The sequence below is a fragment of the Dryas octopetala genome, chromosome 9 (assembly GCF_963921425.1).
Source record: "Dryas octopetala chromosome 9, drDryOcto1.1, whole genome shotgun sequence".
Taxonomy (NCBI): Eukaryota; Viridiplantae; Streptophyta; class Magnoliopsida; order Rosales; family Rosaceae; genus Dryas; species Dryas octopetala.
The window spans coordinates 2,607,523-2,676,512 of record NC_141374.1 but is presented as its reverse complement, the minus strand read 5'-3'; the positions used below and the strand labels follow the sequence as shown (position 1 = coordinate 2,676,512).

General features: G+C 39.2%; 1 long non-coding RNA gene and 2 pseudogenes across 10 annotated transcripts; 1 reads left to right on the top strand and 2 right to left on the bottom strand.

Annotated features, from left to right (window-relative positions):
• Positions 1-10,790: 10,790 nt before the first annotated feature.
• LOC147273170 (protein NCA1-like) lies at positions 10,791-17,696 on the bottom strand (annotated as a pseudogene).
• Positions 17,697-40,176: 22,480 nt separating this feature from the next.
• LOC147273169 (uncharacterized) lies at positions 40,177-43,652 on the bottom strand. 10 transcript variants are annotated; one of them, XR_015124259.1, is made up of 6 exons: positions 43,288-43,652; positions 43,031-43,077; positions 42,820-42,874; positions 42,599-42,644; positions 42,382-42,456; positions 40,177-40,752 (listed from the first exon to the last, which is right to left on the bottom strand). It is a non-coding gene; the product is annotated as an uncharacterized LOC147273169 (long non-coding RNA). The 10 variants fall into 10 exon arrangements; XR_015124252.1 differs by having other exon boundaries at positions 42,382-42,644; positions 43,012-43,077; XR_015124255.1 differs by having other exon boundaries at positions 42,382-42,608; positions 43,012-43,077.
• Positions 43,653-50,085: 6,433 nt separating this feature from the next.
• LOC147273168 (uncharacterized) lies at positions 50,086-56,091 on the top strand (annotated as a pseudogene).
• Positions 56,092-68,990: the final 12,899 nt, after the last annotated feature.

Sequence of the window (68,990 nt, the reverse complement as noted above, 5' to 3'; positions counted from 1 at the left end):
ATAAAGAGAGAGGGGGAGATGGTGGCTGCGGCACAAGAAAAAGAAAGAGATGGTGGCTGCTAGGGTTTGCTTCAGAAAAATACAAGGAAGAGAGAGAAAGGAAGAGGGGTGAGCGGCAAGGAAGAGGGAGGCTAGCTAGGGTTTCTGAAAATTAAAGAGGAGAGAGCCCCCTCCTTGAGTTATAAAGATATATTTATAGAGGAGAGTGGGGCTGAGATTTCTCTTTCTCTTCAATGTGGGATAAGTGCATTCCTTGCACACCAAGACTTATAATTTTCGGCCAAGCATGGGCCTTGGGCTGATTTGGGCTCTTTTTGGGCGTAACTCCCTTTTCAGCTCGCGGAACTGCTGCGCTACCTCCATTAAAATGGCCATATCTTGAGCTAGAAAACTCGGAATTGGAATCCGTAAAATTCCCTGCGAAGATAACATCCGTATCTTTCCAACCATATATGGCATGCTACCTGGTTCTCTCTGGAGAATTACAGAATTGCTGTCGAAATTGGTGCTCTATTTTCCAGGGTTTTGACTTCTTTTTTCAGCTAGGATTCCTTGGGCTTTCTCTTTGCATGGCGTGATGGACTTGGGCTGCATGGCTTGCGCATGGCTGCTAGTCTTGGGCTGGCGCATTGGGCTTCCTCTTGGGCTGGCGCATGCATGCATGCATGGCCACTTTATGCCTTATTCCATATTTCTTCATCACGGCCTCAAACAGCTTGTTGCAAAAATGCGACCCCCCATCACTAATGATTGCTCTCGGGGTACCAAATCGGGCAAAGATATTGGTCTTAAGGAAATTCAAGACCACTCGAGCATCATTAGTCCTACAAGCTACAGCTTCCACCCACTTAGACACATAATCAACTCCAACCAGAATGTACTCGTATCCAAAAGAAGATGGAAATGGCCCCATGAAATCTATACCCCAAACATCAAAGATCTCAACTTCCAACATAAAGTTCAGCGGCATCTGATCACGAGCAGAAATATTTCCCATCTTCTGACATCTATCGCATGTGAGGTAAAACTGATGACAGTCATGAAAAATAGTGGGCCAAAAGAAACCTGCCTGAAGAATCTTGTAAGCGGTCTTAGTTCCTCCACCATGGCCTCCACATTCTTTAGAATGGCACATCTCAATGACATTCCTCTGCTCCATTTCCGGTACACATCGTCTTATCAACTGATCTGACCCATATTTGAACAAATAAGGATCATCCCACACATACTGTCTGACATCATGCAAAAACTTCTTCCTTTGGTAGTGTGTCAGATCATTGGGCAACACTCCACTTGCTAAATAATTAGCTATGTCAGCATACCATGGAGTAGTCAAGATGGCAAAAAGCTGCTCGTCCGGGAATGACTCTCGTAACGGTAGTGTGTTCTCTTCAGACTGTTCCTCATTGACGAGTCTACTCAAATGGTCTGCTACCACATTTTCACAACCTTTCTTATCCTTGATCTCAATATCAAATTCCTGTAGCAACAGAGTCCATCTAATCAACCTCGGCTTTGCATCCTTTTTGTTCAGCAAATACTTGAGAGCGGCATGATCCGTGTAGATGGTGATCTTAGACCCAATCAAATAACTTCTAAATTTCTCCAAGGCAAAGATTACAGCAAGCAACTCCTTCTCGGTAGTAGAATAATTCAACTGTGCATCATTCAGAGTCCTGCTTGCATAATAGATCACATGTGGCAGCTTATCAACTCTCTGACCCAAAATAGCTCCAACAGCATAGTCACTTGCATCACACATAAGCTCAAACGGCAAGTTCCAATCAGGTGGCATAATGATTGGAGCAGAAGTGAGTAGCTTCTTCAACTTGTTAAATGCAACGAAGCAATCCTCATTAAACTCGAAATTCACCTCTTTTTGCAATAAGGTGCACAAAGGCCTGGAGATCTTGGAAAAATCCTTGATGAATCTCCTATAAAACCAGCATGGCCTAGAAAACTTCTTACTTCCTTAACACTCGATGGAGGCGGCAATCTCTGAATCACATCAATCTTGGCCTTATCAACTTGTATGCCCTCCTTTGAAATCACATGACCCAATACTATCCCTTGTTGAACCATGAAGTGACATTTCTCCCAATTAAGCACTAGATTGGCTTCTTGACATCTTTTCAGAACTAAAGACAAGTTATCCAGACATGCATCAAAAGACGAACCAAAAACAGAAAAATCATCCATAAATACCTCAATGATTCGTTCCACCATGTCAGAGAAAATAGACATCATGCATCTCTGAAACGTTGCAGGCGCATTGCACAATCCGAATGGCATCCTCCTATAAGCAAACGTACCAAATGGACATGTGAAAGTGGTCTTCTCTTGATCCTCGGGTGCAATAGCAATCTGATTGTACCCACTATACCCATCCAAAAAGCAATAGTGACTATGGCCTGCTAACCTTTCCAACATCTGGTCAATGAATGGCAAAGGAAAATGATTCTTCCTTGTTGCGGTGTTCAGCTTCCGATAGTCAATACAAACACGCCAACCGGTTTGTGTCCTTTGGGGAACCAACTCATTATGCTCATTCTTCACCACAGTAATACCACTTTTCTTTGGCACCACTTGAACAGGACTAACCCACTTCGAATCACTGATAGGATAAATAATACCAACATCCAACAATTTGATTACCTCATTACGCACAACTTCCTTCAGAGTTGGATTCAGTCTTCTTTAAGCATCACGAGTAGGCTTGGATTCCTCCTCAAGTAAAATTCTGTGCATACACACTGTGGGTGAGATCCCCTTGATATCGGCTATGGTCCATCCCAATGCTAACCGATTTTCCTTCAGAACTCTCAAAAGTCTTTCTTCCTCGCCTGCACTCAAATTAGCTGCAATAATCACAGGCAAGGTCTCATTCTTTCCCAAAAATGCATATTTCAAGTGCTCCGGTAACGGTTTCAGCTCCAATTTAGGTGCTTGCTCAATAGAAGGAAGCGTCTTCTGATTAGTACGCACTAACATTTCAAACTGATTGAATCACTTATTCCTGAGAGGTCGGTTGCCCTCCAAACGTGTAGGAGTTGTTTCCATGTTTTCTTCCAACTCACTAGACTCGAGTGCTCCCAAAGCAACCTCTAATGTATCTTCTGCAAGATTAGTTTCGCCCACTTCCTCAACCAATGGGTCCAAACTATCAATCCTTAGGCAATCATCCTCCTCCTTTGGATACTTCATTGCACCAAAAACATCAAACTCAACCGTTTCACCAAGTACAGACATTGTCAACTTCCCATTACTCACATCAATCTTGGTGTTCGCCGTGGCCATGAACGGTCTTCCCAATATGATCGGTAGCTCATTACCTCTAATTGGGGTATCCTCCATTTCAAGAATGATAAAATCAGCGGGCATGATCAAATCTGCAACCCGAACCAGCACATCTTCAACCACACCTTTCGGAACCTTTACTGAACGATCTGCCAATTGAAGAGTAACACTAGTAGGTTTAAGATCTCTTATGCCCAACTGTGCGAAAACTGAATACGGCATCAAATTTATACTTGCTCCCAAATCCAGCAATGCCTTCTCAAACTTATGATCCCCAACCAAACAAGGAATCGTAAAACTGCTAGGATCTTTCAACTTTGGTGGCAGCTTCCTTTGCAAAACCGCACTAACTTCTTCACTCAAACACACCTGTTCATGTTCTTTGAATTTTCTCTTGTGTGTGCACAATTCCTTCAAGAACTTGGCATACTTAGGAATCTGCTGAATAGCATCAAGCAAAGGAATGTTGATTTCCACTTTCTTAAACATCTCCAAAATTTCCTTAGCTTGCTCGTCCTTACTCTGCTTCCTTTGACGTTGAGGGAAAGGCAATGGAGCTCTTGGGATAGAGGAAGTAATCACGGCCTTCTTGCTAGCTCGCGTAGCATTGAGCCTTTCTTGTTTCTTTCTTTCCTCCTCTTCCTCATCCTTAATCTTAACTTTATCCATCTTGTACTTTTCCACTTGTTCGGGCTCTAAAATCTCAACTTCATCCTCATTTCCTGAATTATCATCTTGAGTAGTGCCCACTTTGTTGTCAATCACTTTCCCACTTCTCAAAGTAGTGATTGCTTCAGCCTTATCCTGAATTGGAGCACCCTTTACCACTTTGTCCAAAGTTAAAGTCACTTGTTCCAATTGGGCTTCCAAACTTGAAATAGCTTTAGCTGTGACATTCAACTGCTCCTCAGTTTTGTTCATGAATGACTTGGTATCATTAGATATCGAAGTTGTACTCTGAGCTAGTGCGGCAATCATGTCCTCCAAATAAGTACTTCGTTGCTCAACTGGGGACTGTACACTTGGTCTAGCTTGAACTCTTTCAACCTCGAAACATGGCTCTCCTTGTGATGACCTAGCTTCCTGATTTGCCATCAGAACCTGCATCATCTGCTTAAGCTCAGACATCTCAGCTTCCATAGCTGATTTCTTTTCCACTCTTTTCCGTCTATTCCACTGCTGTGAACTCAATGCCAATGTGTCAAAGAGTGTCCATGCTTCCTCAAAAGTCTTCTTTTTCAGTGCTCCTCCGCATGTCATATCCACCATATTACGATCTTGATCCAACAGACCCTCATAAAAATACTCAATCTGCATCCACGGGGCAAAATTATGGTGCGGACACGAAGTCAGAAGCTCTTGATACCTTTCCCAACTCTCATGAAACACTTCGTCCTCTGATTGTGTAAACCCTAAGATCTGCTTCCTCATGATGATAGTCTTGCTAACTGGATAGAACCTCAGAAGAAACTTAGATGCCAGTTCCTCCCATGTTGTAATTGAAGCGACCTGCAAGGAAAACAACCAATGTTTAGCTTTATCTTTAAGAGAGAATGGAAATAACCTTAACTTCCTTTGATCATCGCTCAACCCCCTCAGCTTGCCAATCTCGCTTATTGCATGAAATTCCTTGATATGCACGTAGGGATCCTCTCCTTCTAACCCATGAAATGATGGAAGAAGTTTGATTGTCCCACTTGAAAGTTCAAAATCAGCTTCCACTTGAGAGTAAACAATGCACGTAGGTTGAGCTAGAAGCGTTGGAGACGAATAATCACTCAAAGGTATTCTCCTTTGAGATGCATTAGGCTGCAAGGTCTCCTCGACTTCCTCTTCTGATTTCTCCTCTTCGTATGCTTCTTCAGATTCACTCTCTTTCGGCGACACAAGAGTTGACCTCATCCGTAATGGTGTCCAATTGAGTCTCGGTCTTCCCTTGTATGCACTCAACACCTTTTGGCCTTCTACGCGTGAAAGAGGAGTGATCTTTGAATTTGATTCTTCCATTGTACCTTAGAAACAAGAGAAATCAGCAAGAACCAAAAAAAATAAAAACAGGAAATAAAACCTAACTAAAATGACTTAACTAAAGTTAATTAAACTAGCAATCAACACAAATAACAATTCCCCGGCAACGGCGCCAAAAACTTGTTGTATGTTTTCCTAGAGCAATTATAATAAACCTTTTTAACAACTCTAGGTTAACTCGCAAGTGTACGAATAGCGGAGTAGCAAAGCTTACAAATACGAGGTCGATCCCACAAGGAATTGTACCAGTGTTATGATCACTAACTTAATTAAATTCGATTAAATCAACTCTAACTCACACACGCAAATGGGGGGTTTTGATTGGTTTTTGAGACTAGACAAACTAACAGATAAATGACAAAACTTTAAAATAACAACTGAATGAATTTGGATAAAACAATAATAAAGAAACACTAGGGGTCAGAATCCACCACTAGCATACCATTCACTCTACTATGGATATTAACAATCAATATATAAACATGTCAACAAAGTTCGTCTACTAAAAGGTTTGGCTAGTTACTTTTAGCAATTACTCCCCTTACTGTGCATAAACTAAGAGCTTCTTGGGCCTTCCTTAGCCAGTTAACTTGCATGTTCCCTAGTGCTAAGCTAAGGCAGCTGTTACCCATGCAAGAGTCATTACGATCTGTGAGAGTGACAAACACATAGCGCATAGCTCCAAATTAATGTACCCTATGTCCTCTATGATCCCTTTTCTCATGAATATTATCTTAGGATATCCACTTGTTGCCTATTGAAACTATCATCCTTTCGAGCTTATTTAGTTTCACAACATAATTCTAGATGCATGCAACCTAAGGTGATCAGTCAAAGATGCGAAACAAATAGATTCAATTTAAACAGAGATCCAAGATTTGTCAACATGTAAATAATTAAAATATCAATAATCCATATTGAGAGTAAACAGCATCGCTAGGGCTTCATCCTAGCCCTAGCCCAAGATTCAGTTACACATAATTAAATCCATAAATAAATAATGCATAATTAAAACAATTAAAATAAAAGGAAAGGAGAAAGAAATCAAGCCACGAATGATGGGGTGGAGGTGCGGCTGCAAGGTGGTGGCGTGATGGGCTGCTGCTCGGCCTTGGGCTCCACGGCAAGGAGGCTGAGGTGCTCGGCAAGGTGGCGCGCACGGCTGGGTGTTGGTGGCTGCTGCTTGGCTTCACTTCCTTCTTCTTCCGTTCAGCACAAAATAAAAGAGAAACAAAAATAAAGTGGCTGCTAGTGTTCGGCCAGACAAGAAAAGAAAGAAAAATAAAGAGAGAGGGGGAGATGGTGGCTGCGGCACAAGAAAAAGAAAGAGATGGTGGCTGCTAGGGTTTGCTTCAGAAAAATACAAGGAAGAGAGAGAAAGGAAGAGGGGTGAGCGGCAAGGAAGAGGGAGGCTAGCTAGGGTTTCTGAAAATTAAAGAGAAGAGAGCCCCCTCCTTGAGTTATAAAGATATATTTATAGAAGAGAGTGGGGCTGAGATTTCTCTTTCTCTTCAATGTGGGATAAGTGCATTCCTTGCACACCAAGACTTATAATTTTCGGCCAAGCATGGGCCTTGGGCTGATTTGGGCTCTTTTTGGGCGTAACTCCCTTTTCAGCTCGCGGAACTGCTGCGCTACCTCCACTAAAATGGCCATATCTTGAGCTAGAAAACTCGGAATTGGAATCCGTAAAATTCCCTGCGAAGATAACATCCGTATCTTTCCAACCATATATGGCATGCTACCTGGTTCTCTCTGGAGAATTACAGAATTGCTGTCGAAATTGGTGCTCTATTTTCCAGGGTTTTGACTTCTTTTTTCAGCTAGGATTCCTTGGGCTTTCTCTTTGCATGGCGTGATGGACTTGGGCTGCATGGCTTGCGCATGGCTGCTAGTCTTGGGCTGGCTCATTGGGCTTCCTCTTGGGCTGGCGCATGCATGCATGCATGGCCCCTTCAGATTTCGGCATTGCATAGGCCCATGACCCATTTGACTTGTTGACTTTGTCATAGTTGACCCTTGACCATTAACTTTGACTTCCCATCTTGCCCCTCATCTCCATTTGAATTTGAATTCATTTCTTCCCTCCATTTATTCCCATGGATGTCCACCACCTTCTAGAAGCTTCAGGAACCTTGACTTTGTGGAGTTGACTTTGACCAACATTTCCTAGTGCAACTAGGATTTCTTGTAAATGAGGGATTCTTTATCCATTTCGACTTCTCGTAATGACCATATTGCCCCTGGGGTCTCCTAGTGTCATTAGGACTCCTTTCCCTAGTTGGGTTAGGTTTCCTAGTTCAATCAGGATTTCTCATTTCTGGCTCCGCAATGATGGTTCTGGACTTGATGTTTCCTAGTGTGACTAGGAATCCTCATTTAACTAGGATTTCTGCACTTTTCCTGGTTTGACCAGGATTTTACTCGTTTTCCTAGTTTGACTAGGAAACGTCTAAAAATGGTCCTTTTGGCTTCTTTTCTCGTCTCTGCTCATTTTATCCTATAAAAACAAAAACAAACTAACAGCACACAAAATATCGAGTTCTTGCACTCTGAGTTAGGGAGTTAGTATCATAAAATAGTGTAAAATGAGCACTCAACAGTTTATGCACAGTAAGGGAAGTAATTGCTAAAAGTAACTAGCCAAACCTTTTAGTAGACGAACTTTGTTGACATGTTTATATATTGATTGTTAATATCCATAGTAGAGTGAATGGTATGCTAGTGGTGGATTCTGACCCCTAGTGTTTCTTTATTATTGTTTTATCCAAATTCATTCAGTTGTTATTTTAAAGTTTTGTCATTTATCTGTTAGTTTGTCTAGTCTCAAAAACCAATCAAAACCCCCCGTTTGCGTGTGTGAGTTAGAGTTGATTTAATCGAATTTAATTAAGTTAGTGATCATAACACTGGTACAATTCCCTGTGGGATCGACCTCGTATTTGTAAGCTTTGCTACTCCGCGATTCGTACACTTGCGAGTTAACCTAGAGTTGTTAAAAAGGTTTATTATAATTGCTCTAGGAAAACATACAACACACCTAGCAAGCAATTGTCTCACGACTATGGTAAGCTAGGGCTTGCGGCAAGGGGCTGGTTCCTTCTCCCTCTCACTTGTCACGCCACCTTCTCTCTAAGTCCCTCTGAATTCGGCTCCCTCTCTCACTTTTATTTTCTGAAAACTAAAACCTAAAACAGAAAAATAAACTAGGAACTAGGAGAATTCGGCTGGTGCAAAAAGTGTGAAGTGAGGTCCCCAGGGTTTTGAATTAAGGGGGTATATATAGAGGTGAAATCCTTGAGAGGCAAGGAAAAGGTGACATGCGGCTGCTAGGGTTTCTTCTCCTTGTAGCTTGCGGCATCAGCTAAGGTTAGAGCTTGTGGGCTTGCGGCAAGGGCTTGTCCTCTTGGGCTTAAGTGGCGCATGCAAATCAGCTAGGCCTCTTTCCTTGTGCATGGGCTGCTGGTCTTGGCCTTTGATGGTGCATTGGGCTCACATGTGTTGCGCTGAAGTGGCTTGCACAAGATGGGCTAGGGTTTCACACCATGGGCTTCCACCTTGGGCTTGCATCTTGGGCTTGCGCATGGGCTCCTTGGCTGCTAGGGTTTGCATGGCATGCATGCGCATGCATGGGCTGCCATCTTGCTCCTTACGCATGGACTTTGGGCTGCTAGGGTTTGGGCCCATGCATGTGCATGCATGGCCCATCTTGGGTTCGGCATCCCTTAGGCCCATGGGCCCTTGACTTTTGACTTCCCATTTTGCCCCTCATTTCCATTTGAATTCAAATTCATTTCTTCCCTCCATTCATTTCCATGGATGTCCACCACCTTCTAGAAGCTTCTGGAACCTTGACTTTGTAGAGTTGACTGTGACCAACATTTCCTGGTGCAACTAGGATTCCTTGAAAATGAGAGATTCCTTATCCAATTCGACTTCTCGTAATGACCATATTGCCCCTGGGGTCTCCTAGTGTCATTAGGACTCCTTTCCCTAATTGGGTTAGGTTTCCTAGTTCAACCAGGATTTCCTGTTCGAAACAGGATTTCACATTTCTGGCTCCGCAATGATGGTTCTGGACTTGATGTTTCCTAGTGTGACTAGGAATCTTCATTCGACTAGGATTTCTGCAGTTTTCCTGGTTTGACCAGGAAATGTCCCAAAATGGCTCCATTTGCTTTTTTTTCTCATTTCTGCTTCATTTAACCTGAAAATACAAAAACAAGACAAGAAACACAAAATATCGAGTTCAAACACTCTAGGTTAAGGAATTAGTATCATAAAGTGATGCAAAATGCACACTCATCAACTCCTTTTTTGATTTATGTTGTCTTTTCAACATAAAAAGCAGGACAGCTCCATGGTAAAGAGCTTTTCCTAATTAATCCTTTGCTTAAGAGATCTTTTATCTCCTTCCTGCAAAGCTCAAGATGATTACTATTCATCTGAATTGGTCTTGCCTTAGTTGGGATCATTGACTCATGAAAGTCAGGTCTATATGGTCAGCTTACCATGTGTTGCTTTCTATTCCACAAGGCATTAGGAAATTCTGAACAAATTTCCTTGATTAAGAGATGTTTTATCTCTTGGATCTATTTTTGGGACTGAAGGGTCTTTAGGATGTCTTCAGTATGCTTATACTCGATTTCTTCCTTTAAGGAAAATATGAACCTTTCCTTACCACTACTACAATAATATAAATAGACAACGGTGAAAAACCGTTGTCTATTTACCCAAAATTCCGTCGTCTAGGCGAGTGACGACTATAGTATATTTAGACAACGGTTTTTAACTGTTGTCTGAGTTAGTACATACAACAGTTATAATTTAAAACTGTTGTATAAAGTCCATCAAAAACCTTGATTTTCGTCCAAACAGTTGTCTCGCAATAGAATACACAACGTTTATAGATATAAAACTATTGTAGTAGCTGATGTCTAACAATAGTTATATGCTATAAACGTTGTCCGATGTATCTTTAAACATCATTTTTTATAAAAACCGTTACATAATTCAGGTTAAATTTGGTAGGAATGTTGTTAGTAGAGGCACTCAACAACAGTCTTGGCTAAAAAATGTTGTTAGTAAAGCATATACACATCTGTTGATAATCTAAAACCGTTGTGTAATTCATATGCCAACAACAGATTTAACTAAAAAATGTTGTTTTAATCACATATACACATCCGTTTATAACCTAAAACCGTTGTGTTATTTCACTATCCACAACTTGTTTTCCTCTAAAACCGTTGTCTAGGTTTGACCAACACAATGGTTATTCAACTAAAATCGTTGTCTAGGTTTGACTAACACAATATTTTTAAATTGACAACTGTTGTTTGTTTGATTCAAAATTTAACAGCTCTGCTTGCATCCAATTGGAATTAAATCTCACTAAATCCCTGCTTGCATCCAATTAAATCCACAACTATGGACAGCTCAAAAAGATCCATGAATTCATTAAATTGGAATTGGAGTTTACAAAGTCATAGCAAACTCATTCACACATCCCTTGCTAATATTAACACCCTAAAAATTAATTGAAAGTAGCTTGATAGCTATACATATAAAAAAAGTACTTGTACAATTACACAAACTATAATGTCACTCAAACACTACAAGGAAACTAAAGATAGAAAAAGACAAAGTAAGAAATGATAGATTATTGGTTGTCTGACTTGTTCTTCTTTCCTGCTCATCTTGCATCATAAAATGACTCCATTTTGAAGTGTCCTTGGCAATTCTAAACTAGCACTTCCTCTCCTCCTCATCTGCAATTCAAAATACATACAAGCGTGTCTATCATTAATCAAGTTTCTTCCAGATCTTCTATAGCTGTATTCAGCATGAAAACCAGATTTTAAACTCAATAAAAGCCATGGCATGGTCTAAGCTAAGTAATCATGCAAAGTCAGCCATATACATACCAAAATAACTGAATTTGCAAGATTAGTCGATAAAATGCCCCTAGCATATATGTACCAAAAATAATGCATGTCTACACAACCTAGTTAGCTTATCACTAGTAGCAAGGCAAATAACAGCCACACATCGAGCTATTGAATACAAAGCTTATTTTGCAACCCTTGTACTTCCTCTCCTCCTCATCTACAATTCAATATACATACAACTTAATTACAATCTAATGGAAGTCAATGTACTTAATCGAAGCTGCAACTTAATTTGCGTACCAAATGAGTAACTCAAGGATAAAAAGATCCTAATAAACTTTAGATGGACCTTAGGGAATGTTTACAAAGATGCAAATTGCTCAACTGATCGAATAGGAGAGTTTTAAAAAAATGAAAAGATTAATGAATTGTTGACTGCCAGCAAATAGATTCATCAAAACATTTCAGATGCAAAGGCAATTAAAACCGTAGAGCGATAAGATAAGATAATATTCTATACTATTTATGTTTTGAAGTGTCTGACCTGGAAGAAAGATCACAGATTCTTCTTTGGCCAGCTTGAAGTGTCTGACCTACAAAAACAAATGAGCTTCTTTTTCAGGGAGGCATTATCAAGGAATACTCATTAAGCTCAGGATATTAGTCAAATGGGTCTGAATATTTAGACTTGAAATATATTAGTCAAGTGATATTAATGAATAGAAAGTGATAGTGATAGCCACAACTTCAGGAAAAAAAAAAAAAAGGCCATCTATAAGCATTTGGTACTTTTATGTTCAAATTACCTCCAACTTCTTTTTTCTTGTCTTATTATAAAAGCAAGAATATTTGAAAGAGGTTAAGAAATAGTATTATGTTACAGCAAAGAAGGCTAAAGGAATCATGAGCTCCCACCCATTAATAACCATGCTGCAAAATTTAATTCATTCAAACAGTGAAGATATTTCTACATTGGAACCACGTACAAAGTACTTTGTTTCTTCCCACATTGGAAGACAGATGAAGAAAACAAACAAGTTCCTCAAGGATGACAGAGTTTTGACACTCTACTCATGAAGCAAAAGCCACTTCAACACAAAAGACATACAACCAAAGCACATTTAAGAAATTAATAATAAAAATAAATAATAAGTTTTTACAACTAAAGCATCCAATAAGGAAGTTATATGCTAATGTCTACTCCCAAGACACTACATACCACAAAATTGCAACGAAGAGTCCTACTTTCCCATTTTTAACCAAACATAAGAAAGTTCATCAACATTAGCATTAATGACATGCAATACATGTGCCCATGCAGCTTTTGAGAATAAGAAGCTTACAGAATGACACTTTTTATATAGAGCTAATGAGGAAAGCATATAATTGGCAGGAGAAGTAGAAATAACTCATGAAAAATGTTTGCAAGGGTACTTAAGGACTTAATTTTTTTTTTTTTTATTCTTCATGAGACTTAACTGCAAGACGTATTGCAACTCCAACTTACCCCACTTTGACCTCAGCTAAGCTTAAGGGCAAACACGTACTGGCAAAAACATTCAAAGACCAAGGAGGGATGCAGTTATTTAGATTCAAGCCATGTCATAGCACACATCTGAATATGTACAATAACAGTTTGGATTAGATGAGTTTTGTTTATGCCCTTATTATATATGTAATTATAAAATGTCTAGAAAATCATTTTCATCTAACAGGTTAGACAAGTGACTGTGGCATAACATTTATAGTAGCTTCACTTTAAATTATTGTTCTGTTATAGTTTAGCATTAGGAGACTCAATCAAGTGAGTCACCAAACTAGACATCCCTTAAACAAAATTTTGCCCAGTCATCACATTATTTCTTTTTTGTCTTTTTCCTTTTATGGCTTGGCAAGATACAAACATGGACCTAACCACACAACATTTACTCACATAACCAGCAAATAAACATACCAAAAGCGAAGTCCACAAATAGACCCTCCCAGATTATACTTCAATTGAATATAACACAATAACTTATTGTTATCAATAGAATAGGTAAGACCACCCACACTATTAAAATAGACCCTCCAGATTAAGATTTAAGGAGACTAATCTACTAACACTATCATATAACTAAGTACTGCCAATTTGAATGGAAGCTTCACTTTAAGTAATGGAATTTCATGTACCTACCATCTAGTTTCGAAGATATTATTTCTGAACCATTGAAACCGATGAACAGCAACACTTACTCTTCCCTGTAAAAGATTGAGAAATGCATTAATCAAACTTAAACTCAAACTCATATTTTTGAGCATGCACAGTCCATGTCATTTTTGAGCCCACACTAACTCAAACTCATATATTTGCAACTCAAATTCAAGATACTTTGACCAAACCACATACTTGCATCAAGGTATAAACTTAAAAGTACAAGTTCAGCTAGCATATTAAAGGGTGAATTGTGATATAACTCACATGATGATCATCCTTGCTTCACTGGATTGCTCTTGTCATTCACTTATTGACATACCAAAACTAAAGTCCACAAATGATGAGCAATTTAAAGATGATATTGGTAGCGAATCAATATTGCAAAAATGATTTGCACAAATTATTTATATTAATAGTCAATACTTAAAGCTTAATGAGAACAAAGAAAATAGATAAATTCACTATCAGCTGCCATGCTAGAAAAAGCAGAAAAGACATACCACACTTTTCAGTACAATATCTTAATGATCAGATACCGAGCTTAGGACATAAAATGAAAATCAATGACAGCCATCAAGCATCAAGTTGTAGTTACACTGTTTTACATTACAAAGTGTAGTAGTGTTTGTATTGTCTCACTAGAATGAATTTCTTGTCCACTGCTTTTTAATTTTACTGTTTGTAGCAATAAAGTTTCTGTTTCTTTTAAAAAAGATTAAATAAAAGTATCAGAAAATGAAGCATCCTGTGTACAAATAGGTAATGCATCTTAATGAGTCCACCCCGTACAAAAAGTCAAATAAAAACAGAAAAAAAATATATTGCTACTTGAATATAGCTTCCAATTGGAATTATATGATAGAATGTAAACAAAAGTCCATCAACTCATTGATATTAATGAGCCAATCAAAATAAGACTTGCATATAATCTACGATACCACACAGTTTTGTTCGTGTATGAGTTGTGCTAGCAAGTGCTAGCCTAAGAACATCAATGTGAGATGGCTTGGCTATATAATTGATTATAGGTATCTCCATTAGTGACTAATCTTCTTTTAAGCATTGTGTCATATTGACTTCTTTTTTTGTCAAGTTGGTGCGCCTCTGTTTTGATTGTATCTTTGGTGTTTTCTGTTTCTGGGTTTCTATTGGTAGTGGGTTCTCTTTCCTTGTAACACTTTGTGTCTTGATTTGTAGACTGAGGGTAGTTTCTTTTGTGGACTGCTGGTCCACTTTTGATTGCAATCTTTTCCCATAAAAAATTGTGTACTCTATTTTATTAAATGAAATAAAATACATATCCTGAGAGCACAGGTTGTGCAATCTGAAAGGTTTTCTTTTTCAAAAAGGAACAGAGATTTTATTAAATGAAAAGTCTGAATTACAAAACTAAAATCGAGCCGTGAACAAGAGGTGCACCATCTAGACAAAGCTACAAAGAAAAAATCTTCAGAACAGCAAAATACAAACTTCTCCTAACTGCCAACATCAAGAATGCAGAAATCAGCTAACAGCAGCAGCCCAATCCGAATTTAGTACGAAGAAAGGACAGTCTAAATTCAGCTGCTACCACTGCTCACAAACAAGCCCAAAACCTCACCCTATCTCGTAAGGACCACTCCACCTCCCCTAACTTTTAATAAAATACTCCAGTGTTTCTAACCAATTCACCGAAAAAACAGCCATAACTCCTCACTTCCTCAAAACTTTAGCCTTCCTTACTTCCTCAAAACTTTAGCCTTCCTTCCTCCCTCAAAAACACAAAGTTTCTCAACTAATAATGATACACAAGGCCGGAATGCCCAACTAATCAAAGCCTCTCCAAAGAGCTTATGCCAAAATCCAAGAGCTATTGGGCAAGAGAGAAATAATTATCAATATTTTCTGCTCCAATTGTACATTGAACACCTACAGAGGGTGATAGGCAGATATTTCTCCTCTTGCGTTGGATAATATTGTAAGTACTGACCCTCCCATGAGCAACTATCCAAGCAAAGATTTTTACTTTTGAAAACCAACAATAGAAAGTCATCCACATTGAGGAAAACATTTACTCCAAATGCATTCAAGATCAATGGTGCTTTCCTTGCAAGCTATCATTTACCTTTTTTAGGTTGAATGGGATAGAATTAGATTCTTAGCTTCTCTTTAGGCATCTTTATCAAAGCATTTTAGAGATCTTCCTTTTAGTATAATTCACAAGAGATTGTGGACCAGTTTTGAGTAAAGTAATATGTTTTCTGTTTGATGATTATAAGTCTTATTCTGATGGAGTTCTTGTCCATCCTTCTTGTTATTTTCCTTTTTTTGCAGTCCTTGCAGCTCCTTGTGATAGCCACAGTCCACCTTATCACTAACATAAAGGATATGAGCATGGTATGAATGTAAATGGGTTTTTTGCAAATAAAATGTCTTCATCTAACAGAGAAACAAAAATTAAAATAAATAAATAAAAACCTAGAAGACTATAAACGAAATTTCAATACCATGCATTATACAGCAGTATTTCAAAACCACATAACAAAATAAGGGGAAAAAGGAGAAAGGAACCACACCTCTGCAATACTGACAGCTTACAGCTTCCCTGCCATATGTAAAAAGGGAAAAAGGGTCAAGATGAAAAGTTTTAAGTAATACAAGTTGTAACATGGCAAGATAATCTCAAAGAATTGGACTTTTAACAAGACTTGCAAGACACAACAGATTGACCATCTATTCACATCACAGAAATTACTCCTCAAACTTCACAAATCTATATTAATGTTCCAAATTCCTCCAATTTTTTATCAACAGGAACCTCAATGTTTTGACAGAGTAACCTATCATTCCGGAGTTCCTTATTTCTTTTCCCCTAAACACCTAGGGCCCGTTTTGTTCGTAGATTAGAAGCTTGGGAATGGAAAAATAATTCCATTCTAATGTCTGGTAAGTGCAAGCATGGGAAAACAATTTCTGGTTCATGGGAAAGTGATGCCCCAAAAGAGGGAAAATGAAACCCTCTTGCTAGCTTGGGTTTGGTTTGTCCTTCCCATGGGAAAGCATTAATGAAATTTTTTCAAGACCATATTACCCCTTTTAATAATTGAAAATATCAATTCTATCCATAACAAACAATTGGCATTCGTTTGTATTTATTATATATAATAAACAGGGGTATAATTGGAAAACTAAACCATTTTTGTTTCCTAATCTTGTACAAACCAAACATGGGAAAGGAAATAAAAATACAATTCCTGGTTACTTTACAAGCATTACCAAACATTATCTTGCATTCCCTTCCTCCTGGAAAATACACAAAGGCTAAGATACATAACCAATCACTAAAATGATTAACCGTCCAAATGCATACCATGAAAAGTAAATCAGTGTAATTTATAAAATACATACATACATATATATATGAGTATATAAAGAGAACGGAGGGAGAGAGAGGGGACAGACCAGCAGTCGCCAAGCATTCCAAGAACAGCTCCTAGCTGAGAGCACAACTCCGGCGTGTTACCCATCGTTTCTAACTGATCTCTGATGTCTTCTGCACATAGACTGAGTCTTGATTTCGCACTTTCTATGTTCTGGGCTCGGAATGCCTACACAGCATACAATAAATGACAGCACCAAAAAGTTAACCCAGCAAAGCAAGAAAAAGGAATGCAATACCAGGAACTCAAATCAAAGGCCATACATACAATACTGACCCTCATGGCTTGTTGCACCAAAAAAGCACCTCTCTCCAAAGAAACGTCTTCATATATAACTGTCTTGTTATTATCATTGTTGCTGTCATTCGCTGAATCTTGTTTATCCTCTGCATTATGAGTCCTCTTGATTCTGGCATGACCTTCGATGAAGCGATCCACCAAACCCTGAAGATTGGAGTCCGCCTCGATCTTTTGAATGTCAGCTCCACACAATGGACAGTCCTTGAATTTTGAAATACAAACTCTAAAACAACAAACCCAATTCAACACAAATGAGCAATTTAGAAAAGAAAAGAAACCCAATTCGAAAAAAAGAACAAAAAAAACAAGTAATCAAGAAAAGAAAAGAAACCCAATACAAAAACAATGAAACTTAAGAAAAATAAAAGAAACCTAATAAAAGAACAATGAAAATTCAGAGTATGGTATGGTTTGCCTGCAAAAGGAATGAGAACAAGGGACTCATTTGGCGGAGTCGAACAAAAGGGCGTGGCATATCTTGCAGCTGAGAGGACCAAGCTTGAATGTCTGAGAATCGTAACCCAAGGGGCATTTTGGGGAAACTGTGGCGGTGTTAAAACCATATCAGATTCCACAGATCTAGTCGCTTTGGTCTGGTCCTATCCGACCCAACCCAGGAACAAGTGTTTTAGAGTTCTTCAAGTCGAAGTGGATAACATAGATTCTCTACCCCATTTTGAGTTTAAGGTGAAAGGGCGAGGGCGAGGTCAGAGAGCGAGGGCGAGGGCGAGGGCGAGGTCGATCGATGGAGGGAAAGGGCGAGGGAGTTTGAGCGGGAGGCTGTGAGAGAGATAGAGAGAGTGAGGAGAATAGAAGAGGAAGTTTGATAGTGAGAGAGAGAGAGGGCAGATCGAGAGGGCAGATTGAGAGGGTTTGAGAGGGAGAGGGAGAGGGAGAAAGAGAGAGAGCGGATCGAGGGAAAGAGAAAGAAGGTTTGTATGTGTGATAAAGGAGGATTAATGAAGATACTGTAGCACCGGTTTTTTTCATTTCCTTTCACATACAAAACGGTCGCAGCTAGTAAGTGTTGTTTAGGCAATTTCATAAACTCTACTCTGCCAAAAACTATTGGATTTCATGCATTCATACAACGGCTTTTTAAAAACTGTTGTGTGTTAAAATTACACAACAGTTTTTAACAAACTGTTGTGTAGGTAGTGTCGTCTATTAACATTATTGTAGTAGTGTACTGCTAATCCTTTCTTTCATAGTATTGATATACTTGACATGGGGTTCTTGTAAGAATTCAAATTTTATGTGAAATCCATCCACTTCTGACTCAATCCCTGTTTCAAAGATTTTCATGGGATAAAGCATATTTAGAAACGGAGTTCATAGAATGCAATTCTGAGATAAATCTCTTACCATTAGAAATGGTGTTTCAAGGCAGATACCATTATTGCATACAGCTGCACTAGACAGTTTGTACTTAATCTGCATTTTTCTTCCATTGGCTGCATTAAGAGACTAAGTAGTTTTAGTAAAGTATTTGGTAGGGACTAAACCTTCACTGAGGCAGTTCAAATCTGCTCCTGAGTCCATTAGGGCTGTAGTTGAGAAACTGTAGCTCTGGTCTACTATGATCGTTACCCTAACAAACCATCTTTGGGTGTAGACTTGGTCTAATTGATTGATAAATTTTAGGTTATTAACCTCATTATCTTCTAAAGGTTCTATGGATTCTAAAGGCTCTTTCATCCTTAATTCTTCTACAAAATTATCCTGAACGTCTTGATCTTCAAATTGTTTAGAGAACTGGGATAATTCTAAGATGTTAATTATGTTTTTAGATCCTTAATCTCTTCCTTAACCTGGTTAACTTCTGCTTTAAGCTTCAAAACCGATGGTTCTTGTAATGGCTTCTCCTTCTTAGAACTACTAATCCTATTTAGGATAGTCTGGTAACTGTACAACTTTGGTTCTGATTTTAGACCCTTTTTTTCTTTTTGGGCTTCTTTACCCTTAACAGTTTCTAAGTATTGTTCTAAATAAATCATTTTTTGATTAGGATCTTCAATCCTATCAATAAGATCAAGTATTAAGTTTTCTTGGGTAGTTAAAACGTTTAGTTCTAAATTTTCAAAACTTTTACATAAGCAGTTATTTTCAGAACTACTGTCTTCTTCTAAAAAGCTATATTCTTCCAATCCTGATATTTCTTCATCAGAAGAATCATCATAAGTTAGAAGAAGTCTATTCAAGCTTTCTTTGAGCTTGTCCTCTATTTGTAGGGCATTAATCTTTTCCTTCATTCGACACTAATTCTTATAGTGTCCTATCTTTCCACAGTTATAGCAGGTTGGAGGTTTCTTTCTTGAAATTCTTTTGCCAGGGGATTCTTTCTTTGGATATTTGGAAGGCTTCCTATAATCCTTTTTAGAATATGACTTATACTCTTGGCCTTTCTTAGACCTATAACCTATTCGTCTTTTAGACCTATAGGGTTTTTCAGTATACTTCTTTTTGGTAGTTCTAGGGATACTAGAAAATCCAAACTACTCACAGAAATCTCCCATTTCTCTACCCCTCGAGCTCCTTTCTTTTTCTAATTGCCTTTTTAGCTTTATATTAGTACATAAAGCTAGACTTTTTGTACATATTTCAGAAGTTATTTCACCATAGATACACATCCCTTGTAAGGGATTTGTCTTCCATACTTAGCTTTCAGTCTATTCCTTACCTTTTCAGCAAACAAGGGAGGTAAACCAGAGATAAACTTCTCTTTCCAGAAATCCTCATGACAATCTAATCTTGTGAAGACTTTTGCCAGAAAAACATCTTTGTACCACCTATATTGAGATAAGGTAGAATACTTAAGGTTCATCAAAACTTCTCTAGACCTATCATGTTGTGAAGAAACATTTCCTACAAAATGTAGAGTAATGGTGTATATTAATGTGTTTACCGCATCACTTTCATCTCCTTCTACATCTATGCCATTTTCTCTTTTAACAACTCTTCTAACTGCTTGCAGTATTGTGGCCTTGGTGTCATCTCCTAAGAAATCCTACCATCCTCTGAGTTGTCCAGAGAACCCTGTAACTATTGATCCTGCAGCCTAACTATCCGAATTTCCTGCAGCCCTAATTGCAACCACATACATCATCATTTGTCTCAGAGAATCTACTAATTGGTACTTTGTTCTTCCATCAATATTCCACTCTACTATGGAATTTGCATCAAATTTGGATATTGGCAAATTCAGATTAAAAAAGAAGAAAGATATAAAACTGCTTTCACAATCCCTTTTGGCCACTACGAATGGAACGTCATGCTATTTGGACTAAAGAATGCCCCCTCAGAATTCCAGATCATGAATGAAATTTTGAATCCATATTCATCTTTTACCATTGTCTATATTGATGATATTCTTGTCTTCTCTGCATCTTTTGAGCAACATGTTCATCATTTAAAAATATTTCAAAAAACTGTGATAGATGCAGGTTTAGTAGTTTCAGCCAAGAAGATGGAAATCTTTCAGATTAAAGTCAGGTTCTTAGGTCATAATATCCATCATGGTACTATTATTCCTATTGACAGGGCAATAGCTTTTGCTGATAAAATTTTAGATGAGTTAAGAGAGAAAACTCAGCTACAAAGGTTTTTAGGAAGCCTAAATTACATAGCTGATTTTTACGAGAACCTAGCCAAGGACAGTAGACTACTGTACCAAAGATTAAAAAAGGATCCTTTTCCTTGGACAGCAGAACATACTAAAGTAGTAAAAAGCTAAAGAGCTTCCTTGTTTAGCAATCCCAATTCTAGAAGCCTTCAAAATTGTTGAAACAGATGCTTCTGAGCAGGGGTATGGAGGTATTCTTAAACAAAAAATTGGTAGTAAAGAACAAATGGTTCGTTATACTTCTGGCGCCTAGAAACCAGCCCAACAGAAGTATTCGACTATTAAAAAATAAATTTTAACAATTGTCCTTTGTATTACTAAATTTAAAAGTGATCTCCTAAACCAGGAGTTTTTAATAAGAGTTGATTGCAAACTAGCTAAGGATGTTTTAACTAAAGATGTTAAGAACATTGCTTCTAAACAAATCTTTGGTTGGTGGCAAGCTATTCTCTCTGCTTTTGATTTTCAAATAGAACATATCAAAGGAGAATCTAACTCTTTGCCTGATTTCCTAACCAGAGAATTTCTACAGGAAAAGAATAAGGAGATCAATATACAAGCAGCTACATTACAACAAGGAACCAAAGAGTTCCACAGAAGTAAAAGATAAGCAAAAGGACACCTTATGTCCCATTCATAGAGCTCTCTCTCTGTCCTATTGAATCTGAGCACATGGATTTACCACCAGAAGAAATTGCCAGGTTATACGTAATAGGTCACCTGCACCCTAAATTTGAGGGTAAAAATATGTTTTTCTTTGAGTCTATCCTTCTGGAGACAGACTCAGTTAGAATTACTCACAATTACAGAAATGATTCTAAAAGAATTATTGGATTTTCGTAAATGCATATCTTAAAGGTATATTCCATAAAGAAATGGGGAGGAAATCCCATGACTAAAAGACGTTTCAGGAATCCAAAATCTTCCCTAATTCTTATAATTATTAAGATTATAAGCATGCTTGGGAAAATGTGTTGTGTATCAAGAATGAGATCTTTTCTCATTCTTGGTTCTTTCAATTTCATATTAAAGATAAGGGTAGCATCCCCAACTGGTTTAAAGCCTGGTATCTTATCTGGGGTCCTTCTATTGATATCCTTCCTTTTGAACTAAAAGATTATTTCTATAAGTTCAGAACTGCCAATTTCTCTTTAGAAGATTACTGGGAAGCCATGTTCTCGTTCTTTTATCTTTATGGCTTGCATGGATCCTAAAATGGGTTTTTACGGTCTCTCCCCCTGATGAGGACGAAGGAATTTACATCCCAGTTCTTAGAACAAATATTTCTGTCAAATGATGGGATAAGTATAATTTTAACCATCTTCTCCCTCCTAGGTTTAAAATTAAAAATGTTTATGAAGCCCTTAATCGTTCTGAAGTGGCTTCAGCTTCTCAACCTTCTCAGGAAGAAAAACCTCCTAAATTAGAAGGTTTGATTGTTCAGCTTAAAGCAGCTAATCCCTCTTTGTCGGCCACTGACCTAAAGCAACAATTGCTGGAAGCTTTTGAAGAAATTGACAAGATGTCTGCCGACACAGACAGTGACAGCCATTTCAATAATGGAGACGACTATGGAGGAATCTTCACCAACTTACAGTAAGATCTATCGTTTAAAGAGACGGACCTACTCCACCGATAAGAGAAGACACGTGTCTCTAAAAGAAAGATGTTGATAAGATTTCCTGGATCAGAAATCTTATCCTTTTCACTGTTTATTGCTTTTCAAAAGTCTATTTAAACGGACCTCACCTGTATTCTGAGGCCTCCGAAGTTTGAGTTCAGTTTTTAATTTTAGACTTGCTTTGAGACAAGAGTTAGAAACTCTACCTCTTTCCTTTCTTTAAGTTGAAGTTTGTACAACTGTTTGGAGGTTCCCTGTTCCAACAGTAACCCTGTAAGCTTTCATGCTTTCATTAATTTCTTTTGTAATATATGTGTGTATTTTCCAATTCTTAATCTGTTTACTAAGTTGCTATATATCATCACTCCCGTTTATAAGCTCAAAAAAGTATAGATTTCTGGGTGTAAGTGGTAATTAGCGTTTTAGACCTATTGAATCACATTTGTTGTTAAGAACGCTGGAAAACATCATTTCGATGCACACTTAGTCTAATTTCATCCAACTTACACCAAACTGCTCTCGGTCAGCAAGAAAGACATGGGGAAACACTTTCTCATGCTAGGATTAGTGTTCTAGACCTATTAAACCACATTTGATCTTAAGAAAGTACGAAAACGTCATTTTGGTGCATACTTGGTCCAAATGGCACCAAAACGTGACTGGTAGGCAAGAAAGACATGGGTAAACAGTTTCTCATGTTAGGATTACCGTTGTAGACCAATTGAACTACATTTGGTGTTAAGAATGCACCAAAATGTAATTTTGGTGCATGCTTAGTCCAATTTCGTCCAAATGGCACCAAAACGTAACCGGTAGGCAAGAAAGACATAGGGAAACACTTTCTCATGTTTGGATTATCGTTCTAGACCTATTGAGCCACATTTGCTGTTAAGAACGCACGAAATCGTAATTTTGGTGCATGCTTGGTCCAATTTCATCTAAATTGCACCAATTGGTCCCGGTTGGCGAGAAAGACATGAGAAAGCAAATTCTCATGTTAGGTTTAGCATTCTAGACCTATTGAATCACATTTGGTATCAAGAACGCAGGAAAACATCATTTTGTTGCAGACTTAATCCAATTTCATCCAAATTGACCAAATTGCTCCCGGTCGGCAAGAAAGACATGGGTAACACTTTTTGATGCAAGAATTAGCGTTCTAGACGTATTAAACCACATTTCGTCTTAAGAAAGCACGAAGAGGCCATTTCTGAGCATACTTTGTCCAAATGGCACCAAAACGTGACTGGTAGGCAAGAAAGAAATGGGTAAACACTTTTTCATGTTAGGTTTAGCGTTCTAAACCTATTGAAGCACATTTGGAGTTAAGAACGCATCAAAACGTTATTTTGGTGCATACTTGATCCAATTTCGTCCAAATGGTACAAAAACATGACCAGTAGGCAAGAAAGACCTGGGGTAACACTTTCTCATATTAGGATTAGCGGTCTACACATATTGAACCACATATGCCGTTAAGAACGCACGAAATCATTATTTTAATACATACTTGGTCAAATTTCGTCCAAATTGTACCAAAACGTGACCGGTAGGCAAGAAAGACATGGGGAAGCACATTCTCATGTTCAGATTAGTGTTCTAGAATTATTGAACCACATTTGGTGTTGAGAACGCTGGAAAACGTCATTTCGGTGCATACTTGGTCCAATTTCGTCCAAATTGTACCAAAACGTGATCAGTAGGCAAGAAAGACATGGACAAAACTTTATCATGTTAGGATTAGCGTTCTATACCTATTGAACCACATTTGGTGTTAAGAATGCACGAAATTGCACGTTTGTTTGGTGCATACTTGGTCCAATTTCGTCCAAATGGCGCCAAAAGTGCTCGATTGGCAAGAAATACATGGGAAGCACTTTCCCATGTTAAAATTAGTATTCTAGACTTATTGAACCACATTCGGTGTTAAGAACGCCAAAAAACGTTATTTCAGTACATACTTGGTCCAATTTAGTCCAAATTGCATCAAAACGTACAAAACGTGACCGGTAGGCAAGAAAGACATAGGGAAGAACATTCTCATGTTAGGATTTGTGTTCTAGACCGATTGAACCACATTTGGTGTTAAGAAGACATCGAAACGTCATTTCGGTGCATATTTGGTCTGGTCCAATTTAGTCCAAATTACATCAAAACGTGACCGGTAGGCAAGAAAGACATAGGGCAAAACATTCTCATGTTAGGATTTATGTTCTAGACCGATTGAACCACATTTGGTGTTAAGAAGACATCGAAACGTCATTTCGGTGCATATTTGGTCCAATTTCGTCCAAATTACACCAAAACGTGACTGGTAGGCAAGAAAGACATGGGGAAGCACATTCTCATGTTCAGATTAGCATTCTAGACCTATTGAACCATGTTGAGTGTCCAATTTGCATCATTTTATGATACTAATTCCCTAACCTAGAGTGCAAGAACTCGATATTTTAGGTCTTGTTAGTTTGTTTTAGTGTTTTGTAGGTTAAATGAAGCAATGATGGAGAAAGAAGCTAAATGAAGCTATTTTGAGCTAAAAATGGAAAAAATGAGAAAAAGAATCTTGAGGGAATCTTCTAGAAGGATCTGGAATCTGGAAGGAATCTTTGAAGAATCTTTTGGGGAATCTTTTAGGTCAAGGTTGACTTTTGGTCAAAGTCAAAGGTCAAAGGTCAAAGTCAATGGTCAACCGTGCCACATCATCACATGACATGGACCACACATGCAGCCCATGCACTAAGGGCCATGCGCATAACCCTAGCCCAAAGGACCAATTAAGGCCATGCGCCTATTGCAAGCCCAAATGGAGGAAGCCCAAGTGGTGCCATTCCAAGGTCCAAGTGTCACGCCCCGAAACCCAGGTACGTAACAGAGGCACCTATCTTGAGAATACCTGAGACTACAACAACCAATCCCCCGGTGTTATAATCCCAAATATCCACAAAATACGTTAAGCCTTTTGGTTTAGTAAAAATGGGTTGGATCAGAGTGCTTGAGTTTGCAGCGGAAAGTTTATTCAGAAATAATTAATTCATAATTAAACCAACCCTCGGAGCTACTATTGTTTAGAGTAACTTCAAAGAAACTATTTATATAGACTCGATAATTCAAAAGTAGACAACCCAAGGACTCAGTGTATATACAAGATATGACCAAGGGTATATAAAGATAGTAAAAGGACACCAAGGACCTGCCCAAGGAAAATATACTGACTAAACAGGAACACAGGAGTTGACAAGCTCGAGACCGCACCACCACCCCTCAATCAAGGCCGTCAAAGTCCACACGCGCAGCACCTGAGAGGGAGAAAAACAACAATGTAGGGGTGAGCATCACATACGTTCATTGCTCCCCCTCAGGGAACTCCCTGCTAGGTTTGAAAAATAGTTTGAGGTAATTTAAAATCAAATGCACAACACAAACCAGTTGTCAAGCTTTGTAAAACGAGTAGCATGCTCATACAATTTTCAAAATACAGTTTTCCGGGCCCAAGTTCAGAATCATACCTATTGACCAGCCGTTAGGGCTAACTACCCTCTCACAAAAAACATAACAAAGTCCTGCAGTCATTTGACTGGGACAGGGTAGCGAAAGTGGCCATTTCATGGTTGTACCGCCTAGACTGGCCTCCCAAGAAGGACAATCGACCAGTCCGTCCGTACAACCCCTCATGAGGTTTTGGGGATCGAAACCCAGGGTCTACCGTAAGGGACCTTTCACTCTCAAGTCAAACACAATAACAATCTCACGAGAATATGCATAACAGTCATCATTCTCATCATCATAAAACCAAGCAGATATGCCAATCAAAAACATGCATCTTTATCACACAGTATTTATTATATAGTACATGCAGGAAATCCACTAGTCAGAGTGTGTTGTCCCCCTACCTAGGGTCCAAAGCTTTTGCCTGTTTTCGAGTACAAATCACAATTTGCCATGTCGCAACGATCTCTTTTAGGTAACTGGAGTTCCTAGTTTGACAACAACTGGTGTTAAAAACGGTCTTCACGTAAATCGATGACCTTGTCTGTTAAGACCAGGTATAATTCAGAGGTTTGGCACTAGCGTAACTGCTAGGCTTCTCTGAATTCTTAATCCGATATGACCTTGCACCCCGAGGCAAACAGTCATGTCAGACAGTGTGGTTTCTATATCTATTTTTAATTTATTGTCGAGGAGGTTGATCAGATATGAACCTACAACGTGACCAGGTCAGTGCATGGGGAAACTGAGGGAGCTCTGGCTCAGTACCCAACGCCTGTATGCTCATGGACTGACCTTAGTCATCACGTTATTTGGTTACCACTGATATGGCCTCAATATTTATTAAGTTCATTTGATAACAACAGTTAAACGGCGTTTCGTCTATAACCACAACTTAAATAACTGCAGATTAAATAAGCTGGGTTAAGGGTATACCTGTTGAAGACTTCCCATGGGCAGAGTCTCGGTACTACTAGACTTGCTAAGTAACAAGATTAAAAGAACCTAATTAACAAGAGATTAATTTAACGAAATTTTAGCAGAAATTCGACAGGGATCAAGAAATTACCTATGGAGCTCAGAAATGATTTTTTAAAAACTTCACCAAAACATAGCCTTCACACTACTAGAATTGAAGAGCTCGTCGCCACGATCGCGTAGGCGAAATCGGATCGTCGATCGGAGCTCCAGAACTCAAGATAAACTCAAAACAAGAGAGAGAAAGGAGGAGAGAGGAGAGATAAGCTCTCTCTTGGGAAGCGTGCGGCTGAAATGTGAGGGATCAGCTGGGGGGTGCGCTGCTATTTATAGCAAGGCTTGACTGAGTCAACTCGGTCAACTCGTTGACTCAGTGGGTGGACTCACCACCAACCGTCGCCACGTGTCAAGTGGAGAGGCTGCCACGTGTCGCGGGCCATGCAGCTGGTTGCACATGCAGCCGTCGGATCAGATGGGCCATGCGAGATCCAACGGCCCAGATCGTGCCACGTGGCGCGATCTGGTATTTCCTATTTTATTTTCTTTTTCCTATATTCCCCAACTTCAAAAATTAATTAAAAATAGCTCGGGACTCAGAAAAATACCCCGAAAAATACTACGGACTCGTATCGACTAGTACTAATTAACTATGAGGTCAAATTACCAATTTGCCCTTTATAAAAATTTCGAAAATTTCAAGCTCCACAACTAAGAAAATTTAGGAAATTTATAAAATAATCTCCCGGACTCGGAATAATACGAGACTTGCACCGTTGGGTTCGTGAGTAAAAGTACTACCTTTTAAAGTTCTAACTTGGGTGAAAACCCTAGTCAAAGTTGGTCAAACAATTTAAAGCTCAAGGTGAAAAAAATTAGATTTTCTAACAAATAAATTTTTTTTTGAAAATACGGAAAAATCACAAAATAAATTTGAAAATTTTCGGGTCTCACACCAAGAGCCCAAGTGTATGCCGCACCCACTCAGCTGATCCAAGACCCAAGGAATGAATCCTTCATGCTCAAGAAAAATCTCACAAGATTCAGTCAAAGATCACAAGGAATCCTAGTTGAAGAAGAAGTCAAAACCCTGGGAAATTGAACTTGAATTTCGACAGTGATTCTGTACCTCTACAGATCAAATCAGGTGCCATGCCATATATGGTTGGAAAGCTACGGATGTTACCTTCGCAGGGAATTTTATGGATTTCGATTATGAGTTGCGTAGCTCAAGATATAGCCGTTTTAATGAAGGTAGCGCAGCAGTTCCGCAAGCTGAAAAGGGAGTTACGCCCAAAAAGAGCCCAAATCAGCCCAAGGCCCACTGTTGAGTGCTCATTTTACACTATTTTATGATACTAACTCCCTAACTCAGAGTGCAAGAACTCGATATTTTGTGTGTTGTTAGTTTGTTTTTGTTTTTATAGGATAAAATGAGCAAAGAAGTGAAAAGGAGCCAAAAGAGCCATTTTTAGACGATTCCTAGTCAAACTAGGAAAAGTGGAGAAATCCTGATCTCACAAGGAAATGCTGAATCTCAGTCAAACTAGGATTCCTAGTCTCACCAGGAAAGATCAAGCTTGAATAAGAAGGAATCATGATGATCAGAAGCCAGAAATGAGAAATCCTAATTGGAGCAGGAAATCCTGTTTCAACTAGGAAACCTAATCCAAGTAGGAAATGGAGTCCTACTGAAGATAGGAATCATGAGGGGCAAAATGGTAATTGTGAAATTCCAAGTGAGATAGAAATCCTAAGTCAACAAGGATTCCTAGGTGGACAAGGAGAAGTGGTCAAAAGTCAAAGTCAACAAGTCAAAGGTTCTAGAAGCTTCTGGAAGACATTGGGCCAAAGCACAAATGGATGAGATGAATTTCAGCCAAGGGATTGGGCTTGGGCCAGGCGTGAAACCCTAAGGAGGGTGCGGCATGGGCTTAAGTGGAACCCTAGGGGCTGGCGCATGGACTTAAGTGATAAGTCATGCAATTGGCGCATGGGCTGAAGGAGATGGACTCAAGTAACTTGCGCATAGGGCTGCTGTATGTGCATTGGGCTTAAGTGAGTATGGCCTTGGTCCATTAGGTTAAGTTACATCAATCCCACATTGGAGAGGAATAGAAAATGCAGCCCCACTTCCCTCTATAAATATATCTCTAAAAATCAGAAAAAGGATTCTGAAGTTCTCTTTCATTTTTCTTTTAATTTTCGCAGCCCTAGCAGCCCCTCTCTTCTCCTCTTGCCGCAAACCCTAGCAGCCACCCTCTCTCATGTTTTTCTTGTGCCGCAGCCACCATCTCCCCCTCTCTCTTTATTTTTCTTTCTTTTCTTGTCTGGCCGAACACTAGCAGCCACTTTATTTTTGTTTCTCTTTTATTTTGTGCTGAACGGAAGAAGAAGGAAGTGAAGCCAAGCAGCAGCCACCAACACCCAGCCGTGCGCGCCACCTTGCCGAGCACCTCAGCCTCCTTGCCGTGGAGCCCAAGGCCGAGCAGCAGCCCATCACGCCACCACCTTGCAGCCGCACCTCCACCCCATCATTCGTGGCTTGATTTCTTTCTCCTTTCCTTTTATTTTAATTGTTTTAATTATGCATTATTTATTTATGGATTTAATTATGTGTAACTGAATCTTGGGCTAGGGCTAGGATGAAGCCCTAGCAATGCTGTTTACTCTCACTATGGATTATTGATATTTTAATTATTTACATGTTGACAAATCTTGGATCTCTGTTTAAATTGAATCTATTTGTTTCGCATCTTTGACTGATCACCTTAGGCTGCATGCATCTAGATATATGTTGTGAAACTAAATAAGCTCGAAAGGATGATAGTTTCAATAGGCAACAAGTGGATATCCTAAGATAATATTCATGAGAAAAGGGATCATAGAGGACATAGTGTACATTAATTTGGAGCTATGCGCTATGTGTTTGTCACTCTCACAGATCGTAATGACTCTTGCATAGGTAACAGCTGCCTTAGCTTAGCACTAGGGAACATGCAAGTTAACTGGCTAAGGAAGGCCCAAGAAGCTCTTAGTTTATGCACAGTAAGGGGAGTAATTGCTAAAAGTAACTAGCCAAACCTTTTAGTAGACGAACTTTATTGACATGTTTATATATTGATTGTTAATATCCATAGTAGAGTGAATGGTATGCTAGTGGTGGATTCTTACCCCTAGTGTTTCTTTATTATTGTTTTATCCAAATTCATTCAGTTGTTATTTTAAAGTTTTGTCATTTATCTGTTAGTTTGTCTAGTCTCAAAAACCAATCAAAACCCCCCATTTGCGTGTGTGAGTTAGAGTTGATTTAATCGAATTTAATTAAGTTAGTGATCATAACACTAGTACAATTCCCTGTGGGATCGACCTCGTATTTGTAAGCTTTGCTACTCCGCGATTCGTGCACTTGCGAGTTAACCTAGAGCTCAGAAAAAGTTATTTAATTTGCTCTAGGAAAACATACAACAAGTTTTTGGCGCCGTTGCCGGGGAATTGTTATTTGTGTTGATTGCTAGTTTAATTAACTTTAGTTAAGTCATTTTAGTTAGGTTTTATTTTCTGTTTTTATTTTTGGTTCTCACTGATTTCTCTTGTTTCTAAGGTACAATGGAAGAATCAAATTCGAAGATCACTCCTCTTTCACGCGTAGAAGGCCAAAAGGTGTTGAGTGCGTACAAGGGAAGGCCGAGACTCAATTGGACACCATTAAGGATGAGGTCGACTCTTGTGTCGGCGAAAGGAAGTGAATCTGAAGAAGCATACGAAGAGGAGAAATCAGAAGAGGAAGTTGAGGAGACTTTGCAGCCGAATGCATCTCAAATGAGAATACCTTTGAGTGATTATTCGTCTCCAACGCTTCTAGCTCAACCTACGTGCATTGTTTACTCTCAAGTGGAAGCTGATTTTGAACTTTCAAGTGGGACAATCAAACTTCTTCCATCATTTCATGGGTTAGAAGGAGAGGATCCCTACGTGCATATCAAGGAATTTCATGCAATAAGCGAGATTGGCAAGCTGAGGGGGTTGAGCGATGATCAAAGGAAGTTAAGGTTATTTCCATTCTCTCTTAAAGATAAAGCTAAACATTGGTTGTTTTCCTTGCAGGTCGCTTCAATTACAACATGGGAGGAACTGGCATCTAAGTTTCTTCTGAGGTTCTATCCAGTTAGCAAGACTATCATCATGAGGAAGCAGATCTTAGGGTTTACACAATCAGAGGACGAAGTGTTTCATGAGAGTTGGGAAAGGTACCAAGAGCTTCTGACTTCGTGTCCACACCATAATTTTGCCCCATGGATGCAGATTGAGTACTTTTATGAGGGTTTATTGGATCAAGATCGTAATATGGTGGATATGACATGTGGAGGAGCACTGAAAAAGAAGACTTTTGAGGAAGCATGGACACTCTTTGACACATTGGCATTGAGTTCACAGCAGTGGAATAGACGGAAAAGAGTGGAAAAGAAATCAGCTATGGAAGCTGAGATGTCTGAGCTTAAGCAGATGATGCAGGTTCTGATGGCAAATCAGGAAGCTAGGCCATCACATGGAGAGTCATGTTTCGAGGTTGACAAAGTTCAAGCTAGACCGAGGGTACAGTCCCCTGTTGAGCAGCGAAGTACTTATTTGGAGGACATGATGGCTGCATTAGCTCAGAGTACAACTTCGATGTCTAATGATACTAAGACATTTATGAATAAGACTGAGGAGCAGTTGAGTGTCACAGCTAAGGCTATCTCGAATTTGGAAGCCCAATTGGAACAAGTGACTTTGACCTTGGACAAAGTGGTAAAGGGTGCACCAATTCAGGATAAGGCCGAAGCAATCACTACTTTGAGAAGTGGGAAAGTGATTGACAACAAAGTGGGCACTACTCAAGATGATACTGCAGGCAATGAGGATGAAGTTGAGATATTAGAGCCTGAACAAGTGGAAAAGTACAAGAGGGATAAAGTTAAGGTTAAGGATGAGGAAGAGGAGGAAAGAAAGAAACAAGAAAAGCACATTGCTACTCGTGCTAGCAAGAAGGCCGAGATTACTTCCTCTATTCCAAGAGCTCCGTTGCCTTTCCCTCAACGTCAAAGGAAGCAGAGTAAGGATGAGCAAGCTAAGGAAATTTTGGAGATGTTTAAGAAAGTGGAAATCAACATTTCTTTGCTTGATGCTATTCAGCAGATTCCTAAATATGCCAAGTTTTTGAAGGAATTGTGCACGCACAAGAGGAAATTCAAAGAGCATGAGCAGGTGTGTCTGAGTGAAGAAGTCAGTGCGGTTTTGCAGAGGAAGCTGCCACCAAAGTTGAAAGACCCTGGCAGTTTTACGATTCCATGTTTGCTTGGGGATCACAAGTTTGAGAAGGCATTGCTGGATTTGGGAGCAAGTATTAATTTGATGCCGTATTCAGTTTTCGCACAGTTGGGCATAGGAGATCTTAAACCTACTAGTGTTACTCTTCAATTGGCAGATCGTTCAGTAAAGGTTCCGAAAGGTGTGGTTGAAGATGTGCTGGTTCGGGTAGCAGATTTGATCATGCCCGCTGATTTCATCATTCTTGAAATGGAGGATACCCCAATTAGAGGGAATGAGCTACCGATCATATTGGGAAGACCGTTCATGGCCACAGCGAACACCAAGATTGATGTGAGTAATGGGAAGTTGACAATGTCTGTACTTGGTGCAATGAAGTATCCAAAGGAGGAGGATGATTGCCTAAGGATTGATAGTTTGGACCCATTGGTTGAGGAAGTGGGCGAAACTAATCTTGCAGAAGATACATTGGAGGTTGCTTTGGGAGCACTCGAGTCTAGTGAGTTGGATGAAAACGTGGAAACAACTCCTACACGTTTGGAGGGCAACCGACCTCTCAGGAATAAGTGGTTCAACCAGTTTGAAATGCTAGTACCCACTAATCAGAAGACGCTTCCTTCTATTGAGCAAGCACCTAAGTTGGAGCTGAAACCGTTACCGGAGCACTTGAAATATGCATTTTTGGGAGAAAATGAGACCTTGCCTGTGATTATTGCAGCTAATTTGAGTGCAGGCGAGGAAGAAAGACTTTTGAGAGTTCTGAAGGAAAATCGGTTGGCATTGGGATGGACCATAGCCGATATCAAGGGAATCTCACCCACAGTATGTATGCATAGGATTCTACTTGAGGAGGAATCTAGGCCTACTCGTGATGCCCAAAGAAGACTGAATCCAACTCTGAAGGAAGTTGTGCGTAATGAGGTAATCAAATTGTTGGATGTTGGTATTATTTATCCTATCAGTGATTCGAAGTGGGTTAGTCCTGTTCAAGTGGTGCCAAAGAAAAGTGGTATTACTGTGGTGAAGAATGAGCAAAATGAGTTGGTTCCCCAAAGGACGCAAACCGGTTGGCGTGTCTGTATTGACTATCGGAAGCTTAACACCGCAACAAGGAAGGATCATTTTCCTTTGCCATTCATTGACCAGATGTTGGAAAGGTTAGCCGGCCATAGTCACTATTGCTTTTCGGATGGGTATAGTGGGTACAATCAGATTGCTATTGCACCCGAGGATCAAGAGAAGACCACGTTCACATGTCCATTTGGTACGTTTGCTTATAGAAGGATGCCATTCGGATTGTGCAATGCGCCTGCAATGTTTCAGAGATGCATGATGTCTATTTTCTCTGACATGGTGGAACGAATCATTGAGGTATTTATGGATGATTTTTCTGTTTTTGGTTCGTCTTTTGATACATGTCTGGATAACATGTCTTTAGTTCTGAAAAGATGTCAAGAAGCCAATTTAGTGCTTAATTGGGAGAAGTGTCACTTCATGGTTCAACAAGGGATAGTATTGGGTCATGTGATTTCAAAAGAGGGCATACAAGTTGATAAGGCCAAGATTGATGTGATACAGAGATTGCCGCCTCCATCGAGTGTTAAGGAAGTAAGAAGTTTCCTAGGCCATGCTGGATTTTATAGGAGATTCATTAAGGACTTTTCTAAGATTTCTAGGCCTTTGTGCACCTTATTGCAAAAAGAGGTGAATTTCGAGTTTAATGAGGATTGCTTGGTTGCATTTAACAAGTTGAAGAAGCTACTCACTTCTGCCCCAATCATTATGCCACCCGATTGGAACTTGCCGTTTGAGCTCATGTGTGATGCAAGTGACTATGCTGTTGGAGCAGTTTTGGGTCAGAGAGTCGATAAGCTGCCACATGTGATCTATTATGCAAGCAGGACTCTGAATGATCCACAGTTGAACTATTCTACTACAGAGAAGGAGTTGCTTGCTGTGATCTTTGCTTTGGAGAAATTTAGAAGTTATTTGATTGGGTCTAAGATCACCATCTACACGGATCATGCCGCTCTCAAGTATCTGCTGAATAAGAAAGACGCCAAGCCGAGGTTGATTAGATGGACTCTATTGCTACAGGAATTTGATATTGAGATCAAGGACAAGAAAGGGTGTGAGAATGTGGTAGCAGACCATTAGAGTAGACTCGTCAATGAGGATCAGTCTGAAGAGGACACACTACCGTTACGAGAGTCATTCCCGGACGAGCAGCTTTTCGCCATTTTGACTACTCCATGGTATGCTGACATAGCGAATTATTTAGCGAGTGGAGTGTTGCCCAATGATCTGACACACTACCAAAGGAAGAAGTTTTTGCATGATGTCAGACAGTATGTGTGGGATGATCCTTATTTGTTCAAATATGGGTCAGATCAGTTGATAAGACGATGTGTACCGGAAATGGAGCAGAGGAATGTCATTGAGATGTGCCATTCTAAAGAATGTGGAGGCCATGGTGGAGGAACTAAGACCGCTTACAAGATTCTTCAGGCAGGTTTCTTTTGGCCCACTATTTTTCATGACTGTCATCAGTTTTACCTCACATGCGATAGATGTCAGAAGATGGGAAATATTTCTGCTCGTGATCAGATGCCGCTGAACTTTATGTTGGAAGTTGAGATCTTTGATGTTTGGGGTATAGATTTCATGGGGCCATTTCCATCTTCTTTTGGATACGAGTACATTCTGGTTGGAGTTGATTATGTGTCTAAGTGGGTGGAAGCTGTCGCTTGTAGGACTAATGATGCTCGAGTGGTCTTGAATTTCCTTAAGACCAATATCTTTGCCCGATTTGGTACCCCGAGAGCAATCATTAGTGATGGGGGGTCGCATTTTTGCAACAAGCTGTTTGAGGCCGTGATGAAGAAATATGGAATAAGGCATAAAGTGGCTACTCCCTACCATCCTCAGACGAGTGGGCAAGTGGAAATTTCGAATCGTGAGATTAAGTTCATTTTGGAAAGAACGGTGCTCGCCAATAGGAAGGATTGGTCTACCAAGCTTAATGATGCATTGTGGGCTTATCGCACCGCTTACAAGACACCCATTGGAATGTCTCCGTTTCGACTGATATATGGGAAAGCTTGTCATTTACCAGTTGAGCTTGAGCATAAGGCATATTGGGCGATTAAGAAGTTCAATTTTGATATTCATGCCGCTGGTGAGAAAAGGAAGTTGCAACTTAGTGAGCTGGAGGAAATACGACATTTCGCATATGAGAATGCTAAGTTGTACAAGGAAAGGACCAAGAGGTACCATGATAAGAAGCTACGTCCGCGAGAATTCTTTGTTGGAGGGAAGGTGTTATTATATGATACAAGATTACGTCTCTTCCCAGGCAAGTTGCGTTCAAGATGGACCGAACCTTATGAGGTGATTAGAGTGTTTCCTTATGGTACAGTTGAAATCAAGAATCCGAAGAATGGGAACATATTTAAGGTCAACGGTCATCGTGTGAAGCCTTTCCTTGAACCTGATTTTGAGCTGAACCAAGAGAAAATTGATTTCTAGTACAAGACTAGGTCTGGCTAAAGACGTGAAACTTAGCGCTTCTTGGGAGGCAACCCAAGGGATGGATGACGACGAGGAGGTGATTTGGTACTTATGCATGGGCGAGCCTTTTCACACCAGCCAAGGTACGTTTTCACCCTCTTTTCGCTCATTTAAGTAGATTTGTTTTATTTATTGTTTTTCCTTTCCTCTGTTTATTATATTGTGCATTACATTTGTCTTTCATTTAACATTGAGGACAATGTTTCTTTTAAGTTTGGGGGTGGGGAATGCATTGCATTTTTGGAATTTTTAAAAAAACAAAAAAAAATTTTTTGAGTCTTTTTGTTTGTTTGGTTGTCTTGAGTCCCCAACTGATTGATTTTATTATGCATGGCTATTATGAGCATGTCTAGCTTGACTATATAGTATGAATTCTTCTATCTCTAGTATTGGTTCATAACATGCTTTACAACTCTATGAAGTGGGCCTTGTTTTCATGAGCTTAAGTGATAACTTACATGACTAGAGATGCATATACTTAATAGAGTAGACTTGTATGACCTAAGTGAACTTTTGAGCCCTGTACTTCAATTCTTGAGTGTTTACATTACTCTAAAAATTTTCGTTTCATATAAAGTCGTTGTGATCTCATTATTCTTTCTTTTGATTAAGTACTTGGAATATAATTGTGAATCAATGAGCTAGAACTTCTCTCTTAATCTATTCAAAGCATGGATATAACTACATGAATCTTAGGAAATGATAGTAGGCCTTGTTTGTTTTAACCCATAGCCTAAAGTCTACCCTATGTTATAACCCTAGTCAAACATTTTGAGCCTAATGACCTTTTCTTTGTTTACCCTTATACCAAACCCTAAGTTTGGGGGAGTTTCACTCCTCTACCCGTTTACCTTACCTATGAATTTGCATGGAGTTGGTGAAAATGTGAGGTTGAAAAGAAATGTCTAGGCGTAGCTTGATGTAAAAGGAAAATGAATTGTGCTTAAGAGTGTTTGTCGTTCCCTTTCAAAAAAAAAAAAAAAAAAAAAAAAAATCAAGAATCAGAAATCAAAGGGAAGGGACGATTTCAAAAGATGGAAGTGGAAAGGTGTTCGAATTTGAGCTATGCGTACAAATTATGCAAAGAATGCCTCTATTGATTTCCTTGTGCAAATCCATAGTCTGTAGCCCTTTGCTCTCCCTTTCATTTCAATACCTTATCCTAACCTAAGCCTCCATTACAACCCACATAAAAGCCCTACTTGATCTTGGGAGAATTGTAGTTCATTATGTGGAGTCTAGATAAAAGGGAAGCTTATGGTTATTGATTCTATTCCAAGTATTTTAATTCCTTCTATTGAGATCAGTGTTTTTGTTTCTTTGTGCCTTTCTTTCATGATTAATATGTGAGTTTTTTTTTTATCATATCATCTCTCACATATACTTGAGTGCACGTGTTAACCCAATCTCTGAGCGCTTTATTGTTGAGAGTATGCCTTAGTGAGAATTTGAGTTGAATCTATTTTGTGTATGCTGATTTGGTCTTGTTTGTCCAACACTTGAGTTTGTGTCAAGGATGGTCCATACGCTTCATGGAGGAGTAAGGTATGTTAATTGAAGCATTATTAGAGATTGAGGAATAAATTCTATATGTATCTTGCTTGATTATGCTATTTATGGCTGTGCTTATGAAGTCATGTGTTGGGATGTTTTGAGTCTGTCTTGAGTCTTTTCTTTGTTCTTTTTGCTCGAGGACTAGCAAAATCTAAGTTTGGGGGTGTGTTGAGTGCTCATTTTACACTATTTTATGATACTAACTCCCTAACTCAGAGTGCAAGAACTCGATATTTTGTGTGTTGTTAGTTTGTTTTTGTTTTTATAGGATAAAATGAGCAAAGAAGTGAAAAGGAGCCAAAAGAGCCATTTTTAGACGTTTCCTAGTCAAACTAGGAAAAGTGGAGAAATCCTGGTCTCACCAGGAAATGCTGAATCTCAGTCAAACTAGGATTCCTAGTCTCACCAGGAAAGATCAAGCTTGAATAAGAAGGAATCATGATGATCAGAAGCCAGAAATGAGAAATCCTAGTTGGAGCAGGAAATCCTGTTTCAACTAGGAAACCTAATCCAAGTAGGAAATGGAGTCCTACTGAAGATAGGAATCATGAGGGGCAAAATGGTAATTGTGAAATTCCAAGTGAGATAGAAATCCTAAGTCAACAAGGATTCCTAGGTGGACAATGAGAAGTGGTCAAAAGTCAAAGTCAACAAGTCAAAGGTTCTAGAAGCTTCTGGAAGACATTGGGCCAAAGCACAAATGGATGAGATGAATTTCAGCCAAGGGATTGGGCTTGGGCCAGGCGTGAAACCCTAAGGAGGGTGCGGCATGGGCTTAAGTGGAACCCTAGGGGCTGGCGCATGGACTTAAGTGATAAGCCATGCAATTGGCGCATGGGCTGAAGGAGATGGACTCAAGTAACTTGCGCATAGGGCTGCTGTATGTGCATTGGGCTTAAGTGAGTATGGCCTTGGTCCATTAGGTTAAGTTACATCAATCCCACATTGGAGAGGAATAGAAAATGCAGCCTCACTTCCCTCTATAAATATATCTCTAAAAATCAGAAAAAGGGTTCTGAAGTTCTCTTTCATTTTTCTTTTAATTTTCGCAGCCCTAGCAGCCCCTCTCTTCTCCTCTTGCCGCAAACCCTAGCAGCCACCCTCTCTCATGTTTTTCTTGTGCCGCAGCCACCATCTCCCCCTCTCTCTTTATTTTTCTTTCTTTTCTTGTCTGGCCGAACACTAGCAGCCACTTTATTTTTGTTTCTCTTTTATTTTGTGCTGAATGGAAGAAGAAGGAAGTGAAGCCAAGCAGCAGCCACCAACACCCAGCCGTGCGCGCCACCTTGCCGAGCACCTCAGCCTCCTTGCCGTGGAGCCCAAGGCTGAGCAGCAGCCCATCACGCCACCACCTTGCAGCCGCACCTCCACCCCATCATTCGTGGCTTGATTTCTTTCTCCTTTCCTTTTATTTTAATTGTTTTAATTATGCATTATTTATTTATGGATTTAATTATGTGTAACTGAATCTTGGGCTAGGGCTAGGATGAAGCCCTAGCGATGCTGTTTACTCTCACTATGGATTATTGATATTTTAATTATTTACATGTTGACAAATCTTGGATCTCTGTTTAAATTGAATCTATTTGTTTCGCATCTTTGACTGATCACCTTAGGTTGCATGCATCTAGATATATGTTGTGAAACTAAATAAGCTCGAAAGGATGATAGTTTCAATAGGCAACAAGTGGATATCCTAAGATAATATTCATGAGAAAAGGGATCATAGAGGACAGAGGGTACATTAATTTGGAGCTATGCGCTATGTGTTTGTCACTCTCACAGATCGTAATGACTCTTGCATGGGTAACAGCTGCCTTAGCTTAGCACTAGGGAACATGCAAGTTAACTGGCTAAGGAAGGCCCAAGAAGCTCTTAGTTTATGCACAGTAAGGGGAGTAATTGCTAAAAGTAACTAGCCAAACCTTTTAGTAGACGAACTTTGTTGACATGTTTATATATTGATTGTTAATATCCATAGTAGAGTGAATGGTATGCTAGTGGTGGATTCTGACCCCTAGTGTTTCTTTATTATTTTTTTATCCAAATTCATTCAGTTGTTATTTTAAAGTTTTGTCATTTATCTGTTAGTTTGTCTAGTCTCAAAAACCAATCAAAACCCCCCATTTGCGTGTGTGAGTTAGAGTTGATTTAATCGAATTTAATTAAGTTAGTGATCATAACACTACACTACGCCAAAAACCCCCCTTATATATCAGTGAATAACTGATGTCTTTTCATGTTTTCCGGCGATGTCTAGGCAGGCGATGTCTAATGTACCTACTTAAGATATCAGTTTTATACTGATATCTATAATGAGGTTAGACATCTTTTTTGTTTAAATTCTGATGTCCAATGGGTCCTTTAGATATCAGTTCTCCAATTTTCTGGTGAATTAAGATTCTGAAACTGATATTAAAGATAGAAAACACATCGTTAATTACTATGGAAATGATCTAAATTCTGATTTAGACATCAGTTCTCTTATATTTATCGATATGGTAAACCCATTAAATGTATTTTTTTATGCTTTCTACATCGTATTTTATGTGATTTTTGATATGTAAATTACCTTAGATATCATTTTATGCTCCCAGAACTGATCTACATGCTATGTTACATATCGGATTTTTTCTATAAATAGATATTTGAATGTATTTAAAACATCTGTATTTGATCTATAACTGATATAAAAGACATTGTTGGACATCAGGTTTTTTATATTTATTGATATTGTAATGTTACTTTGATATTGGTTGTTTTTGGTAAACTGATGTGCATGCTATTTTATATTTCTGTGTTTTAACATAAACTGGTATGAAATTTCTACTATAATATCACTGTTATTATCCAATTTGTACTACAATCCTGATATAAAAGATATAAATTGACATTCAAGCCTGAAATTGGTGCAATCTCAATCCATTCCATTACCATTAATTCCAACATCCAATACAAGTATTTCAAGACCTTCCGAAAACGGATTACACATTGCACCAAAATATGGAGCATATATCCATAATTAATTACCCCATCCCAGCCTAGTATCTAAATTAAGCTAGCCTTCTTTCACAAAAACCAATAATCAGCCCATGAACTTGCACAAAAATAGGTGCATAATTCACCACTTCTAAAGGCTGCCTTCATTTACAAAATATTAATTGGCAGCACTTGTTACCTTCCTTCACAAAAAAATGCCAACACCTGTTTTTTATATATATATATATAATTCAGCTTCAATATTCACAAAAAAATGTCAATGTCTAACACTTGTTCTAAGCTTCCTTGACAAAAAATTGGCAAATATGATAGCACTACTAGCTAGCTTCAAAAAATTATCCACAAAATGTCCAAACCCCACATACCAACTCGATCTGTCATCTACTGAATATAATTGGCTGTAACAAAGTTGCCCATTCAATTCGGATCTCATCAAGTTGCTCTTGTGTGTAACTGCTTCACTTTTTATTCAGATTAGTCCACTGGAAAGATTCAAAATAGAAGTTACCAAGTCAATAACAATTAGTAAATGGAACCTAACATATATAAATATGAGGCAATACTTATAAGGCTGGGCCATGCTATAATTAAGCCCAGTCAAATTGAAAGGCAGCTAGTAAAGGGTTCAAAGTAAGCTTGGTCATGCTATAAGGCTGCATAAAGTATCACCAAGACATGTGTGCAATATAGCTATTCAAATAATGAAGGCAGCATAAAGTTATAAGCCTACATGCTAATGTTAGAAAATCATTTCAAAGAAATTACTGAAAGATATATTCATCAAAGATACTCAGATGGAGTTGAAACCCTAAACCTCCCACTTCAATTTATCTAAAACATTGCAAGATTATTTAAAAGCCCAGTGCTATACAAGATAATTTTTCATTTTTTTGGTAGTAAGGATAACAATATGATATGTAAGGGCATCATACTTGTACAACCACCAATGTGTTTTCCCCCTGCCCATGGAAAGGAACAAAAAGTTTGAGTTTCTATCATCCTCAAACACCCAACAAGATCAATAATAGAAATACAACATGACAAAACTGTAATGTGTTTCGACAACATTAGTAGGCAATATTTTTCTTCAGATAGTTGTTATGATGTTTATAAGGAATTTAATTCGAGGAACATAGAAGTCTGACCATCCAATCAGCCACTATTGAGAAATTGTACCAAGGGAGGCTGGGATTAGTATGAAGTCAAAATCTAACAATCAACAAACTTTTTTTTTTTCCTAATAAACATTTACTATATTGCCTAATCTTAACATTTATAACAATTTTGAGATTTACATGTAACAGCATCTAAAGAAATTAAGTAAATCTGTTAGTCATATGACTCACACCCTTACATTGTTGACTATTAACAAGGGGGGCAAGGGTAACACATTTTTCAAGTAATGATCGATTCCAAGAGATCACCAACCTATTAACTCTAGAAGTTTCATATCTATTTCGGCATTTTCTCAGTAACCAAACGAAGAGAGATAAAAAAAAAAAAACAAGACAAGAGTTCAATGAGGTTTCTTTGCTTACTTTTGTGTGTAGCCTTGGAGGATGAGATTGAGTGTTTGAAAAGAGAACAAAAAAGGGAATATAATCTTGAGATTGAGTTTGGAGAAAAAAATGAAGGAAAAAAAAAAAAAAGGAAAATTGAGTTTTTTGAGAAGAGAATGGAAAAACGATTCAACAAGTTACCCTTATGGTTAACTTTTCAAACTTTAAACAAAGCAAGGAACTACCCCAAACTAGATACGTATAATATATATATATATTATATAAGACTATGATTTTAGTTTTGGTGGGGAAGATAAACATTTTGTTGATCAAAGATTATGTTTTTCCTCAACATTGGGCAAGTACGCATATTTATTGTAACATTTATCAATTAAAAAACTAATGTTCTTCCTAAACATCTTCTTGAGAGACTATATAAAGGTAATATATTTACTAGGCTACACCGAGCTACAGCTTAGGGTAGCATAAGCATGGATCTGCTTTGGACCCATCATATTTGTATTGCTGTGGGTAGGGACTCGTCATTTGAGCAAAACAAGGCATATATATGTGAGATGCTTTTGGATAATGGTTACAAAGAGTATTGCTTACCAATAAAAACATTGGGGACAGTATTTTGTTCTGTAAGCCTCTCCCATACCTCCTGCAGTTGTAGCCCTTGGGGACCTGAAGGAGAGAAAAAGCTTCTGAATATAAGCATAAATTGATCAAATCTAAAGACAAAAGTGATGAAACAGAGTTGGATTCAAACAATCCGGCAATGTTATCATACACCAAAGTGGTAGAGTACACAAGACTCGATCAATACCATATTTCACCTGCAGCCAAAGAAAAGGCTTTTGGTAAGTCTCTACCTGCACACAAAACTCGGTCAATTCTATACATTTTCTGAGCCTACTCACTAGTTATAAATTTATTCATAAAAACCCAAACCCACCCTTCACAGTAATCCCAACCCATCCTCCACATCAACAATAACCCGAAACCACACCCTCCCATATCTAAACAAATAGAGAAAGAGAGGTGTACCAAGCAGAAAGGGGGAGAGACAAAGAGAGAGAGCATAGACCCAAAAAACCTGCAACTAAACACACACTTAACAGATTCACAACTATAGCCAAACATAATAAAAACAAAAAACAATTAATCAGCAATCAACCCAAACACATATAGAAGACCAAATCAATTATGGAAAGAGAAGAAAATCAGAAAATCAATAACCTGTAAAGAAGAAATTAACCTGCATATCGAACTGTTCCAGAGGAAGATTTCGAACCCTAAAAGCACCTGAAAGTGAACCAGCTATATGAACTTACATATCTTTTTTTTTTTTTACCAATATGAACTTACATATCTCAAATATAAAGAAAACCCTTAATTTGAGGAAGCACCCAAACCCTAAATTCATTAAAATTGAGACACAGAGAAAGGGAGACGGAAAGGAAGAGAAAGAGGAACCCTAACCCTAACCTTAATTTGAGCAACCCCAACCCTTACCTTTCGCTCAATGTCCACAATTGACACTGTAACTCAAAATCTCTGACCCTCGACAACGATGGCACTTCGTGCAAGACCAAAAATGGCGAGATCGAGAGTACAATAAGGATATCGATGAAGGAGATAGAGGGCTGGTCGGGGTGTATGTGGTTGGGTGAGTGTTTAAGTGTGGTTGAGTGAGAGTGTTGAGATCGTACTCCACGCACTTCGCGAATGGAGAGATCGATGAAGATCCATGAAGGAGAAGACCGTAGATTGATGAAGGAGATGGTCGATGCTGGTCTGGGTGAGTGTGGTTGCGGGTATGTGTGAGTGAGTCGATCGATCTGTGAGGCCAGGAATGAGAGAATGGGTCTGGGCGTGAGTGAATAGGTCTAAGTGTGAGTCTATGTGTGTGAGAGGGAGTACGTGTCTGAGTTGGGTAAAATTTAAGTTGGGGGGAAAATTTTGCGCCTCCTTTTTTTTTTGGTAAAACAAAGATATCAGTTAAGGGTTTAGATTTCAGTTTTTAATCAAAATGAAAAAATTAAGATATCGCAAAAATTATTAAAAATTATTAAGTGATATCTTAATAGATTAAGATATCGTCGAAAAAACTATCTAATATCTAAAATGTTTTAATATCAGTTTTTACAAAAACTAATATTAAACAAGTGATGTCTATCAAGGTTTTTGGTGTAGTGCTAGTACAATTCCCTGTGGGATCGACCTCGTATTTGTAAGCTTTGCTACTCCGCGATTCGTGCACTTGCGAGTTAACCTAGAGCTCAGAAAAAGTTATTTAATTTGCTCTAGGAAAACATACAACACCCACTTTTGGCCGAAAATTAGAAAACCCTAGCCTTGTGGGACAAGGAAAGCTTCACCTCCTCACTCCTATATAAGGACCCCATTCTCCCATAATTCAGAACACAATTTAATTTTAGTTTTGCAATACTTTTTCAGATTTCTAGAGAGAGAGTAGTCGACATTAAGAGAGAGAAGAAGAGAGCCACTTTGCCGCAAGCCCTAGCTAACCCTAGCCGTGAGGAATAGCTTGTGTGGTCTCTCTCTTTCTCCTTCTTGTGCCGCAGCCCTCTCTATGCTTTTTCTTAATTTTCTGTTATTTCAATTGTTTAATTAGTTTTGTTATTTGTTCAACAATGGATTGGGAATTTATATATGTTATGTTTCTTTTGTTTCTCAATTTATTTATGAGTTAGTTTGATTGTTCTTGCATGTTAAGATTATGATGATATCCATATTATTTGATTCAATGTTGATTTATGGTTAATGAAATAAAGCCATGTGATTTTATGTGAAGTTTGCATGTGATTAATTCCTATTGTCTTGTTAAATTGATTCTAGTTGTTTTCATTCTTTGGCTGGCCACCTTAGGTATGTTTGCATCTAGTAATTGTTATGAAATTGAGAGGTGATAATCAAACTGATCAATTCAGTAGGTAACAAGAAGATAACCTCAGAACTTATCTTTGATAAATAGGTTTCATAGATGTCATCTAGATCGATAATCAAGATTCTATCATGCTCTATGTGTTTGCTGTTTTCATAAGTTCTTAATGACTCTTGCATGGTTAACAGCTTAGGTAGACGATAATCAAGCTTCCTAGGAACATGTGAGTTAACTAGGTTAAGTAGCGATAATCAAGCTCTTAATTTATGAATAAGGAAAACATAGTTAGAGAGTGTCCGATAATCAAGGCCTTTCGGCTAGCAAACTTAATTATGTGTGTTTACATTGAATTGCATGTCACCATAATAGTTGTTATCTTTTAATATGTGATGGATTCAGATATCTTAGCATTGCAAGACAATCGGGTGTGTGCGTGTGTTTGGTGGTGTGCGTGTGTTTCACAACTTACAACCCCCCATATCGTGTGTGTGTTAGTGGATAGATCAAATTGATTTGATGTGTATTTAACCATTCATCGTGGGATCGACCTCGTATTTACATGCTTTGCTATTGATGCGATTCGTGCACTTGCGAGTATACTTAGAATTGAGTTATTTAATTTGTTCTAAGAAAACAATCAACAAACCACATTTGGTGTTGAGAACGCTGGAAAATGTCATTTCGATGCATACTTTGTCCAATTTCGTCTAAATTGCACCAAAATGTGACCGGTAGGCAAGAAAGACATGGACAAAACTTGCTCATGTTAGGATTAGCATTCTTGACCTATTGAACCACATTTGATGTTAAGAAATTTCTATTCCCAAGACACTTCGTTCGATCTTTCTATTCCCAAAGGTAAATTTCTAAATTTTCCTAAATCACATAAACTCAAATCTCAAATAAATCCTTCCCGAATCAAAATCCAACAACGCTTAAACTTTTTAGTTCAACAATTCAACTCAAATAAACTTATGTATAATATATCTCAAACAGAGTTCGTCCAAATGTCGTTTCGATTCTGAATGTGTGTCAAATTTGTGTTTAAATGGAAGATTCGTCCACTCAAATAGCTCCTAACAAACCAAAATCAATAATCAATCTAATTTAAATCTCAAATTTCTGTATTTCAAAGGAATTGACGATTGGATGGTCCAATCCACCGCTGTCGCCGTTTAAGGTGGCGGTCTCAACACCAAAAATCATAAATTCTCTAAATTTCAAATTCTACTCAATAATTAAAGGTTCCTAGGGGTGGAATTTGTCCAAAAACACTTCAAAAACCAACTCTAAATTCTGAAATCCAAGGGAAACCGAAATGGGTCCTAAACCCCCAATTTCCCAAAATCACAAATGCTCAAAATTGATAAACCATACTATATGGGTTTGGAAGCCCATGAAGAGAGGAAGAAAACTCACTAACCAATTTCTCGATCGGAGCTCGAAGGTGGCCGGAATCGGCAAGAGAAACTGACGGCACGGCTAGCTCTCTCTCCGGCGATTTCCTACGCACAGGGGTGGCGGGCCGGCGAGGGGTGGCACAGAAGAGAACGGCCGGCTCACAGGGGTCACGACGGTGGTCTCGTGCCGCCGGGAAAATGGCCGGAGACTGTCCTCCGGCTGTGGTATCGCGCGCACAGAAGGGAAGAGAGAGGTGAGAGCCTGCGAGGAAGAGAGAGAGGTTGAGAGAGAGAACCCAGGGGGGTGGTCGGCGTCGGGGTGCCCGCCGGAGGTCGAGGTCGGCGGTGGTTGGCCGGCGATGGTGGCTGGCAAGGGGGTGTGTGCGCGGGACGAAAGTTCGAGAGAGAGAGAGAGAGAGAGAGAGAGAGAGAGAGAGAGAAATCAGCTGAGAGAGAGAGAGATGAGACTTTTGGTTTTAAAAACCATTTAAGTAAAAATTACACATATGCCCCTCACTTCAAACGCCCATATTTCTTAAACCGTAACTCGGATCGATGCGTGTTACGTGTCTATGAAATCGTGGACTCGAAGCCTATCCAACCGACCCAAGTCAAAATCAAAAGCCCATTCATTTTAAAAGTCAACTTTGGCTTAAGCCCAAATTAAAACAAAAATAAATATTTAAATCAAAACCCTCTTTATTTTCCAAATAAATCTCAAAATCTTTAAAATACAATTCCACATCCTTTAAAGAAATCTCTTAAAAACATAATTAAATAAAAATTTAAATTTCTAATGAAAATTTGGGTCGGGTCGTTACATACTTGGTCAAATTTCGTCCAAATTGTACAAAAACCTTACCGAAAGGAAAGAAAGACATGGGGAAGCACATTCTTATGTTCAGATTAGCATTTTAGACCTATTGAACCACATTTGGTGTTGAAAATGCTGGAAAACGTCATTTCTGTGCATACTTGGTCCAATTTCGTCCAATTGCCCCAAAACGTGACCGGTAGGCAAGAAAGACATGGACAAAACTTTCTCATGTTATAATTAGCATTCTAAACTTATTGAACCACATTTGCTGTTAAGAATGCATGAAATTGCACGTTTTTTTGGTGCATACTAGGTCCAATTTCGTCCAAATGGCACCAAATGTGCTCGATTGGAAATAAATACATAGGGAAGCACTTTGCCATGTTAAACTTAGTGTTCTAGACTTATTAAAACACATTAGGTGTTAAGAACGCAAAAAAATGTTATTTCAGTGCATACTTGGTCCAATTTTGTCCAAATTTCATCAAAACATGACTATTAGGCAAGAAAGACATAGGGATGCACATTCTCATGTTAGGATTTGCGTTCTTGACCGATTGAATCACATTTGGTGTTAAGAACACATCGAAACGTCATTTCGGTGCATATTTGGTCCAATTTCTTCCAAATGGCACTAAAATGTGACTGGCAAGCTAGAAAGACATGGGGAAACACTTTCTCATGTTAGGATGAGCGTGCTAGACCTATTTGACCCATATTTGGTCTTAAGAACACATTAAAACATTATTTCGGTGCATATTTGGTCCAATTTCGTCCAAATTGCACCAAAACGTTATCGGAAGGCAAGAAAGACATGAGAAGTACATTCTCATGTTCAGATTAGCATTCTAGACCTATTGAACCACATTGGGTGTTGAGAACGCTGGAAAACGTTATTTCGGTGCATACTTGGTCCAATTTCGTCCAAATTGCACCAAAACGTGACCGGCATGCACGAAAGACATGGACAAAACTTTCCCATATTAGGATTAGCTTTCTTGACTTATTGAACCACATTTGGTGTTAAGAATGCACGAAATCGTCATTTCGGTGCATACTTGGTCTAATTTCGTCCAAATGGCACGAAAATGTGACTGGTAGGGAAGAAAGACATGGGGAAATACTTTCTCAAGTTAGGATTAGCGTTCTAGACCTGTTGACCCATATTTGGAGTTAAGAATGCAAGAAAACGTTATTTCGGTGCATATTTGGTCTAATTTCGTCCAAATTGCCCCAAAACGTGACCGGTAGGCAAAAAAGACATGGGAAAGCACATTCTCATGTTAGGATTTGCATTCTTGACATATTGAACGACATTTGTTGTTAAGAACGCACGAAATCGTCATTTTAGTACATAGTTGGTCAAATTTCGTCTGAATTGTACCAAAACGTTATCGGAAGGCCAGAAAGACATGGGGAAGCACATTCTCATTTTGAGATTAGCATTCTAGACCTATTGAACCACATTTGGTGTTGAGAATGCTGGAAAAGGTCATTTCGGTGCATACTTGGTCCAATTTCGTCCAAATTACACCAAAACGTGACCGGTAGGCAAGAAAGACATGGAAAAAACTTTCTCATGTGAGGATTAGCGTTCTAGACCTATTGTACCACATTTGGTGTTAAGAACGCATGAAATTGGACGTTTGTTTGGTACATACATAGTCCAATTTCATCCAAATGGCCCCAAACATGCCCGATTGGCAAGAAATACATGGGGAAGCACTTTCCCATGTTAAAATTAGTGTTCTAGACTTATTGAACCGCATTAAGTGTTAAGAACGCAAAAAAAAACGTTATTTCAGTGCATACTTGGTTCAATTTTGTCAAAATTGCATCAAAACGTGATCGGTAGGCAAGAAAGACATAGGGAAGCACATTCTCATGTTAGGATTTGCGTTCTTGACCGATTGAACCACATTTGGTGTTAAGAACACATTGAAACGTCATTTCGGTGTATACTTGGTCCAATTTCGTCCAAATGGCACCAAAACGTGACTGGTAAGTAGGAAAGACATGGGGAAACACTTTCTCATGTTAGGATTAGCGTTCTAGACCTATTAACCCATATTTGGTCTTAAGAACGCAATAAAATGTTATTTTGGTGCATATTTGGTCCAATTTCGTTCCAATTGCACCAAAACGTGACCGGTAGGCAAGAAAGACATGGGGAAGCACATTCTCATGTTCTGATTAGCGTTCTAGACCTATTGAACCACATTTGGTGTTGAGAATGCTGGAAAACGTCATTTCGATGCATACTTAATCCACTTTCGTGCAAATTGCACCAAAACGTGACCGGTAGGCAAGAAAGACATGGACAAAACTTTCTCATGTTAGGATTAGCGTTTTAGACCTATTGAACCACATTTGGTGTTAAGAACGCACGAAATCATCATACCGATGCATACTTGGTCTAATTTCGTCCAAATTGCACGAAAACGTGACTGGTAGGCAAGAAAGACATGGGGAAACACTTTTTCTGTTAGGATTAGCGTTCTAGACATATTGACCTATATTTGGGGAAACGCTTTCTTCTTCTTCTTCCCATTGCTACTCTCGACATCCCCCAAGAATAAGTTGAAGATTTTCTCCATCTCTTCCTTCTCATCTTCATAAAAGGTTGTCTCCTCGTTTTCCAGAAAATCACAAGTGAGTTGGTACACTTCTTGGTGGTTCCTATAGCGGATCCTCATTAAGCATTCCATAGCCTTGTACTCCATGTTAGTGGTGCACAAGAATGGCCTCCCAAGAAGGATAGAAGTATCTCCCGGAATTCTTGGAACATATAGCACTATAAAATCAGAGGGAATTAGTAAATTTCGACATTTAACCAAAACATCAACAAGCATACCAAGGGGTTTTTCAACTGAAGAATTGGCAAAGCAAATAGTAGACTCTTTTAAGGAAAGAAGTAAAGTCAGCTAGCCTTGATAAAGGTAGTCCCAGGAATCATGCGTTAATACTTTCCTTATGTATAGAAAAGGCAGTGAGCTAGGCATAGTTTTAGGATCTAGATTGTTTCTTCTCTTGTATAAAATACATTGTACATACTGTTATTGAATTAAGAAATTTAGAACACAATTTCTCATCATGGTATCAAAGCATACAGGCTCTTGGTAACCAACGGAAGAACAAAAGCTTTTCCCAAACAAAGCCAAAACTAGCCACAACTTATCTACTCATCCATGGCCGACAATACAGAGCCTTCAAAATCTGGCAACACATATAATGATCCTAGTGATCCCTTCTATCTTCATCACTCGGATCAGCCAGGAGCAAATCTCGTCTCTCAACCATTGAATGAAGACAACTACAACTCATGGAGCCATGCTATGACAACGGCTTTGAGTGTCAAAAACAAAGTTGGGTTTGTCAATGGATCCATCAAAAAGCCAACCAAAAAGGGTTCCGAAAGGGAAGCCCAGCAATGGATTAGGTGCAACGATCTGGTAAAGTCTTGGCTTCTCAATTTGATCTCACCAAAAATAGGAGCCAGTGTTATCTACAATGAAGTAGCCTATGAGATATAGGTTGATCTCAAAGAAAGGTTTTCTCATGTCAATATTGTACATCTGTTTCACGTAGAAGAAGCCATTCACAATTGTGTGCAAGGGAACATGACCATCGGCTTTTATTTCACAAAACTCAAAGGTTTATGGGATGAACACACAGCTCTTTGCGCAATTCCAGATTGTAGTTGTGACACGATCAAAGAAGTGCAAGAATATCAAGACAGTCAAAAAACCATGAAATTTCTCATGGGCCTGGTGTTGAATGTTTTCTTAGAACAAAATAAACATCTATTTCATTCCAAGTATACTCGCAAGTGTACGAATCGCATCAGTAGCAAAGCATACAAGCACGAGGTCGATCCCACAGGGAATGGTTAATACACAACAAATCAATTTAATTAATCAATAGAATAACTAAATGGGGGTTTTTGGAAAGATGGAAACACACACACACCACACCACATGCACACACCCTTTATTCTATCTTGCAATGTTAAGTTTTCAGTTTCAAATCAGATAAGCATGCAATAACCATCCAAGGCTAATGACAGTTAATTTGAACACAACATATTAAAGTTTGACTGTTAAAAAGGTTTGGCTAGTTACTTTCTCGCAATTGTTCTCTTAATGCATAAACTAAGAGCTTCTTGGGCCTTCCTTAGCCAGTTAACCTACATGTTCCCTAGTTCAAGCTAAGGCAGCTTTACCCATGCAGGAGTCATTAAGTTTTATGAGAACGTTAAACATGCACAACATATAAGCTTTGACTATTTCCTTATAGAGGTCGCCCAATGTTGAGTGCTTATTTTACACTACTTTATGATACTAACTCCCTAACCCAGAGTGCAAGAACTCGATATTTTGTGTGTTGTTAGTTTGTTTTTGTTCTTATAGGATAAAATGAGCAAAGAAGAGAAAAGGAGCCAAAAGAACCATTTTTAGACGTTTCCTAGTCAAACTAGGAAAACGAGTAAAATCCTGGTCAAACCAGGAAAAGTGCAGAAATCCTAGTTAAATGAGGATTCCTAGTCACACTAGGAAACATCAAGTCCAGAACCATCATTGCGGAGCCAGAAATGAGAAATCCTGATTGAAACAGAAAATCCTGGTTGAACTAGGAAACCTAACCCAACTAGGGAAAGGAGTCCTAATGACACTAGGAGACCCCAGGGGCAATATGGTCATTACGAGAAGTCGAAATGGATAAAGAATCCCTCATTTACAAGAAATCCTAGTTGCACTAGGAAATGTTGGTCAAAGTCAACTCCACAAAGTCAAGGTTCCTGAAGCTTCTAGAAGGTGGTGGACATCCATGGGAATAAATGGAGGGAAGAAATGAACTCAAATTCAAATGGAGATGAGGGGCAAGATGGAAAGTCAAAGTTAATGGTCAAGGGTCAACTATGACAAAGTCAACAAGTCAAATGGGTCATGGGCCTATGCAATGCCGAAATCTGAAGGGGCCATGCATGCATGCATGCGCCAGCCCAAGAGGAAGCCCAATGCGCCAGCCCAAGACTAGCAGCCATGCGCAAGCCATGCAGCCCAAGTCCATCACGCCATGCAAAGAGAAAGCCCAAGGAATCCTAGCTGAAAAAAGAAGTCAAAACCCTGGAAAATAGAGCACTAATTTCGACAGCAATTCTGTAATTCTCCAGAGAGAACCAGGTAGCATGCCATATATGGTTGGAAAGATACGGATGTTAGCTTCGCCGGGAATTTTACGGATTCCAATTCCGAGTTTTCTAGCTCAAGATATGGCCATTTTAGTGGAGGTAGCGCAGCAGTTCCGCGAGCTGAAAAAGGAGTTACGCCAAAAAAGAGCCCAAATCAGCCCAAGGCCCATGCTTGGCCGAAAATTATAAGCCTTGGTGTGCAAGGAATGCACTTATCCCACATTGAAGAGAAAGAGAAATCTCAGCCCCACTCTCCTTTATAAATACATCTTTATAACTCAAGGAGAGGGGGCTCTCTCCTCTTTAATTTTCAGAAACCCTAGCTAGCCTCCCTCTTCCTTGCCGCTCACCCCTCTTCCTTTCTCTCTCTTCCTTTTATTTTTCTGAAGCAAAACCTAGCAGCCACAATCTCTTTCTTTTTCTTGTGCCGCAGCCACCATCTCCCCCTCTCTCTTTATTTTTCTTTCTTTTCTTGTCTGGCCGAACACTAGCAGCCACTTTATTTTTGTTTCTCTTTTATTTTGTGCTGAACGGAAGAAGAAGGAAGTGAAGCCAAGCAGCAGCCACCAACACCCAGCCGTGCGCGCCACCTTGCCGAGCACCTCAGCCTCCTTGCCGTGGAGCCCAAGGCCGAGCAGCAGCCCATCACGCCACCACCTTGCAGCCGCACCTCCACCCCATCATTCATGGCTTGATTTCTTCTTCCTTTTCTTTTATTTTAATTGTTTTAATTATGCATTATTTATTTATGGATTTAATTATGTGTAGCTGAATATTGGGCTAGGGCTAGGATGAAGGCCTAGCGATGCTGTTTACTCTCACTATGGATTATTGATATTTTAATTATTTACATGTTGACAAATCTTGGATCTCTGTTTAAATTGAATCTATTTGTTTCGCATCTTTGACTGATCACCTTAGGTTGCATGCATCTAGATATTTGTTGTGAAACTAAATAAGCTCGAAAGGATGATAGTTTCAATAGGCAACAAGTGGATATCCTAATATAATATTCATGAGAAAAGGGATCATAGAGGACATAGGGTACATTAATTTGGAGCTATGCGCTATGTGTTTGTCACTCTCACAGATCGTAATGACTCTTGCATGGGTAACAGCTGCCTTAGCTTAGCACTAGGGAACATGCAAGTTAACTGGCTAAGGAAGGCCCAAGAAGCTCTTAGTTTATGCACAGTAAGGGGAGTAATTGCTAAAAGTAACTAGCCAAACCTTTTAGTAGACGAACTTTGTTGACATGTTTATATATTGATTGTTAATATCCATAGTGAAGTGAATGGTCTGTTAGTGGTGGATTCCGACCCCTAGTGTTTCGTTATTACTGTTTTACCCGAAATCTTTCAGTTTTCATTTTAAAGTTTGTTATTTCTCTGTTTGTTTAGTGTAGCCTTAAAACCAATCAAAACCCCCCATTTGCGTGTGTGAGTCAGAGTTGGGTTAATTGAATTTAATTGAGTTAGTGATCATAACACTAGTACAATTCCCTGTGGGATCGACCTCGTATTTGTAAGCTTTGCTACTCCGCGATTCGTACACTTGCGAGTTAACCTAGAGTTGTTAAAAAGGTTTATTATAATTGCTCTAGGAAAACATAGAACACCCAACCCCATTACCAAGAATAATCCCTTATTCCCTTGTTACTTGTGGTTTAGTGTCTTTGACTATTTCACAGCTAAACCTAACAAATAAACTAGATGCAATTACCCTAAGGTGGCCAGTCAAAGGATGCAAACAACTAGTAACGGGTTCTAATAGATAGTGGATATTTAATACATGCAAACATCAAACTAATAGACCAAGAGACGGATAAACGATTTGTTAAAGCATGCAAATCCATTAATCAACCTACAACTAACATGCAAGATAGAATAAATAAACCTACATAATTAAAATAGAAAAGAAAATCATAATAATATATATAAATTCCCAATCCATGTTGGAAAGCAAACTAATTAAACAAAACAATTAAAAACTAGAATCAAACAAAAGAAATAAAAATTCCAAAACAAAAATAAAAGAACATCCCTAGAGAGTGGCAGCAGCGGCAGCACAAGGTGGCAGCGGCGGAACAAGGTGGTAGCGGCTTGACTCCTTCCTCCTCCTTCGGTTCAGCAGAAAAATAAGGGAAGAGAGATGATGGTGGCTGCGGCAAGGGAAAAGAAATAATGGGGCTGCTAGGGTTCCTAAGCTGCGTGAGAAAAGAAAGAGAGAGAAAGGAGGCTAGGGTATTGGCGGCTACAAGAGAGAGAGAGAGAATAACTAGGGTTTCTGAAATTTCAGCGAGGAGATCCCTTGAGTTATAAAGATGTATTTATAGAGGAGAGTGGGGCTGAGATTTCTCTTTCTCTTCAATGTGGGATAAGTGCATTCATTGCACACCAAAACTTATAATTTTCGGCCAAACATGGGCCTTGGGCTGATTTGGGCTCTTTTTGGGCGTAACTCCGTTTTTAGCTCGCGGAACTGCTGCGCTACCTCCACTAAAATGACCATATCTTGAGCTAGAAAACTCGGAATCGAAATCTGTAAAATTTCCTGCAAAGCTAACATCTGTATCTTTCCAACCATATATGGCATGCTACTTGATTCATTCTGGAGAATTACAGAATTGCTGTCGTAATTGGTGCTCTATTTTCCAGGGTTTTGACTTCTTTTTTAGCTAGAATTTATTGGGCTTTCTCTTTGTAGGCGTGATGGGCTAGGGTTTCCTTTAAAAGAACATGGGCTGGCTGCAACAAGCAAGTGGCGTGATGGGCTTTAGGGATGCATGGCTTGCATGGCTTGGGCTCTAGAGTTGGCGCATGACTTGCATGGCATGCGCATGCATGCATGGGCTGCCACCTCACCATTCTTATGGATTTCGACTTCACCTAGGCCCAAAGCCCAATTGACTTCATGACATGATATGGTTGACCCTTGACCATTGACTTTGACTTCCAATTTTACCCCTCTCTCCCTCTTGGATTCGAATTCATTTCTTCCCTCCATTTGATTCCATGGATGTCCACCACCTTCTAGAAGCTTCTGGAACCTTGACTTGATTGAGTTGACTTTGACCAACATTTCCTAGTCCAACTAGGATTTCTTGTAAATGAAAGATTCCTTCTCCATTTTGACTTCTCGTAATGACCATATTGCCCCTAGAGTCTCCTAGTGTCATTAGGACTCCTTTCCCAAATAGGGTTAGGTTTCCTAGTTTAACCAGGAATTCCTGTTCTAATCAGGATTTCTCATTTCTGACTCGACAATGATGGTTCTAGACTTGATGTTTCCTAGTGTGACTAGGAATCCTCATTTGACTAGGATTTCAGTTCTTTTCCTGGTTCGACCAGGAATTGACCCATTTTCCTAGTTTGACCAGGAAATGTCCCAAAACGGCTCCATTTGCTCATATTTCCTATTTATGCTTCATTTGACCTAAAAACACAAAAATAAGACAACAGACACAAAAGGATCGAGTTCTAACACTCTAGGTTAGGGAGTTAGTATCATAAAATAGCGTAAAATGAACACTCATCACCTGGATGAGTCCTATCTTGCTGTGAGAGGTCAAATCTTGTTGATGGAGCCATTCCCCACTATCAATCGTGCTCATTCACTTATTCTTCAGCATAAACGACAACGTGGTATGACTAGCAGCAAAGAAATCACATCAGAGGCTACTGCTCTTGCTGTGCGCAACAACTTCTGCAACTCCAACAAGGACTTTGGGTCTAGTAAGAAGAACTCCAACTTAAAATGTGAAAAGTGTGACAAACCTAATCATTCTACAGAAAATTGTCTATCGCATCTCAAATGTGATTATTGCGGATGGAGAGGACACACCATTGATACTTGTTGCAAAATGCAAAGGGCATATCAATCCTCAGGTAGACCCGAGCAACGTCATTCCTTTTCCAAAGGAAACTTAGCATCTTCCCATCAAGAAAGTTCGAAAGCTGCTTCATCCAACAGTGTCTTTCTCACTTCAGACCAAAACCAATAGCTTATGACCCTTTTGAGCAGCAGTAAGCCACCTGCATTGGCTAATCATGTTAGTAGTGCTTTTGCCGTCAGTGATCTTTCAAGTAAAACATTTTGTTTTTCTGTTTCTGGCAAAGGCACCTCTTGGATTCTTGATAGCGGAGCAACTGACCATATGGTTTGCTCTCCTCAATTTTTAACCTCTTGTTCACCTGTCACAAACCGTACAGTGCACTTACCAAATGGCACTCATGCCACAGTAACTCACATAGGAACACTTGTTTTCTCTTCTCAATTAATTTTGGCCAATGTTCTTTGTGTTCCCTCCTTTCATTTGAATCTAATTTCCATTAATAAACTTGCTCGAGATTCCCATTGCTCTTCCATGTTTACTCATTCAACTTGTGTGATTCAGGACCAACGTTCAGGGAAGATGATTGGGACGGGAACTAAGAGAGGAGGCTTATACTACTTGGTTATTCCACAGGAGGCATCGTGTCATGCAACTCAAGCCGTGACTCCTTCTTTGTCTCGCCTTTGGCATCAGCGCCTTGGGCATTTATCAAATAAAGCTTTGAGTCTTCTTTCCCATTCTGTCAAAAGTATTGATTCTTGTGATATTGGTGATTGTTTGGTTTGTCCCTTAGCTAAACAAACCAGAACTAAATTTACTTCAAGTTCCATTTCTACTACTGCACCTTTTGAGTTAATTCATACTGATATTTGGGGTGCTTATCATGCTGCTTCTATTTCCAGTGCTCGTTATTTTTTGACTATAGTTGATGATTACACTAGGTGTACTTGGGTTTATTTGATGAAACATAAATCTGATACACATGCATATTTGACGTCTTTCATTAATCTTGTTGAGATGCAATTTTCTTCTAAAGTCAAAATTTTGCGCAGTGATAATGGCCCGGAATTCACCCTTGCTCAATTTTATTCTCTTAAAGGCATTGTTCATCAAACAAGCTGTGTCGCCACCCCCCAACAGAATGGTGTAGCAAAGCGCAAGCATCGGCATCTTTTGAATGTTGCTCGTGCCTTGCTCTTCCAGGCCAATCTTCCTAAGTGGTTTTGGGGGGGAGGCCATTCTTATAGCCACCTACCTCATTAATCGCACTCCGACTCCTCTTTTGCATAACAAGTCACCTTATGAGTTTTTGCTTGCCAAACAGCCTACCTACACACATTTGAAAGTGTTTGGTTGTTTATGCTTTGCTTCCACTCATGATCAACGTCCCACCAAATTCAATGCTAGAGCTACGCGTTGCATTTTTCTTGGTTACCCTTATGGTCAAAAGGGATATCGGGTTTATGACATATCAAGAGGACAGATTTTTACCTCTCGTGATGTTTTATTTCATGAATCACATTTTTCCTATTCCACTTTTTCCGCTGCAGACAACACACTTGTCATTCCTAATTCCCTTGATGAGGCCGCTATTGATGATGAGATCTCTCCATCTCTCAATCCTATTCATTCATCTGTTGAGACTCATTTCTCTCCCATAGCGGCGTCTCCATCATCACCACCTATTTTTTCTACCCCGGCACCTTCCTTTTCACGGCTTCCCAGTCAGCTTCAGGACTTCCATATTGGTGTCTCTCTTCCTTCACGCGCCCCTCAATCATCAACCTCTGCGTTGGTTGGCTCACCAGGTACTTCTTATCCTTTATCTAAATTCATTTATTATGATCGGTTATCTCCTACCCCTCATGCTTTTACTACTTCCATCTCAGCTGCCACAGAACCCAAATCTTTTTCCCAGGCCATTCAGGATCCAAGATGGTGTACTGCAATGCAAGCAGAGCTGGCTGCCCTCCAAGCTAATCACACGTGGTCTTTTCAGCCTCTTCCCCCAGGCAAGAAGCTCGTGGGTTGTAAATGGGTGTATAAATTAAAGTTCAATCTTGATGGGTCAATTGAGCGTTACAAGGCTCGCCTCGTTGCTAAATGTTACAGCCAAGTGAAAGGTCTTGACTACCGCGAAACATTTGCTCCTGTTGCCAAATTGGTTACGGTTCGTCTTCTTTTTGCCATTGCTTCTACCCAGAATTGGCACCTTCACCAGTTGGATGTCAATAATGCCTTTCTTCACGGTGACCTCGAAGAGGATGTTTATATGTCCCTTCCTCCTGGTTTCGGACGAAAGGGGGAGACATGCGTATGCAAGCTTCATAAATCTCTATATGGGCTTAAACAAGCCTCTCGGCTGTGGTTCCTCAAGCTTTCGTCTGCCCTCAAACAAGCCGGCTATCAACAGTCCAAAGTCGACTACTCCTTATTCATCCGCAACCGAGATAATTGTTTCACTGCTATTCTTGTTTATGTGGATGATGTGATATTCGCGGGTAACAATTTGCAAGAAATTGAAACTGTCAAAAGCTTTCTCAACCAGCGGTTCAAACTGAAGGATCTTGGACAATTGAAATACTTCTTAGGTATAGAAGTTGCACGTTCAAACAAAGGAATAGTCTTGTCCCAAAGAAAATATGCACTTGATGTCCTTAAGGATTCAGGATACTTAGGATCCAAGCTAGTCAATGCTCCTATGGAACGAAATTTGTCCCTTAACCGGACTGAAGGAGAATTCGTTGGTAACCCATACTCCTATCGACGGCTTGTTGGACATCTAATATACTTGACCATCACATGGCCTGACTTGGTTTATGCTGTGCATATTTTGAGTCAATACATGGACAAACCCCGGGTACCACACCTGGAAGCAACACATCGAGTCCTACGGTACATCAAAAATACACCTGGACAAGGTATACTTCTCTCAGCTACAAGTCCTATTCAATTAAGGGCTTTCTGTGATGCGGATTGGGCTCGTTGTTGAGACACTAGAAGGTCTGTCACATGATATTGTATTATGCTTGGACAATCACCCGTATCTTGGAAAACCAAGAAGCAAACAACGGTAGCCCGTTCTACTGCTGAAGCAGAATATCGCTCTATGGCAACCACTTGCTGCGAGATTACATGGTTAAAATACATTCTGAATGATTTGCAGGTGAAGCACCCTCATTCAGTCCAACTATATTGTGACAATCAAGCAGCATTACATATTGCTTCCAATCCAGTATTTCATGAACGAACAAAACATATTGAAATTGACTGTCATCTAATTTGAGAAAAGATACAAGAAGGCTTGATTAAAACCGCACACATATCCACTTTGCAACAACTGGCGGATCTCTTCACCAAAGCCTTGAGTTCTTCCCAGTGTGAGACTTTACTTGACAAGTTGGGTATCATCAATATATATTCCAACTTGAGGGGGAGTGTTAAGGAAAGAAGTAAAGTCAGCTAGCCTTTATAAAGGCAGTCCCAGGAATCATGCGTTAATACTTTCCTTATGTATAGAAAAGGCAGTATGCTAGGCATAGTTTTAGGATCTAGATTGTTTCTTCTCTTGTATAAAATACATTGTACATACTGTTATTGAATTAAGAAATTTAGAACACAATTTCTCATCAGACTCAAACGGATGCAAATCAGCTTACATAAACCCAAGCTTCTTGAACACACCCAGCAGCATAACATTGATAGAAAAGCCATTGTCAATCCAAGCTCTCTCAATCCGATTCTCCCCTATGCTACAAGTTATGATCAATGTACTCGGATCTTTCTTCTTTGTTGGATGAATCATGAAGAGATAACAGCAAATCTCTTTCGGAATGTTGTGACTATACCCTTGCTCCATAACCTTTTTCTCAATTGACTTCAATTCCCTCATGGTTGCTGGAAATTTGGTGACATCAATGTTTGGAATGAAAGGAATCACGTGTGTCTCCTTATTGCACCAAAACATGCCCGATTGGCAAACTTGATCCAATTTCGTCCATATTGCACCAAAACATGTCTGATTGGCAAGAAAGACATGTGGAAGCACTTTCTCATGTTAGAATTAGCGTTTTAGACCAATTGAACCATATTTGATGTTAAGAATGCACGAAAACGTCATTTCGGTGCATACTTGGTATTATTTCGTCCAAATTGGACCAAAACATGCTTGGTTGGCAAGAAAGATAAGGGGAAGCTCTTGCTCATGTTAGGATTAGTGTTTTAAACTAATTGAACCACATTTGGTGTTAAGAACGCATGAAAACATCATTTTGGTGCATACATGGTCCAATTTGGTCCGAATTGAACCAAAAAGTGACCAGTAGGCAAGAAAGACATGGGGAAGCACATTCTAATTTTATGATTTGCCTTCTAAACCTATTTAACCACATTTGTTATTAAGAACGCAAGAAAATGTTATTTCGGTATTAACTTGGTCAAATTTAATCCAAATTGTACCAAAACATCCCCGGTTGGCAAGAAAGATATGGGGAAACACTTTCTCATGTAAGGATTGGCGTTCTAGACTTATTGAACCACATCTGGTATTAAGAACACACGAAAACGTCATTTCGGTGCATATTTGGTCCAAATTGTTCAAAAACGTGACCGGTAGGCAAGAAAGACATGGGGAAACACTTTCTCATGTTAGAATTACTGTTCTAAACCTATAGAACCACATTTGGTATTAAGAATACAAGAAAATGTCATTTTGGTGCATACTTCATCCAATTTCGTCCAAATTGCACCAAATTGCACCAAATTGCTCCCGGTTGGCAAGAAAGACATGGGGAAGCACATTCTTATGTTAGGATTAGTGTTTTAGACCTATTGAATCACATTTGGTGTTAAGAACACACGAAATCGTCATTTCTGTACATACTTGGTCCAATTTCGTCCAAATTGCACCAAATTGCTCCCGGTTGGCAAGAAAGACTTGGGGAAGCACATTCTCATGTTAGGATTTGTGTTCTAAACTTATTGAACCACATTTGGGGTTAAGAACGCAGGAAAACGTCATTTCGGTGCATACTTGGTCCAATTTCGACCAAATTGCACCAAATTGCTCCTAATTAGCAAGAAAGAGATGGGGAAGCACATTCTAATGTTAGGATTAGTGTTCTAGAGCTATTGAACAACATTTGCTGTAAAGAACATACGAAATCGTCATTTCGGTACATACTTGGTCCAATTTCGTCCAAATTATACCAAAACATCATTTGGGTGCAAACATGGTCCAATTTTATCCAAATTGCACCAAAACGTGACCGTAGGCAAGAAATAAATGGGGAAACACTTTCTCATGTCAGGATTAGCATTCTAGACCTATTGAACCACATTTGGTGTTAAGAACGCACCAGAACGTCCTTAGATGCATACTTGATCCAATTTCGTCCAAATTGCACCAAAATGTGACCTATATGTAAAAAAGACATAGGGAAGGACATTCTCATGTTAGGATTTGCGTTCTAGAGCTATTGAACCATATTTGGTGTTAAGAACACATGAGAACGTCATTTCGATGCATACTTGGTCTAATTTCGTCCAAATTGCACCGAAACATGACCGTTAGGCAAGAAAGACATGGGAAGCACATTCTCATGTTAGGAATTGCGTTCTAGACCTATTCAACCACATTTGGTGTTAAGAACGCAAGAAAACGTTATTTCGGTACATACTTGGTCCAATTTCGTCCAAATTGTACCAAAACGTGCCCAGTTGGCAAGAACGACATGGAGAAGCACATTCTCATGTTGGGATTAGCGTTCTAGACCTATTGAACTACATTTGGTGTTAAGAACGCATGAAACCATCATTTCGGTGCATACTTTGTCCAATTTCATCCAAATTGCACTAACTTGCTCCCGGTAGGCAAAAAAGACTTAGGGAAGCACATTCTCATGTTAGGATTTGCGTTTTAAATTTATTGAACAGCATTTGCTGTTAAGAACTCATGAAAACGTCATTTCAGTGCATACTTGGTTGAATTTCAACCAAATTGCACCAAAACGTGATCGGTAGGTGAAAAAGACATGGGGAAGCACATTCTAATGTTAGGATTTGCATTTTAGACCTATTGAACTACATTTCGTGTTAAGAACGCAGAAAAATGTTATTTCGGTACATACTTGGTCAAATTTCATTCAAATTGTACCAAAACGTGCCCAGTTGGAAAGAAAGACATGGGGAAGCACATTCTCTTGTTAGGATTAGCATACTAGACTTATTGAACCACATTTGGTGTTAAGATCGCACGAAAACGTCGTTTCAGAGCATGCTTGGTCCAATTTCGTTCAAATTGCACTAAATTGCTCTCGCTTGACAAGAAAGACATGGGGATGCACATTTTAATGTTAGGATAAGTGTTCTACACCTATTGAACCACATTTGGTGTTAAGAACGCACGAAATTGTCATTTCGGTACGTACTTGGTCCAATTTCGTCCAAATTGTATCAAAATGTGCCAGGTTGGAAAGAAAGACATGGGGAAGCACAATCTCTTGTTATTATTAGCGTTTTAGACCTATTGAACTATATTTGGTGTTAAGAACGCATGAAATCGTCATTTCGGTACATACTTGGTCCAATTTCATCCATATTGTACCAAAACGTGCCCGGTTGGCATTAAATACTTTCTCATGTTAGAATTAGTGTTCTAGACCAATTGAACCACATTAGGTGTTAAGAACGCATGAAAACGTCATTTCAGTACATACTTAGTCCAATTTCGTACAAATTGTACCAAAACGTGATTGGTAGGCAAGAAAGACATAGGGAATCACATTCTCATGTTAGGATTTGCGTTATAGACCTATTGAAGCACATTTGGTGTTAAGAACGCATGAAATCGTCATTTCGGTACATATTTGGTCCAATTTCGTCCAAATTGCAAAAAACGTGACCGTTTGGCAAGAAAGACAATGGGAAACACCTTCTAATGTTCGGATTAGCGTTCTAGGCCTATTGAACTAGATTTGGTATTAAGAACGCACGAAAACATCATTTCGGTGCATACTTGGCTCAATTTCGTCTAAATTGCCCCAACACATGACCGGTAGGCAAGAAAGACATTGGGAAACACTGTCTCTCAAAATTTTGAGCTCCCCACCCTGTCCTCTCTAATTTCACTCATTCCATTATCCGTTCTATCATCTTATCTAAAAAACACACATCTCATCTTCCACCTTCCAAAACCCTAGCCTTTTCTCATCTTTCTCCATCTTCCTTACATCAACTCTTTCTCTCCAAAAAGCGAAACAACATCACAACACCCATCCACCATATTCACCACCATTATTGCAAGAGGAACTTGGAGGCACTTGGGACAAGAAGCTATTTTGGGCATCCTTGGAGGAGTGTCACCCCATGGGAGCTTGGTTTCAGCATCTAGAGTTTTCTCTTTTCCCTCTTGTTTCCATTTATGTTTCAATTTGTGATGTTGTTTGTAGCTTTTATGGCTAGTGAGTAGTTTATTGATTTGGGGCTAGGAATTTAGCCCTAGCCCAATGATGAGTGTGCATTTTGCATCACTTTATGATACTAATTCCTTAACCTAGAGTGTTAGAACTCGATATTTTGTGTTTCTTGTCTTGTTTTTGTGTTTTCAGGTCAAATGAAGCAGAAATGAGAAAAAGAAGCAAATGGAGCCATTTTGGGACATTTCCTGGTCAAACCAGGAAAACGAGTGAAATCCTGGTCAAACCAAGAAAAGTGCAAAAATCCTAGTCAAATGAGGATTCCTAGTCACACTATGAAACATCAAGTCCAGAACCATCATTGCGGAGCCAGAAATGTGAAATCCTGATTCGAACAGGAAATCCTAGTTGAACTAGGAAACCTAACCCAACTAGGGAAAGGAGTCCTAGTGACACTAGGAGACCCTAGGGGCAATATGGTCATTACGAGAAGTCGAAATGGATAAGGAATCTCTCATTTTCAAGGAATCCTAGTTGCACCAGGAAATGATGGTCAAAGTCAAGGTTCCAGAAGCTTCCAGAAGGTGGTGGACATCTATGGAAATGAATGGAGGGAAGAAATGAATTTGAATTCAAATGGAAATGAGGGGCAAAATGGGAAGTCAACAGTGGAGCGCCCATGGGCCCTAGGGATGCCGAACCAAGATGGGCCATGCATGCACATGCATGGGCCCAAACCCTAGCAGCCCAAAGGCCATGCGCAAGGAGGAAGATGGCAGCCCATGCATGCGCATGCATGCCATGCAAACCCTAGCAGCCAAGGAGCCATGCGCAAGCCCAAGATGCAAGCCCAAGGTGGAAGCCCATGGAGTGAAACCCTAGCCCATCTTGTGCAAGCCACCTCAGCCCAAGACATGTGAGCTCAAAGCACATCAAGGTCCAAGGAGCAGCCCATGCCGCAAGGCCTGATGCACCTAACCCTAGCTGATGCCGCAAGCAACAAGGAGAAGGAAACCTAGCAGCCGCAAGTTTTCTCTTCCTTGCCTCTCAAGGAATGCTCCTCTATATATATCCCCTTCATTCAGAACCCTAGAGATAACTTTTCTCACCTCCTACTCCAGCCGAAATTCTCTTTAGGTCTTTAGTTTTATTTTTCTGTTCTAGGTTATTATTTTAGTTTAATTCTTGTGAGGGGAGCCGAATTCAGAGGGTTCTAGAGAGAGAAGGTGGCGTGACAAGTGAGAGAGAGAAGGACCAGCCTTCTGCCGTAAGCCCTAGCTCACCTTGCCGTGAGTTCCTCCTGCTTGCTAGGTGCCTCATTCTTCCTCTCTCCTTGCCGCAGCCACCCTAGTGTTTGCATCTCTGATTGTGCTTCTTTTTCCTTCTAGTTTCTATTTTAATTGTTGGATTATGCTTCTGAGTTCATTTAATTAAGTTTCTGAATTTATTTAGTGCATGGCTCTAATTTCATTTAATGTATGCAATTTAATTTAGTTGTTTAGTTTGTGCCTTTAATTTTGCGTTTCTGATTTTAATTGTTAAGCATGAATTGGGATTTCATTATTTATTGTTGCTGTTTCTTTTGTTTGTTTAAATTAAATATGTAGGTTAGTTATTCTATTTTGCATGTTAGTTGTAGGTCGATTAATGGATTTGCATGTTCTAACAAATCGTTTATCCGTCTCTTGGTCTGTTAGTTTGATGTTTGCATGTATTAATTAAATTTCCACTATCTATTAAAACCCCCGTCACTAGTTGTTTGCATCCTTTGACTGGCCACCTTAGGGTAATTGCATCTAGTTTATCTGTTAGGTTTAGCTGTGAAATAGTCAAAGACACTAAACCACAAGTAACAAGGGAATAAGGGATTATTCTTGGTAGTGGGGTTGGGCGACCTCTATAAGGAAATAGTCAAAGCTTATATGTTGTGCATGTATGACGTTCTCATAAAACTTAATGACTCCTGCATGGGTAACAGCTGCCTTAGCTTGAACTAGGGAACATGTAGGTTAACTGGCTAAGGAAGGCCCAAGAAGCTCTTAGTTTATGCATTAGGAAAACAATGGCGAGAAAGTAACTAGCCAAACCTTTTTAGCTGTCAAACTTTAATATGTTGTGTTCAAATTAACTGTCATTAGCCTTGGATGGTTATTGCATGCTTATCTGATTTGAAACTGAAAACTTAACATTGCAAGATAGAATAAAGTGTGTGTGCGTGTGGTGATGTGTGCGTGTGTTTCCATCTTCCAAAACCCCCCATTTAGTTATTCTAGTGATTAATTGCATTGATTTATTGTATATTAACCATTCCCTGTGGGATCGACCTCGTGCTTGTACGCTTTGCTACTGATGCGATTCGTGCACTTGTGAGTAAACTTAGAATGAGGTAATTGTTTATTTTGTTCTAGGAAAACACAACCAACACCCAACTATGTAATAACTTTGTGATTTGTGAAATAATGCATCAATCAACCAGCCAACAACCAAATACTACACATTTGCACATACCATTATGCTTAGTCTCGGCTTTGCATAGTACATATATAATAGGTTGTTTGTTAGTTTTATAACCCTAAAATTAAGCTTGTAGTTGAAATCTCAATCCAATCTCTTGGGTACGACAACTCCCTACTTCTATTTTCATACTAAAATTTGACAACCTTGCACTTGAGGTAAAGAAATCATCAAGTTTTTGGCGCCGTTGCCAGAGATTGGAGTTTTAGGACTTTGATCCCAAGCTTGGGTTGCCTTTATGGTTAATTTTAGTTAGTAGTTTTTAGTATTTTGTTCTTGGTTAGTTAACATTTTTCCTAAATTTCAATTTTTTTTTATTATTTTAGTTTTAATTTTGTTTTCTTTTGTTAGAAAATGTAGTGTCTCTTTCTGCATTAAACTGCTTCGTTTGGTAGCTGTTTTGAGAATTTTTTTGGTAGCTGTTTTCCGTCCTGAATCCAACCATATAAAGAACGTCAAAATCGAAGCAGTGGTTTAAAAGTTATAAGCTAAAAACGGAGCAGAGGTTAAAAAGTGTGTGCTATCTTGCTTTTCTTCTCTTATCTTTGTGATTTATAGTGTTCTTGCTCTCTTCATAGGTGTATGAATGGAAACCCAACTACTTCAAGTTCACACATTATTTTGAGAAGTGGAAAGGAATTAATAGAGTTTACAAGGGGTAGATCAAGAAAAAGAGGTACAAGGAAGACAAGGGAAAGATCCCCTCTAAGGGAAGCAAGGATGGGGGATAGGAATGCACCTCCACCACCACTAGAGGAAGAAAGGCCCTTGAGAGATTTTACACTACCTCTTTTGGCCACTCATCCTAGTTGCATTGTGCTCCCACCTTGTGCAAATGCATTTAAGATCATGCCGGGTACATTGCAATTGTTACCTAGCTTTCATGGAATGACAAGTAGTGATCCCTACTTGCACATCACTGAATTTTGTGAAGCTTGCTCAACCGTACAATTCAATGGGATTAATGAGGACAATTTGAGGTTAAGGATTTTCCCATTCTCATCGAAGGACAAAGCTAAACAATGGTTATACAAGTTATTGGTCGCAAGCATTACCACATGGGAGGAGATGCAAAGAAGCTTTCTTTAAAAGTTCTTCCCACCATCAAAGACCAATGCTCTTAGGCAACTTCTAATGCAATTTAGGGAGCAACGTACCCTTTGAGTTATTTCATGAAGCATGGGAGAGATTCAAGGATATGGAGAATGGTTGCCCTAACCATGGTCTCACAAAGTGGATGATTCTCAACTTCTTCTACAATGGATTGAGTGAAGAGATAAGAAGAAGAGTGGACTATGCATGTGGAGAAAGCTTTATGGAAAAACCGAGGCACAAGCAGTAGCAATTCTTGACAAATTGAGTGAGACTTCACAACTTTATGATACTGTCAATGATAGGTTGCCAAAAAATTATGTGAATGTGCCTATGAGAGAGCAACAAAGAAGAGGAGTACTTGAAGTGGACATCTCTCCTATCAATGTCCAACAAGAGTTGAAGAAGATAGAGGCCACAATGAATAAGAAGCTTGACTTACTTCTTAGTGCTCAACAAGGGAATCCTAGCAGTGCATACCCTTCTTCGGCAAGCAATGAAGTGAAGCATAATTGTATGATATGTGAGAGCTTACAACATGAGACAATGCAATGCCCTCAAGGAAGTTCATTTCCGGAATTTATGGAGCAATGCAACCAAGTTGGTTATCAACAAGGACCAAGGAATGACTTCTATGGCAACACTAATCCTCCAAATTGTAAGAACCATCCAAACTTCAGGTGGAGTGATCAACCTCAAGCACCTCAAGTTCTTTACCAAAACCGTGAGCAAGGGTATTTAAGGCCTAATGACAGATTCCAAGGTGCTAGTGGTTCTTCATTCAACAACCAAGGATCAAGCAATTCATACAAAGCTCCTAAGGCACCCTAACAACCTTTTCAAGCTCCACCACAATAACAACAAATGCATGCATCAAGACGTAATCAAGAAACCCTCTATTGAAGATTTGCTAGCTAGTTTCATTATAGAGAGTAAGGGGAATCAAGCCAGGCAAGATGAGAAGATCAACATTCTATGCAATGATTTGAACAAGCTTGAGATGCAAATGGGGCAATTGGCCAATGAGGTTAGGGAAAGGAAGCAAGGTGTATGTCCAAGTATGCCGGAGTGCAACCCCAAGCATGATCAAGTTAAGCTTATCAATACATTGAGAAGTGGCAAAGAGTACAACAATAAAGTAACATTGCCAAGCTTTAAGGAAGAGGTAGAGGCACACTCTAGGGGGGACACCAAGGCACAACACGGGAAGCCACTTTCTCCACCCAGATTTGAGAAGCAAGAGAAGAACAAAGAGAAGATTTCAACTTTGGGTGATAGTGATGTGATTTTGGGATACAATGAGGGCTACCATAAGAATGCCAAGGCCGAATCTAGCAAGAAGCAAGAGCAAGTGCCAACCGAAAGACCATTCAAGAGAGGTATCACCTTCAATCCTCCTTTGAAGATTGTGCAAAATTTTGAGCCACCACTTCCATATCCTCAAGTTCTAAGAAAGCAAGAAGAGAAGGCTAAGAAAGAAAAAGAGAAGAATGAGCTTCTTGAGTTGTTCAAGAAAGTGGCTATCAACATTCCACTTCTTAATTCCATTAAGATCATTCCTTCCTAGTGGCCAAAAAAAAAAAAAAGATCATTCCTTCCTATTCCAAGTTCTTGAAGGACCTATGCACAATAAGAGTACAAGACAAGCTTTGTGAAGAATGATAATGTGGTGCTAAGTGAGCAAGTGAGTGCCATTTTGCAAAGGAAGCTTCCATCTAAGTTGAAGGATCCGGGTTCCTTTACCATCAGGCCCTTGTACCATTGGAAATCAACCTTTTGAGAGAGCTTTGATGGATTTAGGGGCAAGTATCAACCTTATGCCTTATCATGTGTATGAGACACTGTTGAGTGCTCATTTTACACTATTTTATGATACTAACTCCCTAACTCAGAGTGCAAGAACTCGATATTTTGTGTGTTGTTAGTTTGTTTTTGTTTTTATAGGATAAAATGAGCAGAGAAGAGAAAAGAAGCCAAAAGGACCATTTTTAGACGTTTCCTAGTCAAACTAGGAAAACGAGTAAAATCCTGGTCAAACCAGGAAAA